A 72,089-nucleotide genomic window follows, 5' to 3' on the forward strand; every position below is an offset into this window, starting at 1 on the left:
AGTTTAACACTGGACCCCAGCAAAGGCCCCAGGCTATTCTATGAGCATGTAAAAAGCCTCAGGAGCTGCTTAGGGGGATTAGCAGAAATAATCTTTCCAGGCTAATGGCTTTTCTGGGCTCCAAGTCTGATCTGCAAGCCTGGAACAGAGCTCATCAGGTCTCTTGAGTTAGTGTGCCTCAAAACTAATTTACAAAGGTAAGTTGCTAGAGACCGGTTCCATTTGCTCTTGGAAGCCTCACAAAACAGAAGCCTCTAATGTGGTCGTAGAGGCTTCAGGCATTTCCTGCATACAAATGCACTGTGTGTGCCACCTGGCCAACCAAGTCTGGATGGAAAGTAGATGGCTCCCTACCAGAACAGTTGGAGAACTGGCTTAAGAGATCCCCTAACAACAAAAACAACAACAACCCCAGCCCTCCCTGGCCCAAGCACCTGGAATCCACCATTACTCATTCCTCCAAAAGCTGGGAAAGCTCCCTGTTGAAATGTAAATATACCGTCCAATTAACACCCATTAACACATTAGCATGGATTCCTTTTCCAGATTTGGTGATAAAATAACCTAGAGAACAGAAAGTCCTAAAGGAATGGTAAATATAGGTTTAAGTAAAGGTCAGCAAGACTGGGAAGAGAGAGGAAAGGCTTGAAAGGCAATAACAAAGATTCTCTTACAGGTTACAGAGTGCTTGATCCTCACAATAACCTGGTGAGTTGTCAGAGAAGAGTTTCTTGTTCCTCTTACACTTATTGACTTGACCAAAGCAAATCAATGACTAAACTCAGCAGTGCATCATTTGAGTTGAGTCCTATAGACATTTCCTGCACATATGCTCCATTGGGGCAACATGTTCTTTATCCATAATACAGAGATGGTCAAGACATTGTCCCCACTCTCAAGGAATTCAGTCTACTTTACATGACAGTCAAGAGGTAGTAACAAGAGGCAAATAGTATAAGAGAAATAGTAGGTAATGTGAAAATATATAAGAAGGGACATCTAAGATTGGGAAGTAGGGTTACAAAGAGATCAGGGAAGTCTTTTGCAAGAACTAAGACTTGAATGCAGATATTCTTACCTCATGTTCCTTCCATACTCTTGAGGATAAACTTCATGATGTCTTGACACTTTCTTTTTCCCAGTCTATAGATAAGTGAACATGCTCCAAGAAACCAGCACCTGGCTCCCCAAGTTCTAAGTCAGTTGCTTACAGCTGTGGCTATCAGATGAGCCAGGCTTCCAAGCCTCACCCTCACAGTCAGTGCCCCTCTGGGACATTGGGAAAGAAAAAGACACAAGGAGTTTGGGATTTGGTTGAAGTTCAAGTTCTTCCCCATTGAAAACTAACCATTTGTTTTTCACTGGGGTGAACTTATTAACATAAAGGTAAGTATTTACTATGTACCAGACACTGTGCTAAATGTTTTGTAGACATTATCTCATTTTGTTCCCCAATAGTCTGATACAGTAGGTACTTGTAACACCCCTGATGTACAGATGAGGAAATGAAGAGTTTGAGAGATCTCCTGACTTGGCAGAGACTGGGATTCTAACCCAGACACGTTTAGTGTGCTTAACTACACTAATGTCTCTGAGTTGTTATGAGCAAGCACCCCTTTCCCTACTTCCCAACTATTCATTCTGTTTTAGTCAACTTTTTCACTGCTGTGACTAAAAGACATGACCAGAACAATTTTAGAGGAGGAAAAGTTTATTTAGGGGCTCACGGTTTCAGAGGTCTCAGTCCATAGACAGCAGCCTCCATTCCTTAGGGCTCAAGGTGAGGGCAGAACATCATGGCAGAAGAGTGTGGCAGAGGGAAGCAGCTCACATAATGATTAGGAGGCAAAGAGATTCCACTCACCAGATACAAATGTATACCCCAAAGCTACTCCCTCAATGCTCCACCTCTTCCAGCCTCACCCCACCTGCCTTCAGTTACCACTCATTTAATACCATCAGGTGATTAATTCACTGATTGGGTTAATGCTCTCATAACCCAATCATTTCTCTTCCAAATCATCTTGCATTGTCTCACCCCTGAGCTTTTGGGGGACACCTCACACCCAAACCATAACACATTCCATCCATTTACTCATTCAGTGTTTATTAACCACCTATTACATTTAAGGTACTATTTTTGAGTAGGCTGCAGTTAAGATTCTAAAATATGTAAGCCAAAGAGTTTGACTTCCAGCAGTTTACAGAACATAAACTTGCCAATTCTTAGAACTGAGAGGTCCCATTGCCCAACCTCTTCATCTTACATCTAAGGAAACAGAAGTCCAGATGTGAGAAACAGAAAGTGAAATTGTCCATTTTCAGAATACAGTATTTAATCTTAAACATAAATTTGGGGTGTAAGAAAGGCAGCCAGAAGGGAATTAGAGCAGAAAGGAAAGTAATACAATAGTACCATAGCCTATGGCGTTTTAAAAATAATCCAACTGTAGCCATTTTGAGCTTTCCAACCTGTATCCAATCATAGCCATTTTAACTATACTCCTTCTCTTTGTTCTCCCCAATGATAAAATTAGTCAACTGAAGAGACTGTAACCCCAAGCTCGTCCTATCAGAGCAAGGAGTAGTGCTGTGTTAGGAATGAAAACAGGCAGACTGCTTGCCCAAGAGGCTTGCTTGCCAGTCTTTGTTTGGTGGCACACCCTTCTGCAGAAGTAAATTTTGCCTGGCTGAGCTACTTCCAAGTATGTGTCTGATTCCTCATGACACCCTGGTATTTCTAACACAGGAAGAATAAGGCTGTCACATAGCTGGTTAGTGACTGAACCTCATGAAGTGTGTCTCCCCAAACTGCTGGCTCTCAAGCTTTATGTATCAGAAGTATCTCCTCTAAAATGCACATCCGAGAGTCTTGCCCCAGACCACACATTCCAAATCTGTAGAAGTGGTGCTGAAATAGGAACTTGGGGATACAGAAAAAGGAGAAACATACTGAGTCTCCAAGGAAGCTCCTATGAACCATTGAAATGCAGAAAGTGCATGAAAAGTTTCAACTCCCCAGCAACCCAGCCTAATGCCCTTGACCTAACCCTTGTCTGCAAAAAGTAATATAAGAGCAAAGCACAAGTTCAGAGAAAACTGGTGCAAAATTGTGTAACTCCATATGACTCCACCTCCAGTCCAGCCCCTAGAAACCGTCCCTTTATAAATATTAACACCTCATACCAAGGGGTTCCTGTTCTCCCTCTGGGGATGGCTCGTATTTTCCCTTGAATGTGTATTCCTTGCTTTACTCCAAAAGCTTCTCACTCTTAAGGAAGCCCACATTCTCCTTTGAATGTGCCTCCACGTTTCTAAATTAACCTCTATGTCTCTGATGGGCATGTGCTGAAATTCTTTTATATCTCATATGCCAAGAACCCACACTGGTCCTGAGTCGAGTTCCCTCATGACTCTGGGAGATCCTCAGACCTTTCTTCAGAAATATCTGTTCTCCCTGGGAATCTGCATTTAAAGAAGGGCTGCATGCAGCCCTTGGACCACTCAAGAAGAAACTGTTACCTTGTCCTTCTGTACCATCCGTACTACTAAATAACTGCAACCAAACTCATTTTTTACCCTAAGTTAACATAGAAGACCTATACCTGGGTTTGATCCTCAGCAAAGCAAAAGAAATGGACTGAGGATGTAGCTCAGTGGTACTGCACTTAACTAGCATGTGCATGTATGAGGCCTGGGCCCTAAGTGCAATGCCCAAAACTGAAAAAAAAAATCCATAGCAAAGAGAGCAAAAGCTGTAGCAGTTAGAAGAAAACCATTCCCTGCTGGCTGAGGTGATCAGAGAGGCCTATCTGAAGGAGTTGAGATTTGAATCCAGCATTGCAGGACTAGAAAGATTGGGTAGACAGGGAAGAATATGTTATTACAAGGAGGGGAAATATTTTGAGTAAATGTACAAAGTGAGAACATGCAGGCTGTGTTCAGGGGACAGTGAAGAGGCCTGTCAAATTCTGCCCTATTCAGGGGATAGGGTGAGGGAACAAAATGCAATTGGCCTCTGCTCTCATGAAGTATACACAGGCCAGTGAGATGGAGAGACAGTAAACAACCAATCAAACTGAATCATAAGTTAAAGTTAATGATAGGTGCTGTAAAGAAAATAAAAAGTGATGTGGCTAGAGTAGGAGGAGCTATCTAACTAGGGGAGTGAGGGACAGCCTCTGAGGAGGTGTCATCTTTGCCACAACTGCAATGATGTTAGATGTAGGAGAAAACAACAGGAAAGACAGTTGTTGGGATAATAACTGGGGACTCTTCACCCTAGCTTACCTGCTTTCAACTATGCCCAGGTAAAAGACACAAAGGGCCATACTGAGCCTGCTTTCTGATTTGGTCAGGATAGAGTGTGGTCTAAAAAAGGGAAAGATGTATTTCTGGGTAACTGAGTTAGATTAGGTGTAGGCCTAACCTGACAGAGTGGGCTATATTTAAAGGCACATTTTGCACTTACGTTCAGGTGCCTCGCTGAGCCCAAGTTCTCACATACTCTTCCAGCAGTTCCTCTAGCTGGTTCAGACTATCTTGACTATATAAGAACCCAAGGCCCTGCATCCAGCGCCTGACACACAAAAAACTGCCCAAAGCCCAGGGGCTTTGGGCCTGGAATGGCCCAAATGCATGAGCAAATAATCATCTCTCTCCTTTATTTAAGTCTGGAGTTTGTCGCTCTAGAGCCAGGGCTTGAGGCCCAGGCAGAGGAAATGGCTCATTAAACTTCAGTGACTCTTCCTTTTACTCCTCCCTTCCTTACTTTCCCTCACAGTCACAAAACTCCTGCTGCCATGGCCCTGACCTATGCTATACCTCCTTCTTTGAAAACCTGTTGGGTTGGTGATTTTTCTTCCATGCCCCAACAACCTTGTCTGTGGCTTTCTCTTCCCTGAGGAGACTTTTTTCCCTGGCTACATGTCTAGGACCCTTATGTCTCAACTTTCAACCCTATGTCCTTCTATGGATGAAATAATAATAAAAGTTTATTAATATTAAGATTAAAGTAACTAATGAGGCTTAAGGATTATTTGCATTTCAACAGGATGCCCTTTTTAAAAAACATTTATTTATTTTGAGACAAGGTCTCTCTATAGGGCTTCACTAAATTGCTGAGGCTGGCTTTGAACTTGTGATCCTCCTGCCTCAGCCCCCCAATACACTGGGATTACAGGTGTGTGCCACTGTGCCCAACTATTTTTTTAATTAGATACTTTAGGCTGGGGATGTAGCTTAGTATGAGAATGCTTACATAGCATGCGTCAGGCCCTGGATTCAATCCCCAGCATCAGAAAAACTAAAAGAAAAGTAGGTATTTTATATACATCTCCAAATGATATTATAAAGCCAGTTGCCTATTCTGGAAATATGGAGTTAAACTCTGGGTCCCTAAGGCAGAACCCAAAAGAAAGACAATGTAGGAACAAAAAAGAGCCAAGACACAGATTTGTCATAACTGCGGGATGAGTTTATTTGTTTTTGACCATAATAATGATTAATATTATGGCAACACCCTACATTGCGGGTATAAAAACACAATCCTCTCCCAAAATATGACTCAGCCTGTGTGCTCCCAGATATCACTGAAATTCCTTGGAAGGCAGCTGCAGGCCTTTTCAGAGGCTACCATTCTTGTTCCTTTCACAGCTGGACAAGACAAAGCAGACTTACAACCCTGCTGCTAGGTGCTCAGTCGTAAGGAGGAGGACTGATTTGTGGGCAACAAATCCCCACAAATCCCCACACAGTACACAGTACAGTCAACCATAAGCCCTGTCCAGACTGACAGTTCTGCCACCCCCAACTACTGCCCAGGAAAAGGCTGCTTCTGGGCCAAACTCCCTGTTTAACAGCATTCCAAACACTTCATCCTGGACCTTTGTGTACAAGGGCTTGGGAGAGGTCAGAGGAATAATTGTATTTATCCACAAAATTCTATACTTCCAGAACCCTAAGACCCTTGCCCATTTTTTACTTTGGAACTCTTTGTGATTCTATCTCTTATACTAAGAAGTGGAAAAATAACTAAATCCCTCTGCTCAGACCTTACCCTTGGGTGTGGCTTTTCAGTTAACTGATGCCTGAGAAGAGCAGAGGTAGGAAGGAGCGGGGGTGGCAAGGGGTAGGAATAGCTTAAAAGTCCAAGTATTCTAATTAGCATCACTTTTGAGTACATGAGCCAGGCCTTCTACCTCCAGCCAAGTGCTTCATCCAAAAAGATGTGTGATTCTCCCCAGTGAGTCAGGGAAAAATGCAGAGAAACAGGGTTATCAGAGGAGAGAGTTATACTTCATGTGCTTTCACTCAGCCTCCTAAAATGAACAGGAAAGAGAAACACCGAGTCTGAATGGATAAGTTAGAAGTCACTGAATTTTAGAGCGGGAGGGGCAGGGAGATGACAGTCTGTCTCTTCTGCTTCCAAAGATGCTGCTCTAGCATTGGGCCACTCCATCTGCCCAAATGTCCCTCGCTATCCTAGAGGAAGATGGAGACAGAGAGGAAGAAGTGGGATTAAAAGAGAAGAAAGAAGCTGGAGAGGGGCTGGGGTTGTGGCTCAGTGGCAGAGCTCTTGCCTAGCACAGTGAGGCACCGGGTTTGATCCTCAGCAACACATAAAAATAAACAAATAAAATAAAGGCATTGTGTCCATCTACAACTCAAAAAAATATTTTTTAAAAGAAGAAGCTGGGTAAATATTTGGATAAATTAATGTTTGGAAAAGAATAACATGCCATCTCAGGATGCTTTGGGACCCTAAGAGGACAGATCACTGTCTGCTTTGTCCTGGGAACTGATTTATATTCTTTCTCTCTCCCTCAATACTCTCCCTTGGACCCACCATTCTTTCCTCCTCGGGTGCCTGGCCTGAGCTCTGGAGTCACTGGACTTCAACTGAAGGAATTTCTAGGCCAGCCCAGCCTATATGTTGCTTGACCTACATATTTCACAGATGTAGTTCCCTCTGCCATTCCCGGGGGGATCTGAGCAAAGATATCAGGAAAATATGTTTTTTTTTAATTGTGGGAGGCTGGGGCTGTAGCTCATGGGCTGGGGTGGTGGCTCAGTGGCAGACACTTGCCTAGCATGCGTGAGGCACTGGGTTTGATCCTCAGCATCACATAAAAATAAACAAATAAAATAAAGGCATTTTGCCCATCTACAACTACGATTTTTTCTTTAAATTGTGGGTACTGGGGATTAAACCCAGGGATCTTTACCACTGAACTATATCCCCAGCCCTTTTTATTTTTCATTTTGTGATGGGGGCTCACTAAGTTGCTGAGGCTGGCCTCAAACTTGTGATCCTCCTCCTGCCTCATCCTCCCAAATTGCTGATGTTATAGGTGTGTGCCACCACACATGGCAAGAAAATACCTATTCTAAATGGTCTCATTATATTCAAAGAGGAAAATATCACATTATCCCCTCCCTCTATAGCCACTATCATGGCAGAAGTCCTCTTCTCAATGACCCTTAGAGAAAGGGGACTTAGACAGCTGGGCTAAGATTATGTCAACACTTCTGCAACCTGATCCCCCCCCTACTCCTGCCACCTTTAACCCATAGCAGTGGGCTTCCTTAGCCCCAGAGGAAGAGGTCTGAACTAACACAAAGTCGAAACAAGTTAGACACAGTGTCTCACACCCACAATCCCAATGACTGGGAAGCTAAGGCAGGAGGATTACAAGTTCAAAGCCAGCTTCAGCAACTTAGTGAGGCTCTGAGCAATTTACTGAGACCCTATCTTAAAATAAAAAAATAAAAAGAGCTGGGGATGGAGCTTAGTGGTAAAGTGCTTCTGTGTTAAATCTCCAGTAAAAAGAAAGAAAGAAAAGAAAAAAAAGACCTTGAAGCAATGTTAAAACTACTCTCCAGAACCCAACTGAACAACACCTCACTCATCCAGATTCCACTTCTCTGGCAAACTCATATCTGGAACAAAACAGAATAAAGAAGGAAGAAATGGGGTGGGGACAGGAAAAGGCCACCAGGAAGTAAAAATCGATGTCAGCATCCATACAGTAAAGTTTGGCGGCTTTACTCATAAAATAATTTCAGAGCCAATTTCTTTACTTCAAACTAAATCCTTACAAATGTGTTTATTGTTTCTGTAGCCACAACAAATGAGAAACAGCAAATTATGAGGAGGCAGAAAAACTGATAACAACAGAAGTGACAGTTGAATGTAGATGTAGACAGTGAATCAAAATTCACTAAGATTCTGTCCTCCTTGTAAGTAATACAGCAGGACTGACTCCTGCTGCCAAATATGAAGCAACTTGCTAAGCAATGAACATTGGCATGTCTCATTGGCTAATTGTGCCTAGCTATCTGCTTTAGGGCATTGTTAGTTGTCTCTGGACTATCTTCCCAGCCTGACCATTTGTTTCAGGGTGATGATTTACACTCGTGACAGCTCAGAAATTGTTGCGTGCATGCTACCTATGCATTGTAACTAACTAGCTCAGAGGTGGGATGTTTGAGGTGGGATTCAGAGCAACAGGCTGACTCTAGAGAAAGGGCTACTAAAACAAGTCTCTTCCCTGGACTGATTCAACCAAGTGTGAATTCTTTGGCATTTTTTAGTTTTGTTTTACTTTGGTTTTGGGCAGGGATTGTATGCTAGGCAACAACTCTACCACTGAGCTACACCCGCAGCCCCACTGTGCATACTTTCTTTTTTTATTTTAACCATAGATTGAACCCAGAGGCATTTAACTACAAAGCCACATCCCCAGCCCTTTTTTAAAATTTGTTTTTAGTTGTTGATAGACTTTATTTATTTATTTATTTATGGTGCTAAGAATCGAACTCAGTGCCTCACACATGCTAGGCAAGCGCTCCACCACTGAGCCACAACCCCAGCACCACCCCCAGCCCTTTACTAATTTTTTTTATTTTAAAGGCAGGGTCTTGCTAAGTTGGGGGCCTCCCTAAATTGCTGAGGCTGGCCTTGAACTTTCATTCTCTTGCCTCAGACTCCAGAGTTGCAGGGATTACAGGCATGTGCCACCACGCCAAGCCCCCACTGTGCAGTCTTTTTAAAATTTTTTTTTATTTGTAGATGGACACAATACCTTTATTTTATTTATTTATGTTTATGCAGTGCTAAGGATCAAACCCAGGGCCTCACCTGTGCTACACAAGCACTCTACCACTGAGCCACTATCCCAGCCCCCACTGTGTACTCTTAATCAAGGCTTTTAAGGCACCTCCCAGGACAGATAGGTACTGTTGGAAAGCTGGTTTAAGAATCCCCACCTGCTCCACATTTCTTCGTCCATATTTATTTTAGCACCAGAATCTCATCCAGGGCCAACAGGTTCAGCTAGAGTCAACAGTTCCTGTATGTGTTCTTTGCAGTACAGCTAAGATAACAGGATTGGCACCTTACTATCACTTGAGTGGGTTTGGGTGTGAAACATGCAATATGAGCTAGTAGGATATTAGTCCTAAGTGGCATGGGAGCTGGGAGTCACTACCCTGATGACTTTAGCTGGGCCCTAAGGGAAAATGCAGTGGAACAGAACAGTGCACGTTGGCTAACAGTAATGTGGAGCTCTGAGGTCAGTAAGGTACAGGAATGCAAGGTCTCAGAAAGCACGCAGCCCCAGTGGCAGCCACCTGCCATCACAGCCAGAGAATATAGGCAGTAGTCAGCAATCCTCCAAATTAGAGTAGTGTTGAGTTCATTTATAGATAAACCTCAGTCACTGGCAGGGGAAGATAGGGAAAAGCATTCAATCTGCAGGGGAGGAACTTGCCGAGAAATAGGCAGAGAACCAGGACCCCAATCAAGGAGACCTTAGTCCAAGCAGAGAGCAGAAGCTCCCCACAGATAAGCTGGGCCATACAGTGAGAGCTAGGAAAGGGCTGGGACTTGAGAGTTCACCCAGTCCCCAGTGGGCTGGGGCAAATGAGGTGTCTCAGATTCCTTCAGGATTCACATAAGGGTAGGAACTGAGAAATATTGAAGAAGTTAGGGTCTTGCAGTCCATTCAAACAAAAGAACAATTCCACCATCAATGTCATCATTTATGGGCAAGGAATTCACCTGGGATTCCTTGACCAGCTTCTCTCAAGATCACGCATCAACTTTTTTTTTTTAATATTTATTCTTAAGTTTTAGATGGACACAAATGTGGTGTGGTGCTGATGATTGAACCCAGTGCCTCCTGCATGCTACGCAGGCATTCTACCACTGAGCCACAACCCCAGCTCTACGCACCAACTTTTTAAAAACAACTTTATTGGGCTATACTTCACACACCACACAATTCACCCTTTAAAGTGTACAATTCAATAGCTTTTTTAGCATATGCACAAGGTTGTGTGACCATCACCACAGTCACTCATCTTTCTAATTAGAATTTTTATTTATTTTAATATTTTATTTCATAATGTTTTATAAATTTTTTGTTTCTTGTTTTTTTTTTTTTTTGATATCAGGGATTGAACCCCCAGGGGTGGTCAATCAATAAACTATGTCTCCAACCCTTTTTATTTTTTGAGACATGATCTCCCTAAGTTGGTTAGGGCCTCACTAAGTTGCTGAGGTTGGCCTTGAACTTGGAATCCTCTTGCCTCAGCCTCCCAAGTTGCTGGGATTACAGGCATTTGAACCTGCATATGCCACCATATCCAGTTTGTTTCACAATTTCATATACACTTGTAAGAAATAATACAAAAAGATCTCTTATATACTTTACCCAGTTTTCCTCAATGATATCATCTTGCAAAACTAGTATAATATCACAATCAGGATATTGATATTGACACAACCCACCCATCTTATTTGGCTTTCTCCAGTTTTACTTTTATTTATTTGTATTATTGTATGTCCCGCACCCCCTGCGTGTTCTCTCTCTCTCTCTCTCTCTCTCTCTCTCTCTCTCTCTCTCTCTCTCTCCCTCTCTCTCTCTCTCGTTTTTGTTTTTGTTTTATACCAGGGATTGAACCCAGGGGCACTTAACCACTGAGCCATATCCACAGTCCTTTTGATTTTTCTATTTTGAGACAGGGTCTTACTGAGTTGCTGAGGGCCTTGCTAAATTGCTGAGGCTGGCTTTGAACTTGCAATCCTCATGGCTCAGCCTTCTAAATCACTAGGATTACAGGTGTGTGCCACTATACCCAGCTATTCTATGCTTTTTTTTTAAATCACCTGTGTAAGTTTGTGTACCCACCACAGTTAAGATGCTGAAGCCGGGCATGGTGTTGCACACTTGTAATCCCAGTGACCCAGGAGGCTAAGGCAGGAGGATCACAAGTTCAAGGTCAGCCTCAGCAACTTAGCAAGGTCCTAAGAAACTTAGCAAGATCCTGTCTCAAAATAAAAATAAAAAAGGCTGTGGATGTAGCTCAGTGAATAAGCACCCCTGGGTTCAATCCCCAGTACAAAAAGAAACAAAATGCTGCAAATAACCAGGTACAGTGGCACACACTTGTAGTTCCAGCTACTCAGCAGGCTGAGGTGGAAGGTTCACTTGAGTGCAGGAGTTTGAAGACAGCCTGGACAACATAGTAAGACCCTATTTTGGAAAAGAAAAAGGGATGCTGAATATTTTCATCACATGAATCCCTCATGTTGCCCTTGATTTTATAACCATAGCTACCTCATTCCTCTTTCCTTCCCTAATTCCTGGCAACCACTACTATGTTCATCTTCATAAGTTTGTCACTTCAAGAATGGTATAGAGCTGGGCATGTGGCACAGGACTGTAATCCCAGTGGCTCAGAAGGCTAAGGCAGGAGAATCACAGTTTCAAGGCCAGCCTCAGCAACTTAGCAAGGCCCTCAGCAACTTAACGAGACCCTGTCTCTAAATAAAATATTTTTTAAAGGGCTGGGAATGTGGCTCAGTGGTTAAGAGCCCCTGTGTTCAATCCTGGCACCAAAAAAAGGTATAGAAATGGAAATACTATATCATGTAAATTTGGGGGATTGGCTTTTTCACTAAGTATAATTCCCTTGAGTATCATTTAAGCTGTTGCATGTTTCAATAACTCATTTCTTGTTATCATGCACCCATTTTTAGTTTAGGAAACTCTTCCAGTGACTTAAAACACTGAAAGAGTGGACCTGGAGGGGGCATTGCAGCACAATGCAGGAACTGCGAAAGCAAAGGGCACAGGCCTCAGCAGAGGCCTTCTAGCCTTGGAGATGTGCCTGGATTCTTGAACTGCACTGAAGCACATGGCTCCCTCGTTTAGTTGAAAAGTGCACAACTTGGTTCTTGAGCAATCAGACGCCAGCAGTTGTCACCACAGGACATCTGGCGTTTGGGGGCTCCACCCATATCAGACCCCACTCTCTAGAGGAGAAGCCTCAGAGGTAAGAAATCATTAATTATAGCAGAGCCCAACCATTGAGTGCTTAACATTCCAGAGACTGTCCACACACTGAGCAACAGTTGCCTTTGGGGGAAGAAAAAACCATGGCAGAAGCCAAGAGGCCTCAGAAAAGCCAAAGGCTCTTGCTTGATTTTTAGAGTTATCTTGGGGAAGATATATTCTAGCATTCTCGATGGTACTGATTTCATATTTTTCTTTCACTCACTGAATACGTAGAGCTGGGTGCAGTGGTGCACCCTGTTGTCCCAGTTACTTAGATTGCTTGAGCCTAAGACTCCAAGACCAGAATGGGCCACATAGCGAGACCCAATCTCAAAAAGAAAACCTATTTGGCGTGGTGATATACACCTGTAATCCCAGTGGCAAGGGAGGCTGAGTCAGGAGGATTGCAAGTTAAAGGCCAGCCTCAGCAATTTAGGGAGGTCTTAAGTAACTTAGTGAGACCCTGTCTCAAAATAAAAAATCAAAAGGGCTGGGGATGTGGCTCAGTGGTTAAGTGCCTATGGGTACAATCCCCAATACCAAAATGAAGAAAGAAAGAAAGAAAATAAAGGAAAAAATAACTAAAGATTTTCTGCTTTTGCATTTTATATTGATCCTGGGATGATCAAAAATGAGTTACCAGTTATGACGTCTGTAATTAAAATACTAATGCACAGACAGTGTGATTACTTCAAATGTATACTCTATGGGTAGTCAGTTGCCTTTATCAAGACCTCTCACTCAATAGTCACACTCCAAGGGCTGTGTTGTGGCTCAGTGGTAGAGCGCTCGCCTAGCACATGTGAGGCCCTGGGTTTGATCCTCAGCACCATATAAAAATAAATAAATACAATAAAAGTATTGTGTCCAACTACAACTAAGAAATAAATATTTTTAAAAAATAATTTTTTAAAAAAAATAGTCGCACTCCAGAAATGGCTACTAAGGTCACTTAGCAATCACTCTTTTTTTTTTAATTTTAGTTGTAGATGTACACAATAACTTTTTATTTTATTTTTATGCGGTGCTGAGGATTGAACCCAGAGCCTCATGCGTGCTAGGTGAGCACTCTACCACTAAGCCACAGCCCCAGCAATCACTATATCCTACTAACACCAGAGGCAATGACAATTAGCATAATAAGTGTTAGAAATAAATTTGCATTGGAAAGAACAGAGGTTTAATAATTTATACAATGGTTGTTAAAGTGGTTTTTTATTGATGAAATCAGTGGCATTCAAGATAGTGGACAGATTAGAATATTCTAGCTCAAACAGGATATAAAAATTTAGTAACTCCTACCTTTCAAGTGGCAATCTTGGGGTTGGGGATTGAGTTCAGTTGCAGAACACTCATCTAGCATGCACAATTTAGTTTGGTTTGGTCCTGAAAAAAAAATGAGGAAAAAAATAAAACAGCGACCTTGACTTGAATCCCTAAAGGGTCAGGAGTCCTGCTGCTGTTTCCAGATTTGTCACCTGACCCCAATAAATGGCTAATTGAATCTGTAGTTAGAATATTATCACATTTGCTTCAGGTGAACCTTTCATGCAAGAGGAATGAAAAGCAACAGATCTGAAATATGTTTGAGCTTCTAGAACAGTTTTTATAACTGCTTTGTGCCTGCTTGCTAATAAATGCTTATATGTGTGGCAGATTTAGGTCTTAATTATTATTGCTTTATTATTACCTTAATTCCAAACTGGCAGCCAATTCTCTCAACTTCCTATAATTATGGGTGATGACTGATATCCACCCATAAAACCTAATGGTTGTGCATAACCAAATTTGTTTAGGTCAGTTCATCACAGTACCCTAGAAATGCACACAAGGAGCCCTAATGGTAGAATCTCTAGAAAGCTCTGAAAAATCCCAAGAGTCATCAAAATTCTAAAGGGAAGATACTTGATAGTGAACAGTGGTCTTTCATGTGTGAGCAACCAAGCTATCTAGATGTCAGATAAGGAGACCTGAAGGGTGTTCTTGGTCTTTGTTGGGAAGGACTTTCCTATGGGTTAATCTCTCAAGGGGCATCTTAAAAAATGTACATTTCAAATCCTTGAAATCATGGGGTACTGATAAACCCTTCACAGCCTTAGGTAACCTACACATCTTTAAACATCTAAAATCTTTGAACAAGGATTGATGGGCAGAGCTGCTCTGTGTATTTCAGTGCCAACCATGTTACACACATCATTTATTTCAATTAATAGAAAAAAATCCCTTCAAGGAAAGTGAAACTCACAGAAGTTGTGAAAGTCATCTAGAGTTCCATGACATATTAAGTGACACAGCTCAAGGTCAAGCCCCATGTCTTAATCAGTTCCTACTGCTAGAACAAAATACCACAAATTGGGTAATTTAGAAATAATAGAAAATTATTTCTCACAATTCCAGAGACTGGGAAGTACAAGATTGAAATGCTGGTAGGTTCAATGTCTGATGTGGGCTTGGTCTCTGCTTCTAAGATGGCACTTTGAATACTGTATCCTCACACGGCAGAAGACTAAAAGGCTCCCTCTCCAACTTCTTTTATAAGTTGCCAATTCCATTCATAAGGGCTTTGCCTCAATCAATCACTTCCTAAAAGCCCAAGTTTCCCCAAAAGGCCTATGTGTTAAAGGCTTGGTTGCCAGCCTTTGGTACTATTGGGAGATAGAACCTTTAGGATGTAGAGGTCTAGTGGGAGGAAGTTAGGTCATTGGGGGTATGCCCTTGAAGGGGATATTAGAATAGCAGCCTGTTCCTAATATACCCTTTCTTTTTGCTTCTGGCCAATATAAGGTGAGCCGTTTCTTCTGCCATGCATCTCCACTACAATGTTCTGCATTACCACAGTACCAAAGGCAACAGAGCCAAGTGACCAGGAATGGAAGCCTCTGAAACGATAGGCCAAAATAAAACACTTCCTCCTTATAAGATGATTTATCTCAAGTATTTATAATAATAACAGAAAATGGACTATCACAGCCCAGAGCCTACTTCCTAATACTAGCATATTGGGATATTGGGGACTTTCTTATTTTTTTCTTTTTTGGTACTGGGAATTGAAGCCAGGAGTGCTTTACCCCTGAGCTACATCCTCAACTATTTATTTATTTTTTTTAATTTTGAGACAGGGTCTCACTAAGTTGTTTAGGGACACGCTAAGTTGCTGAGGCTGTTCTCAAACTTGCCGATTCTCCAGTCTTAGCATCCTGAGTTGTTGGGATCACAGGCATGTGCCACCATGCCCGGCAATATTGAGAATTTTCAACATACAAACTTTGAGGGACACATTCATACCATAACATCTAATTTGTCTGTTTCTTTCTCTTCCATACCACACTGATTCTCATCCTTTGAAAAGATAATGGGTAGACAGAATGGGAAAAGTTAGAAAAGGACAGAGCATGTATTCACAAAACAGTCCTCTGTTGCTAAAAATTATGCTAATTCACCTCTTTCCATCCTTCAATACTTCACTATCATAAGCAATTATAGGAATAAAAAGAATCAAAAGACCCACTAATGTCTGTCTGTTTGTGTGCTTTAGAAATGGATCTCCTTATGTTGCCCAGGCTGCCCTCAAACTCCTGCACTCAACCAATCCTCCCACCTCAGTCTCTCAAGTAGCTGTGACTATAGGCACATGTCACTGTGTCTGGCTAAATCCACTAATGTTGAACCACATAATCACTGGCTTATGTATCATTGTTTGTTATAAACTCACTGTGGGACCATCACATCATATATATAGGTCATATAGCATATATATCACATATTATCATACTTTAGTCTCACAATCACCTAAGAGATAGCTTCTTTTTTTTTTTTTTTTTTTTTTTTTTTGCTTCTATTATTGTTTCAATTTTACAGCCCAAAAAGACAGAATTAGAAGACCTATATGATTTGCCTAAGGTCACAGAGCCAGAAGTCAAATGAAAATCTATTTGGGTTTTTTTGTTTGTTTATTTTGGGTTTTGGTTTTGGATTTGAGGTAGGGGCCTACTATGTTTCCCAGGCTGGCCTTAAACTCCTGGGCTCAAGAAATCCTGCCTCAGCCTCCCACATAGCTGGCACTAGAGGCCTATCATTATCCAGTAATTGTCAACCCTTCACCTGATATTTCATATCTTCTATGAATTCACTCTTGGACTCCAAGAGAGCCTGAGATGTACCAATTATAGTGTGTATCTAATTCTAACATTGTCATCCCCCTGGATGGCCAAGCCCCAAACCCTTGCTAGAGGGCAAGTTATCCCGCCCCAAGTAAGCAGCCAGCTGGCCCCAGTTATAGTTAAGGAGGCTGAGCAATTCCTGCTGGGATTTTCTCTTTTACTGTTTTTTTTTCAGGTTAAGGTCAGTAGGTTAAGCACCCTTTGCTTGGGAAATCTTTGAGGCACTTGAAAACACAAAGCTTTTTATATCTGCAGAAGAGAAGACCCCTGTCACATTAAGAGAAACCCTAAGTGCTGGCCCCACCCTGGAACCATCTGGGCCATGCTTGCCTCCCCCAGCTCTCAGCTCTTCCTTCCCCCCTTCCCCTACCCCTAATCCACATTTGGTTCAGGAGAAAGTCACAATTTTACAAATAGTTTCATGGCCATTGCTTTGAATTACACAACCCCCCGGGTAAACTATGAGATTACAAAATTGAGCTTTAAAAGCAGTTGTTTTATGGTCAGCCAAGTCATGATACTGTCATCTCATCTCACACCAGGGTGACCTCATTCTCCACTGTGGGCCTGAGATGCTAATCAAGAAAGGCCTGGCCTTGGGGAGGTCCAGACAGTGAAGAATCAGTGAAGCTAACGCCCTAAAGGATACTTTGTACTCCCTTCCTAGGAGGGTGGGGAGGAGAATGGGGGAACTGAGGAAGCCTATGCCTCCAGATTCTGCTGCAGAGATTTTAAGCAATAGAATGACAATGGGAGTTTGTTTATTTAAGTCACACTGTGATGACCAATTCAGCTCCATGCCTTATCTAGGGCCATCTAATTCCCACCAATGGGTTTGTTCCCCATCTCTATCAAACTCAGATTCTAGATGTGTTAGCTTTCTGTCACTACAACAAAATACCTGACATATTTAACTTATAAAAGGAAAAGGTTCATTTTGACTCACAGTTTTTTGTTTTTTTTTTAACTCTGGACCTGACAGACTTCACATCTAATGTAAAGTCTTGTTTGTTTTTAAAGAGAGAGAGAGAGAATTTTAATATTTATTTTTTAGTTTTCGGCAGACACAACATCTTTGTTTGTATGTGGTGCTGAGGATGGAACCCGGGCTGCACGCATGCCAGGCGAGCACGCTACCACTTGAGCCACATCCCCAGCCCCTTGACTCACAGTTTTGAAAGTTCCAGTTTGTGTGATCAGGTTGACCCAATGCTTGTAGGCCTCTGAAAGAGATGTCAGGTGGCAATGACAATGGCAGGGAGTGCACAGCAGAGCAAAACTGTTCACCTTATCAAGAGACAGGAAGTGGGGCTGGGATTGTAGCTCAGTGGTGGAGCGCTCACCTAGCATGTGTGAGGCACTGAGTTACATCCTCAGCACCACATAAAAATAAATGAATAAAAATAAAGTTATTGTGTCCATCTACAACTAAAAATAAAAATTTTTCTAAAAAGAGACAGGAAGCACAAAAGAGAGAGAGGAAGGGACTTAGGTCACATTATCACCTTCAAGGGCACACCCCCAATGACCTGAAGACCTCCAACTAGACCCCACTTCTTAAAGGTTCAACCACCTCCCAATAGTATCAAGCCAGAGGTCAAATTTTTAACACATGGGCCTTTGGAGGACATTCCAGATCCAAACTACAGCACTGGAATTTGTTTTGTCCTGAATCAGAAGGAAATAGAAGATATTTCCATCCATACCTAATTAAATGAAGTTCAAGTAAGTGATATCTGACTCTGCTTTGATCTCAAATCTTTAGTTCCAGTAACTTGGCCCTTGTCTTTTCCCTGTACAGGTACTTGTCTTGTACTTATCAGCTCCTGTGATGAGACTCCTATCTTATTCCCTCAATATCTGAGGCTTCTAGTTCCCTGGGTATACAAATTCTCCCACAGCCGTAGGGGTAGAGGGTTTCTTTGCTAATACGTGTAATCCCTACCCAACTTGGTTCCCTTTTTACAACTGGAGTCCTTTAGAATTTTAAAATTTACATGTTTCAATTTTAGACATTATCTTTTGGCTTTCTGGCAGAAAATATTAAGAAATCAGCACTTTGCATGCCCATAATCCCAGAGACACAGGAAGCTAAAGCAAGAGCATCAGAAGTTCAATGCCAGCCTAAGGCAACTTAGTGAGATCCTTTCTCAAAATTTAAAAATAATAAAAATTTTAAAAAGGGCTGGGGATGTAGCTCAATGATCAAAGTGTCCCTGGTTTCAATCTCCTATGCCAAAAAAAAAAAAAAAAGGAAAAGAAAGAAAATCAGCACTCATTGATGTCTTCCTATTTTTCCCTTGTCACCTCCTTGTTTCCTTTATTTTTTTCTTTTTTTTTTATAATATTGGGAATTGAACCCAGAGCCTCACACATGCTAATACCTCCTTATTTCTGTTAGTCACATTAATATTTTATTTTGTCCAGATTTCTAACATACTGATAATGTAAGCCTGTTGCCTGCAGCTGTTTTTCCTTGAGACCAGCTTCTTCCCTAGAGCTGTATCTCCAGCCTGCTGTCAGATCCCTGGATGTCAGCTCTGCTGTCCCACATAGGCACCTCTCTATTGCCTGCTGCCAGGCCTCCCTGGGCCTGACTGCTGGCTTAAACACTACTTGTCCCTGAGCCTGTTGCTAAAACATCCCTTTGCCACCAACTCTGCTCCCTGTAAGTGTATCTCCCTCCTTAGATTCTGCTCTAAAGCAGTGTGGCACCACCCATCTAGTTGGTAAGGGGCACATCCACACCTTTAACCAAAGGTGCTCCTAACATTTTAAATAATCTTAGAAATTTTTTATTTCTTCTCAATTTTAGATAAGACAAAATCAGAGTTTTTGAAATAGTTTTTACTAACAAGTTAAAGAAAATCAAGGGCAATAGCATGCATCCTAAAGATCAGAGATCTAATGGTTTACATTCCAAACCTGCATCTAATCATAGGTTAGATTGGATGGCATTGTATAAGGCCATTTAGATAATTTTCCTCTATTCTTTCTCCTAAATTATTTTTGTGAGGTTGATTTTGCTTTGTCCCAGGAATTTCCTACTTCCTGCAGGAATGGGGTTCAGCTCTCTTCCTCACAAGCGCCTATTAAAAAAAAAAAAAAAAAAAAAGACTAAGCTAGGCATGGTGATACACACCTTTGGTCTCAACTACCCAGGAGGCTGAGGCAGGAGAATTGCTAGAGCCCAAGAGTTTGAATCATCCTGGGTAACACCCCATCTTTAATGAATGAATGAATATGCTCTTTAAAAAAGATAGTGGACTGATCAGTAGCTAATAACTAATGTTCGGGGACAAAGACTCCATTTCAGTTTTCTGTGCCACCTGTAACTGAGCAGTCTAGGCCTGAGCACACCACAATCCTAACAACCTCCAGAACTTTCCTTATGCCCTGCTCCAAGTTGAAATGCTGCTCCTCCTAGACTTAATTCATCTCAACAATACCCATTCTTCAAAATTCTGTTCTAGTGTCACCTCCTCCAGGAAGCACATAGAGCTCCTGCGTATCAACCTCTTGAAGCACTCACAATTTAGCACTTAACTCAGTCAACTCTTAACCCCTATTGCAATATGTAAGCTACTTTAGGCTACACAATTAGTCCCATACCAAATTCTTCTTGACCTCCCAGCAGGCATTTAGCGAAAGCCTGAGCCTGTAGATGGGGCTCAGCAAAGACACACTGAAGATACTTGTTCTAGAACCAAGGTTCAAGAAATCAGGAATTTTTGTTCTTTTGCATAACTGTTTAGAAAATGGACTGCTTAGTGTTGGGAGTGTAGCTTAGTGGTAGAGTAGAAAGAAAGAAAGAAAGAAAGAACTGGGCTCAGTGGCACACGCCTGTAATCCCAGCAACTCAGGAGGCTGAGGCAGGGGGATCCCAAGTTCCAGGCCAGCCTCAGCAATTTAGAAAGACCCTGTCTCAAAATAAAAATAGAAAATAAAAAGGACTGGGAATATAGCTCAGTGTTAAGTCACCCCTGGGTTCAATATCCAGTACCACACACACACAAAAAAAAAAAAAAAAAAAAGAGGAAGAAGGAAGGAAGGAAAGAAGGAAGGGAATGGAATGCTCAAACAATCATACAAAAAAAAAAAACCCTCCAGCCTCCTGGGGGTGGGGGCAGCTACCAAAGACACCACAGGTATTCTCAGGTCATTGAACCACAGAGGGTTAGAGCAGAAAGGAATCTTAATCATCTAATCCCATATTTTTAAACTAGGGTATGCCTACTCCTGGGGGTCCATGGCAGTGTTCCAAGGGGGTCCATGAAGCCACAGGATAAACATGGCATGCTTTACTGGAGTGTCAATTTTATTTGAGTATAAGAAATTTAAAACATTTCTAAATTAAAACAAACACAGCTATATTATGCAGGAGACTGCAAACTTTGAATGCATTTTTAAAACAATATGCACAAAATATTTTTTATTATATTTAATAATTTTATTACTGTTAAGACTATTTTTAAATTAGCTATATCAGGGCTGGGGATATAGCTTGTTGGTAGAGTGCTTGCCTCACGTGCACAAAGCCCTGGGATCAATCCCCAGTACAAAAAAAAATTAAATTAGCTATATCAAAGTACACAGTCATGGTTTCAAAGGCAAATATTTAAATAGGAAAATTATATCTGCTATTTTTTAGAGGATCCAAAAAACTCCACCAGAAAACTTCTAGAATTAATTAATGAATTCAGCAAAGTAGCATGATATAAAATCAACACCCATAAATCAAATGCATTTCTATACATCAGTGATGAATCCTCTGAAAGAGAAATTAGGAAAACTACCCCATTCACAATAGCCTCAAAAAAAAATACTCAGGAATCAACTTAATGAAAGAGGTAAAAGACCTCTACAATGAAAACTACAGAATACTAAAGAAAGAAATTGAAGAGGACCTTAGAAGATGGAAAGAGCTCCCTTGTTCTTGGATAGGCAGAATTAATATTGTCAAAATGGCCATACTACCAAAAGCACTATACAGATTCAATGCAATGCCAATCAAAGCCCAATGACATTCCTTATAGAAATAGAAAACCAATCATCAAATACATTTGGAAAAATAAGAGACCCAGAAAAGCCAAAGCAATCCTTAGCAAGAAGAGTGAAGCAGGAGGCATCACAATACCAGAACTTAAACTATGCTACAAAGCTGAATGCATTTTTAAGATAAAATGTGAGACCTCAAAGACACTTAGAACTTGTGGTAGGCTGATTTGGGTTACTCCATTTGCCCCTTTCCCCTATCCATGTTGGGGATTTCATATTTGCTCTCCTCTGTCATTAGTTACTTCAGTTAAAAAATAAGTTTCAGAAAGACTGATCTCGTCCAGTACTCTCTTTTCACAGGTAGGAAAACTGGGTCCTCAAATGAAAAATAATTTAACCGAAGCCACACACAGTGTTTTTTCCAGTGAGAGCTAGGATAATAACCCACATCAATCAGCACATTTCTTTCCACTACTTGCCCAAGTAACTACTGACTATACATCCTGCTAACCATTCCACACCTCATACCTTTAAACTTGTCGTTGCCAAGAGTCATACAAGCTATCCTTAGGGAAACCTGTGGCATCAGCAGCTCTGAGAGCACACTAAATCCTAGAGTTCCTTTGTATAGTTTCAAATGCAGTTAATAGTTATGTATTTCCCAGAAATTAGACTATAAGTAATGAGATTCAAACCCCTCCCAGAAAAAGGGTGAAGTCTGGGAAACTTGAGGGAGAAACAAAGCAGGGAGAAGATCCTGCTAATTAGAGACCCATAACAGAAAGAAAAAAAAGCTGATTTCAAGATCCTGCATTTTCCTCTCATTTATGTATGGAGATGCTATAAAACTACCTCACTGAGGCTCCAAGGAAACTGGGCCCCACCCCCTGGTCCCCTTATCCCCCTCTAACTTGGCTTCCCTGTCTGCCTTAGACTGTGAGACTAAAATAATCACCTTCAGGCCAGGTGCAGAGGCACACACCTGTAATACCAGAAACGTGGGAGGATGAGGCAGGAGAATCACAAGTTCAAGGCTATCTGTAGCAACTTAGTGAGATCCTAAGCAACTTAGCAAGACCCTGTCTCTAAATAAAAAATAAAAACCCTGGGGATGTGGCTCAGTGGTTAAGCACTCTTGGTTCAATCTCTGGTACTACCACTACAACTACTACTACTATTAATACTACTACTAATAAAATAATCACCTCAGGGGAAAAAAAGTGACTTTGAATTCAAAAGAACCCAGCTTCACAATCATCATTTTTATTTCTTCTGTGTAAATCTGCAGGGGCTGCCTGTTGATTCATAGACTTACACACACTTATGGACACCTCAAATCCATAATTCTTGCTGTTCTATAGACATATGCAAATTCTTCTGCACACCTGTCCCAAATACAAACATAAGCACATATTTGTGTTGTTGGAAAAATCAATACAAACATAGTCTCTGCCCACACTTCTCCTCCCTCAACAGCCAGTCCCAGATGTACACAGCCACCATTGATAGCCTCATTCACAGTCACACACACCAGGTTGAGAAGTGACCCAAGTTGCCAGGGTTAGAGCCACATTCCTTGGTGTCCTGTTCCTCTCAGAGAACTAACGGATCGTTTCACAAAGATGTCATCACCTGCCGACTAATGTCAAGTTACAGCCAGAATAAATGGTCCATTACCTATCCCCATTACAGGTAGGCACACAGGAGAATGACAGCAGAGACAAAGGACACTTGTAGCTCAATGTCACTGCAGAAGACTGACCAGACAGGTAAGATGGGGGGCTGATCCAAGTCAAAGAGATTTTCTTTCCTCTCTGGACCCAAAAATTGGGGGTAGGGAGACTAAAGATAATCTTTTTGCAATCTTTTCAAACTCTAGATGCAGATACCTGAAGCAAAAGAAAAAGAGAAGAGAAGAAAAGATCAATTCTGTTTTTTTTTTTTTGTTCCTTTCTTTGTTTTTGCAGTGATGGGGATGGAACCCAGAAGTTGGCACATGCTAGATAAGCGTTCTACCACTACACTGCACCCCACCAAAGAGTGTTCTTTTAACCTGGGTTCTTCCTTGTCCAGAAGATGATTGAGATATGTTATATTACTTACTGTCTCTCTTTCTCTATCTCTATCTCTCCCCCCGCCCTCTTTGTACCAGGGACTGAACCCAGGGGTACTTAACCACTGAGCAACACTCCCAGCACTTTTTATTTTTTATTTTGAGACAAAGTCTCACTAAATTGCTTAGGGCCTTGCTAAATTGCTGAGACTGGCTTTGAACTTGCTATCCTCCTGCCTCAGCTCCCCAAGCCACTGGGATTACAGGTGTGTGCCATAACACCTGGCTTATATTACTTTCTCTTTGAGTAAGACCCCCAACTCTTCTCAGAGGAGTGCCTTGATCAACAGCAGTCTCTGGAGTTAGATCCCAGGTCTGAATTTCAGCCCCACCATAGACTACTTGTATGACCTCAAGCAAGAGACTTAACCTCTCAAGCCCTCAGTTTCAACATCTGTTAAAAATGGAGATAATGATAGTATTAAAGTGCCTGTCACTTAGGATGCTCAACAAATGAATTATACAAATGAGCAACTTCCTGTGTTTTCCCAGGCCTCTAATATCTTACTATTTGCTTGCCCACCCAAGGCTGACAGTGGAGTTACCCTGCTTCTGACACAGCCCAGAGAGAACAAGAGTGGTCCAATATCACAATTGAATTTCAATTGATTGCTTTTGTGTGACTGGGCCATTAAGCAATGTTCTTATCTACTTCCTCAGGTTAAAAAGAACAAAGAATAGTTCAAGGAAATTTTGGAGGAAATATGGTTGAGGCCAGGAAAAATGTAAATAATATTAAGAACAGTGACAATATGTGCCAGACACAGTTTTAAGTACTTCTTACATATTATTTCATTTAACCTTACAGAAACCCTCATCATCTGCATCATAGAAAAGAGGAAACTGAGGTTCCAATACCTAGAATGGCTTAACGCTGGGATTATGAACCCAAGTAGTCTGACACTAGAGATGGAGTGTTCAACTACTACACTATACTGCTGTCTGCATAAAGTAAGGAAGGCAGAAGTAGGGGGGAGGGAAGAACACAGGACAAAGGAGCAATACAAGTTCTTTTTGAAGTAAAATGAGGTAGTCTAGTGTTTTGGTTAAATCCTAACTTAAAATCAAGGGTTAAGAACTACCTGAGTTTAGGCTGTGGGTGTAGCTCAGTGGTTTTTTTTGTTGTTGTTGTTCTGTTTTGAGCCTTACATGCTCAATGCTCTGGGTTCTATCCTCAACACCACTACCACTCCCCCGCCAAACACCTGGGTTTAAGTCCTACCTTTGCTACTGGTTATTGAATCTATTTTTGTCTCAGATTCCTCATATGTAAAATGAGAATAAATATACTTCTTAGAGTTGTGATTAGGTTCACAAGAGATAATGCATGTAAAGCCCCCAGGATAAAGCTTAACATGTGCTCAATGCTCAAGAAATAGGAGTCACTGATGTTATTGACTGCACCCCCTGCAGGATTTTCCTAGCAATACAGCTTGTTCAGGGAAACTCAACTAGGAAGGGAAAACAAATTATAAATCATCCAGAAAAATGAAGAAGTGGGCAGATTACAGTTCTAGACATGCTTTTACACTTCTTAGGGGTGTGTTCAGGGAAGGATTTGAGCACCAGCATTATCAACATCACCTCCTTCCTTCAGAAATAGAGCCTGGCATGTTGCCCCCACCTCTTTTCACTTGTAGCTGAAGTCAGAACTCTTTTTCTTTTCTTTTTTAAAAAAATTATTTTCAGAACTCTCCCTTTTCTTAAGGAGTCCCCCCTATTTTCTCTTCACATAAATTGCTTTATTTTTCACATTAACATTGTGAAGTATTGGGATAAGATGTAAGAGTCTCAGATGTGTGGAGTATCTTCCATGTTCCAGACAGAACGTTGGGTGCTTTCCATCAGTGCTTTCATTTCAACCTCACAATACCCCTGTGAAGTGGTACATTTATGTCCACCTTATAAATGATTCTCTGAACCCAGTGAGGTTTATTTTTTTTCCTTTTTCTAATTGTACTGGAGATTGAACCCAGGGGTGCTCTACCACTGAGCTACATCCCCAACCACTTTTACTTTTTATTTTGAGAGAGTCTCACTAAGTTGCCAAGGCTGGAGTTGAACTTCCAATCCTCCTGCTTCAGCCTCCTGAATCAATGGGATTCTAGGTGTATGCCATCTTGTCCTGCTTTCTTTTTATTTCTTTATTTAATGTACATATTTGTCTCTCAACCCATATAACCAACACAATCCTGGTCTGAGGTTGTATCCTGCTGAAGATTTTCTGCAAACTAATATATTCTGAAATTTCACTGTCCTCAACACATCAACCTTTGTACAATCCCAAATCCCATGAATAATTGGTCCTAGTGGGTCTGAGATCAAACTATAAATCTGCTACTTATTAGCTATATGATTTTGTCCCAGTCATTTAGCCTCCTTCTCTCTTTTTTTCACTTTTAAGATGGAGATGACACCTCTACTCCACAAGGTTGTGAAAATTAAATAACTTTCACAAAAGTGTTCTATTAATCAGAATTCTTTATAGAAACATTATTTAAAACAGAATCATCAGGGGCCTGGGTTGTGGCTCAGTGGTAGAATACTTACCTAGCATGCATGAGGCACTGGGTTAGATTCCCCAGCACCACATTAAAAAATAAATAAATAAAATAAAGGTGTTGTGTCCATCTACAACTAAAAAAAACAAACAAACAAACCAGAATCATCGGTCAGCTTAATCTCAAAAGAGCCCAGAAGGGCAATGGAATGCTTGTATCTTTGACCTTCAACCAAGTAGGACTCCAGATCTGCCAGCTGTGTGATTGGTGACTTTAAGAATGTTGAGGGACAGAAAATGCAAAAATTTCCTGAAGTGACTGTTGAGGAAATGTTCTTTGCCATTATCATTATATAATTTATATCATCATAGAGACATCTAAATTCTTTATATCGCAAGCTTTCAAAGAAGTTTTGTCTAATTATTTCATTTGGCATTAAACCCCCAAGAATTAGACTGCACCAATTAAAATTGTTCAACTTGGGTTTGTTACCATTTTCTTCTTCCTGGAAGTAGTCCATTTGAATTTGTAAAATTCTTCCCATCTTCCCTTCAAGGCCCATCTATTATTACAAAGGCCACCTTAGTGCAGAACACACCCCTAAACCCCCAGATCAGTCTTCTTTCTGCTATATAAATCCACACAGCATTGTGCACGTTATACTGTTTTGTGTTCTAGTCATTTATAAACTTGTCTTAATCTCTGTTCATCCTTCTCCACCTTCTCACTAGACCCAAAAACTTTAGAAGGGAAAAAGGAATGATTTCGTCATTGTTGTTCTTGGTCAGTGATCCCCAACTCACACTTTTTCTTTCTTTCTTTCTTTTTTTTTTTTTTTTTTTTTTTGGTGCTGAGGATTGAACCCAGGGCCTTGTGCATGTTAGGCAAGCATTCTACCACCCTGCCACTGAGTTCCTAGTCCTTATGAAGTTTTTAATATGGAAATTTTCATATGTATTTTGTATATATTACATCTAATTTTATATATATATACATATATATTTTAATAAAACCATTGCTGATTGTCAACAGTTAGCAGCACGTAAACAATATTACATAGATACTTCCATTCCTTCTGTCTTCTTACTTTGGATGATTTTAAAGCAGATCTCAAACAGCCTATCATTTCATTCATAAATGCTCCAGTATGGATGCCACCTCTTGCAATTCTGTGTCCACTACACTTGAAAGATGATTTGCATCTGTGTTCTGTGTTCTCTATTACTGAAAGCACATCAGATTATTCCTGAGTACGTATATGTGCCAGATCTTATGCTTGGCCCTGGAGGTTCCCTCTGAGCTAGAGAGTCACAACAGTACCAAGCCATAATTCTCCAAATCGAGAACTGTTATGGTTCTAGGGACTGAGCACAGAGTTCACATGGGAGCTCAGGATCAGGACCCCAAATTGCACTATCTGAAATGTACCGAATCTGTTTTATTGCCGCGCCACGCGGGGTCTCCAGCAGGAGGCGCTGCAGAGGCGCCTCGGGGTCGGGGGCGGCGCGCGATTTGTTGTGTTCAGCTGCTGCGGGAACCTGGGAAGGTGGCCAGAGCGGAATTCGGGCGAAAACTGCAAGCAACAACGCCGTTTAATGGATGAGCGGGACTCCGAGCTCCAGGGCCCAAGTGGGGCCCCGAGGTTCAGGCGCGGGTCAGAGGTACGGGGGCTCCGGGCAGGCTTGGCACCTGCTCCCCAGGTCCTCTCCACTCTGAGAGTTGTCCTGGCTGCCGCGGGTTCCCGCCCCAACTGCCGCTCTTCCTGGTAGAATATCTGGGAGCAGGGCACAGGACAGAACGAGGAAACACCTGTTTCCAACAAGAAACGAAGCCCCCACCAGGCTTCCAATGGCCTCTCCTGGAGCTTGCTCACGAGAGCCTTGTAAAAGCGCGCCCAGAAAGCCAGCAGAGATCATTTTTCAAAAAGATCGCTTTCTATTCCTTACTCCCCCACCTGCCAAAGCTGTAACGTCTCTTAAAAAAAAAAAAATGTCTTCTTTCCTCCAGGGAGAAAGAAGTGGGGTTTCCCGCTCCTCCCAGACCCCTTAAGGCCCCCCCCGCCTTGGTATCTGCTGGGACCGCCACTAGCCCCAATCCTGAATTTTGCAACTGCATTCGCTTCCGGATTTTTCACTTCCTCAGCCCCCTGCAGAATTACAGGTGGGGAGTGGGACTAGGGGCCAGCGGAACAAAAACCACTGTCCTGGGCCAGATGCCCCTTCGGCAGCCTCCTACTAACCGGGAAATAAGAAGGGACTGAAGCCCTGGTTTCACGGCACTTTCCAAAGGCCAGTAACCTGAAGATGCGTGGGAGGTGGGGACCGCCCCAGTGCAGCAGACGGACAGACAGACCCCCACTAAATAGGCCTGAGTGGCCGTGGGCGCCAACGGCCTCCCCGCACTGGGCTCCGTTATTTCATCAGCAGTTTCAGAAAAACCTGCCAAAAGCAGTTATGCCTCACTGCAATGTGTAGCTTTTTCCTGCCATTTTTTTTTCATAATAAAAGAGGGAGTGAAGCTAGCTCGCTCTCCCCCCCTCCACCCCCCTCTCCCAAAAAGAGCCAAATGGATACGAGAAGGGGGAAAAAAAAGAACCCACACACCAATCTCTGAGGGGATGCCAGTGAGGTGTGGCTTGTATTTAAATATCCAATATGTCAATGTAAGGGGAGTGGGTATGTATATAAAGTGCTGTTTGCATTTGATAGCTCGACGAAGCCAGCTATGAGAGGCCAGGAGAGATGGATGCGGAGGGGAAGCGGCACTTTGACTGAGAGCAAGGTCAGGAGCGCGCTGCCCCACGCTCCCCGCCGCTGAGAAGTTCCTTGGACGCGAACAGACGTCGACTGCAGCTGGGCAGAGCGCGGAGCGAACCAGAGAGCGAGCGCCGGCGAATCGCCCGCGCCCGCCGCGGGGAGAGGCAGTTCGCGCCCCGCGGCCCCGGCTTGGCCCGCGCGCGCCCCGCACAGCCCGCGCCGCCGTCGGCCCTGCCATGGCGGAGGTAGGGGGGGTCTTCGCCTCCTTGGACTGGGATCTGCATGGCTTCTCCTCGTCTCTGGGGAACGTGCCCTTAGCTGACTCCCCGGGTTTCCTGAACGAGCGCCTGGGCCAGATCGAGGGGAAGCTGCAGCGCGGCTCGCCCACAGACTTCGCCCACCTGAAGGGGATCCTGCGGCGCCGCCAGCTCTACTGCCGCACTGGCTTCCACCTGGAGATCTTCCCCAACGGCACGGTGCACGGCACCCGCCACGACCACAGCCGCTTCGGTGAGGACGCGGCCGGGAGGAACGGGAGGCGGGCGGACGGCGAGCTGGGGAGCTGACGGCTCTGGGCTCCGGCTTGGGGCCCGCGGACCGCCCCTGGCTTAGTGCCGCCAGGGCCCGTCGAGGCGGGACGCGACGGCGCGGACCTGAGCCGCGCGGCGTCCGGGAGCCCCGCACCCTTTGGACGCTCTCGAGAGGGGGCGGAGGCGCCTTGCGGGGTGCGGCCTCTCCTTTCCCGATTCCACCCTCCCTCCCCTAGGAGCTAGGGGCTCCTTCTGGGAGCTGGATGCTGAGCCTCGGACGAAAGCAGGTGGAGCTGGGAGAGGAGTAGGAGCTCTTTACTAGGAGGTCCGGACCGTGACTGCAGCGCGGGCCGAGCCTCGAGAGCAGCAGGCCTGTAGCGGATGATTGCCAGGAGCAGGAGCCTGCGTGGGCCATGGGCGTGGTGGACAGGCGACCGAAGCCCCGATCACTTTTGGCTGGCAGGAACCGAGCATCCAGGGCACCTGTCTGCCTCGGGGTTGCTCTGCTCAGGGTAGGAGCCAGTCCGGGCAGCATACCATGAGCTGGGGGTCAGGAATCTAGGGAAAACTTCGCGGTGTCCATCATGTAAGGGCACAAGTTCTGGGGCAGCTTTTGCCTAGAACTATCTCTGGACTCTTTGCTTCAGGGAGCAAATTTTACTGAGCTCCCTCCCAGACCCAGAAACAGGTGTCCCTTAGACCTAGGACAGGAGGTGTCTAACCTCCACCCAGGATTGTCTCTGCCTGCCTGCCACTATGCAGATTCTTGAAAGGACATAGCTGCCTGTCTCACATATAGAACTAATTATACAATTAATATAAACCTTGATCTGGGACAGAGGTCACTAGGTTTCTAAGCAAATGTGTACCCTCCTCAGTCATTTTCCATTTTTATTTCGGACTTCCTATTCTCCACTAAGTTGTCACACCTTTCCTCCTCCCCCCCCCATCCCCTATTGCCCTCTACTTCCTCCCAAGATCCCTATGATCCAAGAAGGGCATGTTCTCTCAGCCAGCAAGAGGCTCTGCCTACCTTCAAGCATGACATGGTTCCCTTTTTCCCACCCTCCCCCACCTCCAAATCTCCCCATTCTCCTATTCTCCATGCCTTTCCAGAGCTGCATCTGGTGTGCCCAGTAAAATGGGGGGGGGGCGATGAGGGCCAGTCTCTGGGTAAGGCCAAGCCTAGCAAACAACTTAGAACCAGGGTTGGTCTTCCTTGCTGGGAGCGGGCAGGAACCCTAATGAGGTCTATGTCATCTTGGAAAAATGCACTCAAACAGAGCTGGAGTACAGTAGGTTGGGAGGGGTAATGGAGGGATGCAGGTGTCTGTATAAACTTGCAGCAGGTCCTCAAAAGGGTGATAAGGTGGGGTGGGAGAAAAGGGAGTGTTAACTTGGCTCCTTTCCCTTCCATGGCTTGTGATTTTGCAGTCCCCTTTTGTTCCTCTTCATAAGGAATGGGACTCCCACCCTGACCTCAAAGGCTCCCAGAAATGGCCTAAAAATCATGGAATTGTTAGTATATAAAAGAAAAAAATGTATACATATCATATATATATATACATTTGCATATATATCAGAAAAGTCGCAAAATAATGGAGAAATGAAGTGTGGGGGCAATGAAAGTAGAGAAACTATGAATACAGCTCCCAGCAGCTATAAGCATTTGTCTGACTCTGTGGCTGAGCTGAACCCAATAACCTACAAGGTCAACATAAATCAGTAATAGGCTCTTGGGATAAGTGGTCTTTAATTACCTCCCTAAAGACACATCTTGATTTCTTTTCATCTCCCAGGCCTGCTAAGGGTGTTAAGTTTAAGGAGAAACCAAAGGAAATAAAACTGGCAGGGAAAGGGATGTTTTCACTGCTGCTTAACTGACTGCTTCATTTTTGGTTTTGCCTTTAAAATTCATTCTCATATTCATATTTTCTGCAACACCCCCCCCCCGTTTTTGAGACCACCTCTGCATCACCTTTTCCCTTTCCTCCTTCCCTGACTTCCTGGCAGTTGCATGTATTTCCTGTAAAGGAAATGATAACTGGTCAAAGCTGTCTTTTTGTAACCTCCCCTGCCAACTTTCAAACACACACTTACTCCTTCTCAGCTTAGCTTTTGGCACAGAAAGAGGTGGCGTTTGAGTTTGCTAACTCTCTCCTCCCTCCACATTTGAGTTAATCAGCCAGGGTATTCAATAAATCGAAACTTTAACATTCCATAAGTGCTTTAGCAGTCAACATTCCAGCAGGGTAAAGTAGGCCAGACTTAAGATATAAAATATTATAGATTTCTGCTCGGGGGGAGGAGGTAGTCTCCAAAGGCCATGTAAAGTAAATAGCTATTTGTTGTAATTGGAGAGCAGGGCCCCCAAGGATTACCCTGGAATCCATGTGTTCAGAACGAGTCAGGCTGAGCCCAAGAGCAGCCTCGACTCCAAATAATAACCTGTTGGCACAGCATATGCTCCCTGTTCTCCATCTGCAATCAGTAGCCAGGAGTATTTCAATCCTTGCCTGGCTGGTAGTGTGTGTATGAGGTTCACAGGGATCCTGACATTCCTGAGGGGCACCTGTGGACTGGCAGAGCAGGACTTGGGAGCCAGGCTGGAGGAGAGGCCTCCTGCCAGGTGGGATGGAGCAGGCTCATGCAGCTGCTTTGGTTTTTGAGTGATCTGTTTTTTATTTGGCAAGATGCCAAGGCAGCACTGTCTTGGCCCTGAAGATCTGAAAGGATGGCTGAGGGAGCTCAGGCAAACCGTGGAACCAGATTAAATGACACATCTAGCTAGGTTCTGAAGCAATGGGCCCCAGGACAGATCAGGTTTGAGTGAGGGCCTGGGGAGAGAGGTGTAAGAAGAGAAGAGCCTGGAAATTGTCGAGAAAAGGGTAGATCCTGAGATGGAGGTCAAGATGAGGCAGAGTAGAGGGAGGTCCTGGACCTTGAAAGGGTAAGAGAACTGAGGACAAACTTTTTCTACTTAATACTTTACTTCAACGCTTTGCTGTTAACACCCCTGTCCAGCTGTAGCTGGGAAAATATGAAAATGGCTTGTTTTCTCTCCCCTTTCATGCTGGCTGGAATTCAGGAGAAGGTTTAGAAATATCTGTTCCATCATCATGTGCCACTGGGTTCCCACAGTCTGAATCCAGCTAATAGGAAAGTTGGCAAAGGGAAATGATGCCCAAAGACAGCTGGGCAGGGATGATTCCAGCTGTTGGAGACCCCTGTTACTGGATGCAACCCAAGTGACTTCCTGTATGATCTGTCCTTTGGCATTAGGATGAACAGAGAGTTGGAGAAAAACTGTGGTGACTCAAATGGCCACACCTCTTGGTTTCATGATTTGTTCTCACACCAGGTCTTGGGCGGTGAGATCACAAGCTGCCCTCTGCTACTTAATGAGCTCAGGGTAGTCAGAGACATGAGATACTTAGAGAATGAGGGAACTAAGACTTGAAGCTCGGAAGTAATCGGCCTGAGCAAAGCAAAGAACTAAAGGCTCCAGTTAGTTGGTGGCCCTCAGAGTTTAGCACCCAGAACTGAATCATGACCCAGTTTCTAATTTCATTGCTATAGTGGCTACTCTACTTTGAACATGCTCCTGTTTTTCCATATTCACCTCTAAACACAGTAGAACAAGTAGAACTCAGTGTGATATAGTTGAGGCAGAGCAGATTAGTGGGGGAAATACCCTCCTTTATGCTAGTCACTAGACCTTTCTCAATGCAGCCTTAGATCACATTTTTTAGATTAGCTTTTAAATGATTTTTAATTTTTATATCACCAGTTTTTCATTAGCTTTTTAATAATCCTGTTAATCACCCATCATTCTAAGCATACTTAGTTCAATCAAATCTCTTAAGCCATTGTTGCATATGCTTTGCTGAGCCACATCTCCCCTCATAGAGATGGGCAGGCTTACATATAAATAAAATGCACACAGAATGCTTGAGACCCTGGGTTTAATCTCCAGTGCAATTTTTAAAAAAATATATAACAAACACAAAAAGACAGTACATGTTTTCAAGAAAATAGACGTGGTTGCCTGAAGAGAGGAGGTGAATAAGAGTAGTATTTGGAGATAAAAAGAAATAGATAGAGCTGAGGATGCAGCTCAATTAATGAATGCTTGCCTAGCGTGCACAAGGCTCTGGGTTTGATCCCCAGTACTGCAAAATAAATAAATAAAAATAAATAGGTAACTGAAAAGCCCTTGTACACATCAATTATAATAATAGGCCATGAGCTAAGGAGAATGGTTAATTTCAACTATCGGCACTTGAAGTTTACCCTCCCTTAACAAAACCCCAACACAAACACCTCAGGAAATTGGTTTTGGACCACGGGGCAGGACCTTATATTGATTCCAATTGAGCTTATTTTGTTGAAGACAACCCATTTTTCCACACTCTTGAAATTTCTTTGGATCTTGATTGAGTCATCCCTCTCAGCTGTATGTCTTCTGGAACTGGGATAAGCAATCCACCTATGACTTCTTACAATTCATTTATTAAAATGTAAATCAAGGCAGAATCTTGTGAGATACAACTGGAGGTTTGGATGCATTAAATCAGTTTTAATCCCCTGCTTAGAACTAGCTATTTTCTCTTCCCTTCTACCATTATGTGTCAATCTCTTTTCCCAAGACTCCTTTCTTTGAACTGTAATAGTTAGTAGCAGGCAGACTGGGAATTAAACTCAGAGGATTTCAATGCAAGAGACCAAAGGCCAAAACCTAAGTCCTATAGACTGGCAGCAGTAGAACTTTATGTCCTTGGAATAGATCTGGCTTGGTGTGGAAACATGTGCCCCCAGAGCGGCTGTGCCTGAAACACTCCACCCACCAGACCAAGTTACTAGAGCTCTAGAAGAGACTTCCCACTGGATTTTCAAACCTCCAAATTAACCACTTACAATGTTTTATTTTTATGGAATTGATTCCTCCTGCTATGTAGATTACATAGAATACTATGAATTCTATTACCTTTAAGAATTGCATTCTTGAGCTGGGCATGGTGGCACACACCTGTAATCCCAGCAACTCCTGAGGCTGAGGCAGGAAGATTATAAATTTAATGCCAGCCTCAGCAATTTAGTGAGAATCTGTCTCAAAATAAAAAATAAAATGGTCTGGTGATGTGACTTACTGGTTAAGCACCCTTGGGTTCAATTTCCTGGTACCAAAAAAAAAAAAAACACTTCTGAAATGAAAGACAGCTAGATATGAGCTTACTTCATACCTTTGGATGCCTCAGACAATCTGTATCAAATTTCTGATCTTTAAAATGTTGAAAACTGTAGTAGTTAGAGACAGGAATATCCAAGGACAATGTAGTTGATTATTATGTCTATATCTAGTATATAAATGTACTACAGTATGTTAGGACAAATATGTGAAGTCTTCACTATCACCAGGATTTCATTTCTGGGTCCTTTCACCCTCTTTGTGTTTGACTTTTTCTCCTCCTGGGGGCAAACAAAATCATTAAAAAATATTCACCTCTAACCTTGTCAGCTAGAAGTACATTTCTGAATTTCTTCCCTTTCCCCTTAAAGTTGCAACATCTCAAATCAGTATGAAGTCCAGTGCTACCTGCCAACTCTGCTGTGGATAGACAAAATTCTCAAGAGAGAAGGGATAAATGACAGGCTTGTCAGCTTGGGCCTGCACTTAGAAGAAAGTTCTCATGAGGCCAAGTTTTGTCTCCTGACATAAGCAGGGGGAGCAAAGTTAGTGGCCTGTGTGGCCTTTGTTAGAGTCAGCTACAGGCAGTTGACAGCCTCATGTGGCTTGAAGTACATGGGAGCTGAGAGGGTGCAAAACAAGTTCAGCCTAGAGGACAGCAAGGTAATGCTGTGTACTCTGGGGATGAGGGAAGTGACTTTGGGAATGATAAAGAAACCTGGCCTCATTCTTACATTGAGAAAGCTGCCTGCCTTCCTGGTTCTTAAAATGGGTGTTGTTTTGTTTCTTTGTTTGTTTCAGCACCAGGGATTGAACCCAGGGGCACTAAACCACTGAGCCACATCCTCAGCCCTTTTTAGTTTTTATTTTGAGACAGGGTCTAACTAGGTTGCTTAAGGCCTCACTAAGTTGCTGAGGCTGGCTTTGAACTTATGATTTTCCTGCCTTAGACTCCCAAGTTGCTGGGATTACAGGCATGCACCACTGCCCAGCAAAATGGGTGGTTTTTGACAGCAATAGCATCTTATAATTATGGAGCTTCTGTAGCCAAAGCTTCTCATGGTCTCTTCCTCATAATAGACCTAAGAGGTTGGGGATGTAGTTCAATGGTAGAACACTTACCTAGCATGCTCAAGGACCTGGGTTCAATCCTCAGCACCACAAAATAAACATACAAAAATGTGCCTAAGAATGTTAAATAGAGGCAGACATTGTTTTCCCAATTTTAAGCATGGAAAAATTGAGGCTCAGAGAGACTATAAGCACCTTCTCCAAGGTTTCATTCTTGTAGCAAAAGATAGTTTCATCTGGTAATTCACCAAAGGCACCCAGGGCTGGCCTCCATTTGGGAATAAATGACTGGTAGCTCCTGCCACCTGAATAGCTTTCTCTCAATTTGATGTTAGTAACAGAATGACATTATTTTTTGCTCTAGGAATTCTGGAGTTTATTAGTCTGGCTGTGGGACTGATCAGCATCCGGGGAGTGGACTCTGGCCTATACCTAGGAATGAATGAACGAGGAGAACTGTATGGATCGGTAAGTTTCAGGTTTTCTTTCCCTCAGAAGCTATTTCCACCAGCATTTGGACAATGTAAGGCAAAAGGATAAAAATTGTATCTAGCACTTGAAAACATTTTTGTCAACTGTAAAGGATTAGTGTATCCTTGTTACATCTTGGCAGCCCCCCACCAAATATAAGCTTTTCTGTGATATGTTTGCCTCACTTTTTCCATTGGAGGGCCAGCTGCTCTGATGAGAACAGTAAGCTGTGCCGGTCTGTCAGTAGATGGCCAGGGTTCAGGACATTAACCTTCCCAAGGAGCACGTCTCACTTTTAATGTATACCCAGAGGAGTAGCAGGCACAAAAATAGGCAGTAGAAGAGCTGGCCTTCAAATTGAGGATCTGGGGTTAAAAACACAGTCCCTGATTTCCAGATTGCTTCAGCTGAGTCCCAAAGGCCAAATGAAACAAATAAATGAAGAATGAGGGTTCCAGGCTCTGGTGACAGCTCTGAGCCCCTCAGTAGGACTGGGACGGCTGTAGTACATTTTCTCTGTTCTGGAAGCTAGCCCAGCACTGGGGAATGGTAAGTGACTTTGCTGACCTTAACCCTTTCAGGGAATCCCAACTCCTGGCTCACACTTTTGAGTCACATAGCATGCTTTCTGGCTGCCTACACCCCATGGAATAAGAACACATTTTTCCCTGACACCTAAGAGATAGGCCTGTCCCTAGCACTCGGTATCGGCAACCCCAGCAAATAGTATGGTGGCCGGATCAAGTGTGAGAAGGGACAGAGGCAAGAGACCCAGGAGCTGCCAGCTTGAAGTAGCCAGATTGGAGGAGCTTTTCAAGGAGATCTTTTCTGAGCTTTCCAACTGACAGGCCTGAGACCCTTCATTAGGAGAGATCACAGCTCACCTCCCATGGAGCTTTATATAGATCCAAGGCCTTTGCCTGTCAGTGGACATGGTTAACTGTAATCTCAATGGATTTGAATGCTATTAGCCCTAAGTAGGGAGAATGCTCAGTGGGTGCCAGCAGGGCCTTAGAAAGCCATAACAGAAATTCTCAGGCTCAAAGAGCCAGCTGAGGCCATCTCCTCTACTTTCCTTCCTTCAGGAAAGATCTCACCGAAAACATTTTTGTGTGGCTCATGAAAAAGGATGAAGGAGACATAGTTAGGAGTATTTTGTGCTTTTTGGAAGACAGATATCTCAGTAATACAGGGCAAGTGGACTGAAATTTTCTAATGTCATTGTGCTATTGATATTTCAGGGTTTCTCCACCAGCGAGCTGGGATGGGGGAAAATGGTCATATAATGGGTTCTGCTTTGTTTTCTCACCCTCACAGAAGAAACTCACACGTGAATGTGTTTTCCGGGAACAGTTTGAAGAAAACTGGTACAACACCTATGCGTCCACCTTGTACAAACACTCGGACTCGGAGAGACAGTATTATGTGGCCCTGAATAAAGACGGCTCACCCCGGGAGGGATACAGGACTAAACGGCACCAGAAATTCACTCACTTTTTGCCCAGGCCAGTAGATCCTTCTAAGTTGCCCTCCATGTCCAGAGACCTCTTCCGCTATAGGTAATGGACCTCTGTGACCCATGTATTCTGGGGCCACAGTTGTCCCTGCAAGCACTATACTCATAGCTTTTGAATCCTTCCTTCCTATCAATTTAGATAACACCGAAGCACTTACCATTCAACTTGACCTAGCTGTTGCCTTGTTCAAAGTGTATATCAAGGTTGGGTTATTTTGGGGAGGGATGGGGGGAGGGTTGGGCCCAAGGGAATCTTGTATATACTTTTTTCTTTATTCATGTTTTTTCCCCTGAGGTGGCACAACAAATAATGGGGGCCCCTGCCAAGGACCAGGGGTGTTTTGCCCCACAATCTACCCAAATACCTTGACAATGGGTATAAACAAAAGACCAAGGAATCTGCCATAGATGCTACCTACAGAGCTTTGGAAAAGTCTCATTAAGGAAATCCTTGGGGCTCTAGCCCTGCTGCAAGCCATCCCTACATTGGCTCTGCAGATTTCTCATTCGTCCTGACATGCAGTTTTCCTGCCATTGGAAGTGGGAGATGGGGTAGGTTATAAGAAAATGATATTAAAATGTAAGCATGGATACTGTGCATAAGGACAAACTATTTATGAAATGTATATGCTATTTATTTTATATATTTATTTATTTCAAAATAATTTTATTTTTAATGAGAGATGCTATGACTGGATTTTCATCAGAAAGAATAAGGTCCTACTGAAACAGGATAAAATGAGTTATTAAAGGCTTTTATTTGCAATAAAATTGTCTTTATATTGTAAACCACTCTCTAATTCTATTGATTTGTATATTTGGTAGGATTAGAACACTGACCAGCTTCTTTTTCTCCAACTCATTAGAGTTTCCTAATGTCAGGGGCTTGGGATATAGCTCAGTTGGTAGAGTGCTTGCCTCTCATACACAAGGTTCTGGGTTCAGTCCCAGCACCACCAAAAAATACATAAATAAATGATTTCCTAATGTCAGTGTTATACTGCCAGTGCCAAATGACTCAATCATCCAGCATGTTAGCATTATCTAGGGCCCTATATGAAGTCCTGGTGGGTCTTTCAGATCCTATGACTTTCAACTTCATGGTAAATCAAAATTTCAGGAAGTCCTGAATCAATAAACTCTTACCAAACTCCCAGTTGTGCTTAGGATTAGGCATAGAGAATCTCTTCTTTGGGGTGTTGGGACTACCTAAGTCCCAAAGTCAGAAATCCTCATTGGTAACTTCTTCAGATATCAAGGTGAAGAGACTCAAAATAAACAAAAATCAGCAGGGAAACTGATTTATTGAGACAGTCAATTTCCCTTCTAGAGATGTTCTCCTGTTTTTCCTCTTTACCTACATTCCCATTATCCCCTGCCAGTGCTTTTCCTAGGGGATTTTGGGGAACTGTTGGCACATTCCCCTTAAGCATTGCAGGCTCTCTTGACTAGCATCATCATCTAAATACTGGTTAGAGATATAATTATCAGAAACTCTGGGATGGGGCCCAGTAATCTGTGTGCTAACAAGCCTTCCAGAAGATCTCTGTGCACAATAGAGTTTGAGAACTCATGCCCTACAGAAAAATTTTTAATTGTTTTTGCAGCCAAATGGTTTATAAATTAAGTTTCAGGGTAACATTAGTTCAAAAAACAAATGGAGAGTAGCTATAGTTGAAGGGGTGATGGAATACCTTGGAGCTCCCCCTTTCCCAGAATAGCCCCCTGAGATATCTTGGTTTGAGATCCCTGGCCCCTTTACTGATATTTACAGAGATAAGAGCATAGAATTATTTGCATTTGCATAGTGAATGTTGTCAGGAAACAAGAATCAAAGGAACAAAGTATTAATGAGTACACAGATACTATGAAGGCCTGGAGGGAGAAGGTTTGGGATCTGGGACAGTTTTTCTAGTACTCCTCAAATACCATCATGTAGGCATCTACTATTTTCCCAACTTATTGTGTGGGTCAAACAATTAGCTTAGGTACCATCTCACTTGAATGGCAAAGCCTAAATCCCCAGCACCACACACACACACACACACACACACACACACACACACAATGTAAAATCAAGGGCTGGTGGTATATAGCTAAGTGGTAGAACACTTACCTAGCATATGTAAAGCCCTAGGATCAAACCCCAGCATCACAAACAAGCAAAACCAAAGGTCTATTAAAGCTCACCCAAATTCTAAGTACCCAACAGAGAAGTCACACATATGAGAATATGTACTTGCAATAGCAAATAAGACTATATGAGGACTGAGGGTTGTAGTTCAGTGGCAGAGAGCTTTCCTAGCATGTGTGAGCACTGGGTTCAATCCTCAGCACCACAAAAAAAATAAATAAATAAATAAAAGTAACAAAGACTATGGGGCTGGCGATATAGCTCAGTGGGTAGAGTGCTTGCCTCACATGCACATGACCCTGGGTTCAATCCCCAGCACCACACACACACACACAAAAGACTATGTGATAAAAGTGCTAAATTGCATGGCTTGTATAATCATCAACTAGAATGCTAATCAGTGTAAACACCAAGGTGGAGATGTGCGTGGACTAGGATGGGTTTCCCCACGATGTAATGCATGCTGTGAAGAACCAGCAAGATTTGGAAAAGTAAAGAGGGTGATGGTGGCATTCACCTTGGGCTGTAGAGAATTCTACCTCTAGACTTCTCTGAAAGAAGCTAAAAACTAGCTAAATGGCACACATTTTTTATCACATTGATTTAAGCACCATACTTTTTTTTTAGACAGCATCTCACTATGTTACCCAGGCTGGCCTGCCTACAAATTCCTGGGCTCAAGTGAGCCTCCCTCCTCAGTGTCCCAAGTTCTGAGACTATACTGGCTTCATTCACACCTTGACTTTTTAAATTTTTTTTCTTCTTCTCCTTCTCCTTCTTCTTCGTACTGGGGATTGAACCCAGGAATGCTTAACCACTGAGTTGCATCCCCAGCCCTTTTTTTTTTTTATTTTGAGACAGGATCTTGCTATGTTGCTGAGGCTGGCCTCAAGCTTGCCATCCTCCTACCTCAGCCTTCTGATGTGCCACCACACCCAGCTCACCCCTTGATTTTTAAAATGAAATTTTACCTAGGTTATCTGTGTTCAGCTGCCATATATATATATATATATATATATATATATATATATATATATATATATATATATATATATATATATATTTTTTTTTTTTGGTGGTGGTGCTGAGGATTGAACCCAGGGCCTTGTGCATGCTAGGCAAGCACTCTACCAACTCAGGTATATCCCCAGCCCTGTCTAGAACTTTTGATACACAGCCACAACTTCTGACAATATGTGAGATACATGAGATCTGCTATAACTGGTAGGAAACTGATACTTCTCTATGAGCAAGGCCAGTGCTACCCAAGTGGAGTAGTTGACATGAGCTTGACATGACCACATGCACCATGCCACAAGGAAAGATTTATAAGAAAAATGCCACAGAAACAAGGGAAAGATCCCAAGTTCTATGTGAGTCCTTACCTTTTCCCTCTGAAAGTAGAGGGGAAATAACTAGGAAGATGGTGTGGAGTCCCGGGGTGCAGGAGGAGCTCACTTTTGTTGAATTTCGAGGATTAACAAGGATTGGTACATGTGGCCAGAAATGGCAATATAGGCAACTGTTCTAATTTTCAAAAAGAAGGGAACAATGAATTCTGGAAATGGAAATGTAAGATGTATGAGCTAATACCACTAAATCAATTGACAGCTGATTGACACCATATCTTGCTAAAGTAATGGATCTGATAGCAACCTGAAGGGATTTATAGAATAGTAAGCTCTGGAGTTCCAGTTTGGGATGAAAATGTGTACAGACCATTTCTTACTCAACTATACATCCCTTCCCCATATTTAGGATGTTTCTGGAACAGAACTGGCACTTGGAAAATGTTTGTTGAATAAATTAATTGTTGGTTGAACAAAAGAATGAGTAAATGAATGCACAAAGACACAGACACCTTCATTAGTGGAGAGTGTGTGTGTGTATGAGAGACAGAAAGTGGGGGAATGCTGGGCTAGAAAGAAAATACATTATATAACAGAATCATCTGAAGTGTTGCATTAAGTTCTAAGTATGCTTAAATAGGCACAATGACAAACTTGAGTGTGTCTCGGGAAAGACAGCAAGTTCCCTGTCACAGGAAGTGTTTAAGCAGAGGCTAGACAACCACTTGAAAAGGATATTGCATCACTTAGAGTAGACAGGGTGAATACTAGATAAAAAGGGTACAATGCGATATTAGTTTGCTAACTATATATTCTGTAGCACTCTCAGAATTCTGAGCACCAATCGTGTTCCAAGAAAGAATATATAAGACCTAAAAGTGCTACCCAACTGCTATTCCGGTCCAAGAAAATGCTTTAGATAAGAGGTTTCAAACTTAAAAGTCCATGAAAACCCCCCTGGGTCCTAACTTCCCAAAATGATATGCAAAGTCTTGTGTATTTGTATGTATGTATGTATGTATATACATTTAGATAGATGATAGATGGATAAATAGATAGATAGATAGATAGATGTATGGGTATAGGTATAGGTATATGTTTGGCCTTTCAATGGTCCTCAAAAAGTATCCCTGAGGCTAGGAACAACTACTCTAAAGGTTTCCACCACCTTAAGGCATCTGGCATGAGAATGAGCAGCCACTGTGATCCTACGTGAAAACCTTGACAAAGTCTCTAGGTGGTTTTCCCCATTAAATGTGTGAAACCTTTGACTCCTATCCTCTAAGTGATATCTTCCAAGTTTAGCAACAAGAAGATAAGAGTGGAAGGAGGAAGAAGGTGGGTCCCTGCTCTGTGGCTCTGAACAAAGCCCAACTCCAGGCCATCCCTGATAGCAGTCCCAACAGCAAGACTCCTTCCCCTCCCTACACATCCTCTTTTTCTTCTCTACTACCACTGCTGAATGTTGCTGCCTTAGTCCATTTTCTGTTGCTATAACTCAATACTACAGACTACCAAAAAAAAAAAAAAAAAAAAAAAAAAAAAAAACTAGTTGGCTTACGGTTCTGCAGGCTGGGAAGTTGAAGATCGGGCAGCTGCACCTTGTGAGGTCCTTCTTGCTAGTAGAGAAACTGTAAAAAGTCCCAATGTGGCACAGGGCATCACACAGCAAGACAGACATCCTATCTTAGGTCTCTCCTCTTATAAAGCCACAGTCCCACTGGATTAGGGCCCCACCCTTATGGCTTCATTTAACCTCAATTACCTCTTAAAGGTCCCACCTCCAAATACCACAGTCAGATGAAGTTTCCACCTTCTTTATACCTCACTAAGGGGATTGGGTTTCAACAGGAATTTTGATGGGGACATGTAAACCATAACTATTATTCTTGTTTAAAAAAAAACAAACAAACAAGATAACTGAACCCACCAGGCTGAGACACAAGGAGCTTATCAAAGCCATCAGGGGAGGAGTCCTCCCAAAAGGAATTTAATCAAAGGCTTAAATATGAAAAGAAACCAAGTTTATCTTACCTCCAAGTCACTGCAGTACTCAACCACAGAATCCCTAGCTGCCTTGTCAGAAATCCATCAGGCTCAGGGATCTAGCCAGGCCACAAGTCACCTGGGCTCAGTCCAAGCTGCCTGGTGCACATAAAACTCCAGGTTTCCTCCTCCTGAAGAGGTTGGGCCGTTGGGGACTGCTTTGCTCCTCTATGGAGTAGTTGGAGCTCTGTTGCCTTCTCTCACCACTTCGCAGGCTGGGTTCTGTCAGGGAAGATCATGGAAGGTAGGGAGAAGGGGACCAGAGAGGATAGATTCTCTCTTTTGAAAATACATGTTCATTTTCAGTCATCTAATGCCCTTGCTTAACAAGAAGACACAAACATTATTTAGTTTATCATTCCTGAACTCCATCATCCTCCACAGATAATGGAAGAACTTTTTTGTAAGCCTCTATACCAGCACCTGATGGCAAGTACAGAGACACCCAACTGCCTCCTTGACCTTCAATAGTCTCTCTCTACTCCTTCATCCCAGCATAGGCTGCATTTCCTCCTCCGCAACTTTTGAGAGAAGGTCTCACTAATTTGCTGAGGCTGTCCTTCAATTTCCCATCCTCCTGCCTCAGCCTCTTGAGTCACTGGGATTATAGGCATGAACCACCATGCCCAGCCCAACCTCATTTTAGAGCAGATTTCTTTACTCTTTGTGAACAAATTTTTAATTCATTGATTCAATGAGTTTTTATTGAAAACAAATGATATCTTCAGAAGTATAAAGATAAGAGCAACTTTCTCTAAAGACATGGTCTAGTCAGGATGATAAACATAAGCAACTAAGTCTACAGATGTAATAACTGCTGTAAAGAAAGAATAAAAGGTGCTGTAAGAGTGTATATGATGGGAGTCACATGGGTTAGCATGTGCCTATAAGTCCCAGCTACTTGGGAGACTGAGATAGAAAGAGGATTTTAGCTCAGCTCAGGAGTTCAAGACCAATCTGGGCAACATAATGAAATATTTTCTCAAAAACATGTATATATTGAGGGAACAATCTATTCAAGAGATTAGGGAAGATTTCCTGAAAAAGTGTTTCTTAGATTGAGCACAGAAGGATGAGTAGGAATTAGCAGGAATAGCTTTCCAGGAGGAATGAATAGGAATATATAAAAGTCCAGAGGCAGGAAAGAGGCTTGATCAAAAATCTACAAGAAAGTAGTATAATTCATTTTGTAGTCAGCCACAGTGTCCTCACCTATAAACAGGGAGACCATAATACCTACCTTGAAGGTTGTTGCTATAAAAGACAAATAAGATGATGTATGGAAAGTATAAAGTCTTACCATAGCACCTAACATACAGTAAGTGTTCAATGAATGTTAGCTATTGCTGTAAATTTTCATGTTGTTATTTTTTTCCCTTTTTCTTAATATTTAAACATCAATGTTTGTAGCACCTCAATTCACAATAACTAAACTATGAAAACAAGTTAGATGCCCTTTTAGTTGTAGTTGGACACAATACCTTTATTTTATTTATTTATTTTTATGTGGTACTGAGGATGGAACTCAGGGCCTCGCACGTGCCAGGCAAGCGCTCTACCACTGAGCCACAACCCAGCCCTGTATTGTTATTTTTTTTAGTAGTAGTATTAATTTGAAGATATATCTCAAAATGAACACATGTGCCAGTCCATCCCCTTTCCAACAGGTATGATTCTGCTGGGGTTTTATATAGAACAGATGCCAGGAAGCAAGTTGGCACATGGGACAGCCATGCCATACAGATGATGTCCTCTTACTAAAAACGTCTAATTAGAGCACCCACTTGGAAAACCCATTTCCTAATGTACCTAGTATGAAACAGGGATTGAACCTAGGGTCTTACACATTCCAGCCAAGTACTCTACTACTGAGTTAAATCCCCAGCCTTATTTTAGTTATTTTTAAAATTTATCCTAATTAGTTATACATGACAGTAGAATGCATTTTGACACATGAACACAAAAGGAGCACAAAAGGAGCACAACTTCTCTTTTCTCTGGCTGTACATTGTGCAGAGTCACACAGTTAGTGTAATCATACATGTATATAGGGTAAAAATGTCCATTTCATTCCACCATCCTTCCCATCCCCACAGGCCCTCCTCTCCCCTCACTCCCCCCTGCAAAATCCAAAGTTCCTTCATTCTTTCCAACACCCTCCCATTATGGATTAGCATCTCCTTATCAGAAAAAACATTCAACCTTTGGTTTTAGAGGTTTGGCTGATTTCACTTAGCATGATATTCTCCAGTTCCATCCATTTACCTGCAAATGCCATAATTTTATTATCTTTTAATGCTGAGTAAGATTTCATTGTGTGTATATACCATATTTTCTTTATCACATTCATCTCTTGAAGGGCATCTAGGTTGGTTCCATAGTTTAGCTATTGTGAATTGAACTGCTATAAACATTGATGTGGCTGTGTCACTGTAATATTTTTTTAACAGTGCAAACTAGCATGCCAAGGTCCTCTCTTCTCCTGGATCCAAAAATGAAACCACGAATAGACAGTATTATCTAGGTCCCATATATACAAAACTATCCTTTCTACATTTTCCTTCCTTACAGGGTTTACAGTGCTTTCTGATCCCTATCCCAGTCCTCCTTCAAGACACCTTAGTAACTTTCTGTCAGATATATGTTTGCCCTGTTGGTTTCTAATTGCTTGTGTTCCAAATTTCCTGAGCCTATCACATCTTCCAGGTCTCACCTAACATTGAAAATCTATAGGTCTTTCCAAGCTTCCAACTTAGGCTCTTTTACCCACACTTAATAAATCCCAGAACTCTCCCCAAGTAAAATCTCAAGACAGAGCTTCTCAGTATACAACCTGAATGTCAACCATATATATCTACTGCAAGTTAACTTAACCCCCTCAAACCCCATCCAGCTCATTTAAAATGCTATCTTTCTCTGCTTCTGCTCCTGGGTTGCCAACATTGCTAGACAGAGCTATAAAAAATCTGGTCATCAAAGGTCTCTACTGCAAATACAATCTTATCAACCTCAAGTGGACCAACCCTTTTCTGCTTGACAAACATTGGATTCACCTAGTTTTGACTCTGTCTGGCACTCATCATAACTCATCATAAAATTCCCTAACACCTGAACACCTTTGTGTGGCTCGGCACTTATCAAACATACCAAGGAAGCACCTGGTGTAATTTTCTTGAAGTATAGACTCCTGCTGGGCATGGTGGCTCATGACTATAATATCAGTGACTCCAGAAACGGAGGCAGAAGGATCGCAAGTTCAAAGCCAGCCTCAGCAATTTAGCAAGACCTTATATCAAAATAAAAATAAATAAATAAAAGGGCTGAGGATATAACTCAGTGGTAGAGGACCCCAGGTTCAATCCCCAGTAACAAATAAAATTTGTAATTAACTTAATTTTTATTTAATTTAGTTTTCTAAAATATCAATATAGACTCCTCGAACCGAATTGAGACTTCTTAAATCAGGATTTCCAACTGAGAGGCTTGATTATCTATATCATTTTTTCTCATACTTTTTGATCTCACTTGACACACTTAAAGCAAGAACTTTTGCTTATGTGGGTTATCATTATTGGTATTTACTTTATTAGAAATTAAAACTCAGATATTTCTATTTTCTAATGTTATATATAATGTTATTTAAAATAAACCCATTACACATTAATATAAATAGCATTTTTATGAAAAATAACTATATTCTGAAAAATCAATTAGAAGAGTAATATTATTTTATATTTTCCCTTGTCTAAATGGCTGTCTTTTGAGGGGTAGTTACTGGGAATTGAAACCAGGGGCGCTTAACCAGTAAATCATACCCCCAGCCCTTTTTATTTTTTATTTAAGAGACAGGTCTCAATAAGTTGCTCAGGGCCTCACTAAATTTCTGAGGCTGACTTTGAACTGCGATTCTCTTGCCTCAACCTCCCCAGCCGCTGGAATTATAGGTCTGTACCACCATGTCCATCTGTCCTATAGAATATAGCTTCAGTCTTGTATCTGCTTCTGCATTCGATCTGTTGTGATATGTTGGACTGAAGTACAAGGAGAAAATCCAGCTTCTTGTAGATATGTGATTAAAAAAAAAGATATGTCTTATGAGGGGGGCTGGGGTTGTGGCTCAGTGGTAGCACACTCATCTGGCATGTGTGAGGCACTGGGTTTGATTCTTTGCACCACATAAAAAAATAAGTAAAATAAAATAAAGGTATTGTTTCCATCTACAACTAAAAAAAAATTAAAAAGAGTCTTATGGACCCCCAAGAGTTCTTGGACCATAATTTGAGAATCACTAATATCTATCTATCTATCTATCTATCTATCTATCTTTCTCTCTCTCTCTCTCTCTCTCTCTCTCTCTATATATATATATATATATATATATATATGGCACTGTCTGGCACTCATCATAACTCATCATAAAATTCCCTAACACCTAATATATATATATATATATATATATATATATATATATATATATATATTCTCTTATCATGAGAATAGGATATAAACACTTCATTAGTTCATGAGAGACATAACAAATCTCCATCTATCTCAAGCTCTCAGTTCCTGCCAGTTCTAGATCAGATAATCTTTGATTTCTCTCTGCAAATGAACCTCTCTCACATTTTATATGAAACACAAGCCATCCAGTAGTGGCTGCTTATCAATTGGGTTTTTTCCCCTGGGATCTTTTAGTTTTGTTTTTTTTTCCTTCTTTTGTTTTCTTTTTATTTATTTTTTATTAATCTTTAAAATTTATTTATATATGAACAGCAGAATGCATTACAATTCTTATTACACATATAGAGCACGATTTTTCATATCTCTGGTTATATACAAAGTATATTCACACCAATTCGTGTCTTCATACATGTACTTTGAATAATAATATCCATCATATTCCACCATCATTTCTAGCCCCATATCCCCTCTCTTTCCCTCCCATCCCTCTATAGTTCGTCCATTCCTCCCATGCTCCCCCTCCCTACCCCTCTATAAATCAGCCTCCTTATATCAGAGAAAACATTCAGCATTTGTTTTTTGGGGATTGGCTAACTTCACTTAGCATTATCTTCTCCAATGCCATCCATTTACCTGCAAATTCCATGATTTTATTCTCTCTTATTGCTGAGTAATATTCCCTTATATATATATAATGCCACATTGTTTTTTTACCATTCATCTACTGAAGGTCATCTAGATTGGTTCCACAGTTTAGCTATTGTGAATTGTGCTGCTATAAACATTGATGTGGCTGTGTCCCTGTAGTATGCTAATTTTAAGTCCTTGGGTATAGACCGAGGAGAGGGAGACCTGGGTCAAATGGTGGTTCCATTCCCAGTTTTCCAAGGAATCTCCATACTGCTTTCCATATTGACTGCACCAATTTGCAGTCCCACCAGCAGTGTATGAGTGTACCTTTTCCCCCACGTCCTTGCCAACACTTATTGGTGTTTGTCTTCATAATAGCTGCCATTCTGACTGGAGTGAGATGAAATCTTAGAGTGGTTTTGATTTGCATTTCTCTAATTGCTAGTGATGATGAACATTTTTTCATATATTTGTTGATTGATTGTATATTCTCTTCTGAGAAGTGTCCTTTCCTTGGCCCATTTATTGACTGGGTTATTTGGTTTTTTGGTGCTTAGCTTTTTGAGTTCTTTATATACCCTAGAGATTAGTACTTTATCTGATGTGTGAGGGGTAAAGATTTGCTCCCAAGGTGTAGGCTCTCTATTCACCTCACAGATTCTTTTGCTGAGAAGAAACTTTTTAGTTTGAATCCATCCCATTTATTGATTCTTGATTTTAATTCTTGTGCCAAAGGAGTCTTATTAAGGAAGTTGGGATCTAATCCCACATGATGGAAATTAGGGTGTACTTTTTCTTCTATTAGACACAGGTCTCTGGTTTTATTCCTAGGTCCTTGATCCATTTTGAGTTAAGTTTGTGCATGGTGAGAGATAAGGGATTTAATTTCATTTTGTTGCATATGGGTTTCCAGTTTTCCCAGCACCATTTGTTGAAGAAGCTATCTTTTCTCCAATGTATGTTTTTGGTGTCTTTGTCTAATATAAGATAATTGTAATTTTGTGGGTTAGTCTCTGTGTCCTCTATTCTGTACCATTGGTCTACCAGTCTGTTTTGGTGCCAATACCATGCCATTTTTGTTACTTTTGCTATGTAGTATAGTTTAAGGTCTGGTATAGTGATGCTACCTAGCTTCACTCTTTCTGCTAAGGATTGCTTTAGGTATTCTGGGTCTCTTATTTTTCCAGATGAATTTCATGACTGCTTTTTCTATTTCTATGAGGAATGTCCTTGGGATTTTCATTGGAATTGCATTAAATCTGTATAGTGCTTTTGGTAGTATGGTCATTTTGTCAATATTAATTCTGCCGGGGGGAGGGTGGATGATGGGAAAGGCAGCGGAGCACAACAGACACTAGTATGGCAATTTGTAAATCAATGGATGTGTAACTGATGTGAATCTGCAATCTGTGTATGGGGTGAAGGTGGGAGTTCATAACCCACTAGAATCAAAGTGTGGAATATGATATGTCAAGAAATTTGTAATGTTTTGAACAACCCACAATAAAAAATTAAAAAAAAAAAAAAAAAAAAAAAAAAACAAATAGCTACTGAGTTTGCACATGGAGAGTGTAACTTGTGGGCACTGGCCAGTCCTTCCAGTAACAGATCTATACACTAAAAAGTCATCATTAGCACCTAAATGGAAACTGAAAATCCTGATAGAAACATAGTCAGTTATGCATTTGACAATTGTACACAGACCCTTTAGAAGGAAAGATTAAAATTTGACAGAATTTGAGCTTAAAAGAGGAAATCAATTAAGATAAGAAGTCTAGATGCCTGAGCACATTGAGGATTGAATTATTCAAGTGGATGGGAAGAAAATGAAGAAAACAAATAGATTTGTATATATTGCTTTAATAGAGTGAAATGTGATAAGCTGGATTTGGGAATGACTGAATTGCTTTGAAAAATAATGGGAAAAAAAATCAATTTTGCTTATGGTTCAATTTAAACCATTTGGGCCAAAACCACAAGAATGCAGTGGAAAGGAGAAGCATGTTAATTAAAAATGAAGCCTCAAATTTTACTATTTTTTTAGGTCGAAATGTGGGTACAGAGTGGAACAATTTTACATCACAATAATAAATACAGTTAACTGTCTTACACTCTCCCAAAAAAAAAAAAAAAAAAAAAAAAAAAATATTAATTCTGCCTATCGAAGAGCAAGGTAAATCTTTCCATCTTCTACGGTATTCTTTGATTTGTTTCTTTAGGGTTCTGTAGTTTTCTTTTCTTTCTTTTTTTTTTCAGAGTAGAAATTAGAAGTTTATTAAAGGACAGTAGAAAAGACTTCTCCCGGAGGAAGAAGGGGACCCAAGAGGTGGAATCCGTGGAAGTGCGGTTGTTTCCCCTTTTTATAGTTTTGGTGATGGAATGTAGGTTGGAAGGCCCGAGGGGTGGGACACAGGTGGGCCAAAGAAGTAATATGGTCAGGAAGGACTTCTGAGTCAGCACATTTTTGCTGGGGGCTGTTCATTAACATTTCTTTGAGGTGGACTTTGGCCTAGGGCCTTTCCGGGACTTCATTAACATTCCATGAGTTGTCCTGTGTTTTCCCTGAGTCATTTTCCGCATGGTCTCCATTTTAGATTTCACTCGATATTAGACCCGATTTACCTAACTACACTGACTACCTAACTTTAAATCTGGCTTCATTCCCCCCTCTAATTTGGGAACTCCTTACTGCTGTAAGGAAGGGGGGGCGAAGAAGATCTTTCTGGCTTCTTCAGGCTGAAAAGGGACGATGTGGGGCAAGCAGTTTGGAGTCCCCCTTTAAAAATCGGGTCTATCGAGTGGTCCATGATAGAAGTCTGATTGAGAAGTAATAGTCTGGAGGGCCATTTGAGTGATGGATGGTCTATAAGAGAAACAAGAATTCATTAGTACTGGAACCATATTGATGCAGCAATAAATGCCATAGCACAGGAATATGCCAATGAGTATAATGGCCAAGACAAAGACTAACAATGTTTTCCACCAGGAAGTACCAAGAACTAGGAGCTAAGATATTGTTTCCATGACAAAGTTGCTGAGGACATGGCTTCTATCTGAGCATGTAAATCTTTAAGGACATTTGTCACATTGCCAGAAATGTCAGGGATGTAAACACAACATTTAACTTTTAGGGTTACAGACGTTCTTTCCCTTAAGATATAGTTTAATAATTTAATGTCCTCTGATCTTGCAAAATCCTTTTATTAGTATGACCTCTGTGTCTAATAGAGAGACCTTAATTCTGTTACTTAGGGCTGGATAACCATACTAGCAAACATTAAGCCTACCTGTGTTGGTTAGAAATAAAGGCCTTAAACTGAAAACTACTCTGGCAGTTCCTTTTGATAGTTATCAGGCATTCCTGTCTGAGAATCTCTTTTGTAGCCTCCAGTTTACTTATTTTTGGAAGTTACATTTAACTATTATTATTATTTAAAATGTCCAGGAACAGCTGTGCTTTGGCTTTGACTGTCTTTGCTAAGTGTTTAAGATGAAGCAAGTCAAACTGACTTTTGTTTCTATCTATTGTTAACAGTCAGCTGAGTTTCCCTGGGAGTCCTCGGGGAACTTACAGCAGCTTCTCAGTTCAGCTAGTGCTATTTGCGCTGCTAGTGCCATTTGTGCTAGGATGGGTCCAGGCCTTGCTTGACCATGTGGCTTCCCTCGGAAGCATCAGGGATGTCTCCCTTTTTGATGACCCTCCTCTTCACAGCAAATGCACTGATTGGCTTTCTGTCCTCTACTGGTCTCATTAATCTCCCTGATCGGGAGGTTATGTGGCCCAGAGTTGCAAAGCTCTTTGGAGAAGTCCCCTATTCCCTGATTCAGACTGACTAAGAGGGCAAGAGCCAAATACTGGTTTTCTTGGCCCTTTTAATTTAACTTTAATTTTAAACTTAATCTTAAACATCCAGCAAATAAGTTTCAACAGCCTTATATTAAGAGTACTGGGCTTTAATGTCTATCTCTCTATCCTGTAGGTGATAACTCCTTATCTTAAATTAACCCAGGTTGTGTGTTTTTAAAGCAGTACCTCTGCAAAACATTAACAGGCAATCTTTAGATCATTTATAAGAAAACTACAAAATAAAATTAACTAGGGTAAAAACATATTTAGTTTATGTAATAGCTACCTTGAATTTTGGCAGAGTTATACATTATAGTCCCCTATTTGAGATCCTGGTAATCATGACAAAAACCAACTTTTGGACACAACTTTAAATGTACTGAAATCTGGCCTACTTCTTTCATAGTCACTTTCACATGTAGTGAGATGGGACAGAGCCTTATCAAGTAAGGCAGGGCTCTTCATAAATCTTAAGGACTGTAGTTCTGAAACTGATCTTTGCTTTTTAAACATCATTTTTACAAAGCCTACATAAATTGTTGCTCAAGTTCACATGAATATTAGCTAACACAATATAATATCACACCTAAAACATGAATTAAAGAAAGGCTGAAAGCTTTTAACCTTTTGTAGAAAAGTAGAAAGGTATTTGTGTTTTACAATAAAACCTTCACACAGATTAGGCTCTCATTAACTTAAAAGTACATTTAAATTGTATCTCAGTGTAAAAAGTAACATAGAACTTTACATATCTTATTGATAACAAGTCTAGTTATAGAACACAAATGATATAAATAAATCTAACATGTTTTTCTTTTTAAGCCTAAAATTACCATACAACTTTAGAACACCAGCTTGATATAATGCTCTTTTGAAGCTTCTACCTTACAGACTTGTATACCTGGAAGATATGAACACATTAACAGCACCAATTACATTGATGTTTTTATATTAACCAAGTTTAGCTTTTAAGGAAATAACATAGCACAATTCTCTAAAACAACAGCACTTATTTAACCAGATGTTTAATTTCTTTAAGATTACTTGCTCAAAAACTTACACTTATAAGCAACTTACACAGACCTTCTTTATATCATTTACTTAAACCCTCTTAATTACTTAATCATATAGACTCTTATCCAGAAACACATTTTCCCTCTATTAAATCCATACCTAGAACCTTCTAGTTTCTCTTTTTTATCTGTTAACCTCCTTCTGTTCACATTTTGAAACAATACTTGTAAATTTTTGAATTTAAGCAGATTTAACATTTTATTAGGGCCTTTTTGAACATCTAGAAAAACTTATAAGCTTAATTTTAAAGACATCTTTACTTTCATCTGTTTACCCAATTTAAATTGAACCATTTGAATCACATGAATCAAAGATATTTGGATCCATTTTTTAATTTTTTATGAGCGCTCCTCATCTGTCAATTGTCATATCACTGCATGATATATGGACATACACACATACAGACATACCGACATACAACATGTAACACAAGTGTAACACAACACAATAGTAAAGGCCTTGTAGCTTTCTCAGGTGAAATCTCATTGCAATGTTTAAAAAAAAAAACTCCAGTTGATCAAAAATAGAACTTATCAGAAAAACATTAACTTGTCTGTAGGATCAAAATCATGAGCTCAAAAAAAAAATACAGAATCTAAGAAAAAAAAAAGTCCTAGAAAAAATTGACCAGCCAGTAATTAGTAAATGCCATACAACTTACTCTTTGGTTTAATCTAGTTTGAGTGCCCATAAAAAAGACACGTTTACTCTTTTTTTTTTCTTGGGCCTCAGATCTGTCTCCTACTGAGTGCTCCAGGCTTCTTCTTTTTGCATATCAACTTAAGTCCTGGCTGAGGTCTGGAAGGAACTGGGAAAACTGGAATTCTGAGCAGAAACCTCATGCCTAAGGCATTTTAACCGTAAGTCACAATTTTCAGGTTTGGATGTTGAAAATTATGATACAAGTTTAAGATACAATTTACAAAATTTCATACCTTTACATTTTCCTACACTAGAAAAACTTGCTCACACAAAACTGAAAATAGGATCTTTCTTGATAATATAAAAGCCACCATCAGAAGAAATTCCTTCAGGATCATTAAGCTACTTCCTTTGTTCTGAAGTTCCTAAAGTAGTACTAAGTTACATTAAATCACCTGAAAAAAAATTTCAAAAGAGAACCACACACTACCATGTATATCCAAAATTAAGCTTTAAAAATTTAAGACTGTTGCTATTCAATGTTATTTCAATAAGCCAGACCAACGTTCCAATTAAACATTTTTTTCCTAAATCTTACACACTGAGGGGAACAGATACCATATAATTTACTATCCTTGCCCAAATTAATGCACTGGTACACCTAGTGAAATCTTCTCAGGCTACCCAGTTCAAAATAAAACTAAATGATTGGGAGTTACTTGCCAACTTGGAAGTAGAATTCTTTTAATTTTTTTATCCTAAGTATTTAAGTTCTCTGGCATGAATTATCTGAAATCACAAACTAAACAATTACCTAACCAACTTTTAACTGCAAGATTATGCAATGCTTCAAACTCATTTAGATACCAGATTGTTACAATAAAAATCATCTTTTAGACACACATTTAGCCAAGATCATCCCCAAGAAACAATCTATAATAACCTTTAAAATAGAGAGACCAGATAAGAGAAAAATCTCTCCAGGTTTTTAACTTCCATTTAATTATGACTCCTATCAGTGGCACCATAGATTTCCCCATGAGTGGACCAGATGTTCTCACATAGGGGCAACTATAGGTGTAAAATCAAGGGTCTCAGTGTGACTGACTTTACTGCATTCAGTGTCCCTTCTTTTTAAGTGGATAGAGATGGAGCAATCCTTACAGTGCAGGGAAGGATGAGGAAATTCCCCAAAGCAAAAATGGCTCTGGCAGCTGCTGGGAATCCTCAGTTTCCCTTTTACTTACAGGATTAGCTCCTTTGGATAGAGCCAATCCCAGGCAATCTGGCATATCTCCTAACTTTCCAGTAGAGTCAGTTTTTATCTGCCTTAGGTCTTGAAGGGGGAAGGGGGTATGTACTTTGATCGGCCCAAATTTTTCTCTTGATTCTTTTTCCTCAGTGAGTCCAAGATTTTTTCTCTTCATGGCAGATATCATAGCTAAGTCTACTTTACACTGTTGGCATAATTTAGGATTTTCCCTTAGAGCAAAGAAAATCTGAACATACAGCACCTCACACCATTTTCTTTTTTGTAAATTTTATCAAACTGTAAAATTGTATTAAAATTGATATTTCCCTCTGGTGGCCAGGTTTCTCCATCAGAGAGTTTGTATTGAGGCCAGGCCAAGAAAATGAGGCGCTTTTTCTTGAGCATCTGAGGTTCAAATTTATCCCAATTTTTCAATACGCAGGCTAGTGGTGCACCTGGCGTATTGGAGAGAGAGAAGCTCCCGTCTGAGTGATAAGAAAACAGGACTCAGGCGCCCGCGCCGCGCCAGAGAAAACTGTTCTCATTAGGGACGTCTCCCTAAGCTTGAGCTTCCTAAACGGTCCAGAAAACCCTGATTCTCACCTTGCTTTGCCAAGGGGTTTCTGGTCCCCTTTAGCAAAGTGCTAGGGTCTCAGTTTGCCCTGTGCCAGAGACCCTGGGAGGATTCAGACTTAAGGGCATTACTGCTTATCCTCCCGGCCACTAAAAACCCATTGCAAAAGAGAATCGTGTGCTCTTTCATTGCCTTTGCTCTGTAGACTAAAGGAGCCGCCTAAGTGTTAAGGGATATCTACTGGTTGTAAGGTAGCAGATTACCAGAGGAGTTGATTCTAAAAATGCCTCTCTAGCAGCTTAGGGAACACAACACATTTTAAACATTGGGGTGGTAAAACAGACTAGTTAAAGTTACCTATGCATCTTAGGGAACCTGGGCAGATTTTGCTAATTATCCCATGCCTTTCTCTCAGTCCTACAACCTGAATTGCTAACATTTCTGACCTGCGAAGGAAGGGGAGCATCCAGGAGGAATGGATGTGAGGTTGGGAGTGTTGCATGGCCCATACGGAGGCAAATGTGATTGGGGCTTTCCCTCAGTGCCATTCATCTACCGATCACCCTAGATACCCCTGAGGGCTGTCGGAAGGGGGCTCAAGAGAAAGGAACCTTAAGAATACGTCTGAGTGTAGCCCAGACCCGAATTCCGCAGTTGTTCCAAACTCCTTCCTCCACCTCCACGCATCCGAGGCAGATCGGGATTCGGGACACTGTGTACTCACGCCAATTGCTCTCCAGGCCCAGACAGAAAAGTTGGAAGCGGCTTTGGCAGAACCCAACATGCCTGCTCTGTATTGAACAGGTGATTGAGAGCTGCCTAGGCCAGGAAACCTCTCACCCGAGTCTTGAAGAGTGGCGGCTGCACTAATTGCGTTTAAGTAGCCGTCGGGTGCCCACCATACCCTCCAGAAAGAAAGAGAAAGATGCACCTCAAACAGACATGGGGTGCATGCACTTACCTCGGTGTAGAATCTCGGTCTGGGACCTCCAATATGTTACCGCTGTTGACTGGTGACGAGTTCTTGCTTCCCCAATGTTGAAGAATAACACCAAAGAAGCACGCCGAGGCAAGGTCAGAGTAGAAATTAGAAGTTTATTAAAGGACAGCAGAAAAGACTTCTCCCGGAGGAAGAAGGGGACCCAAGAGGTGGAATCCCCTGTAGTTTTCAATATATAGATCTTTCACCTCTTTTGTTAAGTTGATTCCCAAGTATTTTTTTTTTTGAGGCTATTGTAAATGGGGTAGTTTTTCTCGTTTCCCTTTCAGCAGATTTGACACTGATATACAGAAATGCCTTTGACTTATGGGTATTGATTTTATATCCTGCTACTTTGCTGAATTCATTTACTAGTTCTAGATATTTTCTGGTGGAACTTTTTGGGTCTTCTAGGTATAGAATCACATCATCAGTAAATAGTGCTAATTTGAGTTCTTTTCAATTTCCTTTCAATTTCTTTCATCTGTCTAGTTGCTCTGGCCAGTGTTTCAAGAACTATGTTAAATAAAAGTGGTGAAAGAGGGCATCCCTCACTTGTTTCAGTTTTTAGAGGAAATACCTTCAATTTTTCTCCATTTAGAATGATGTTGGCCTGAGGCTTAGCATAGACAGCCTTTATGATGTTGAGATATTTTCCTGTTATCCCTAGTTTTTCTAGTGCTTTGAACATGAAGGGGTGCTGTATTTTGTTGACTGTTTTTTCTGTATCTATTGAGATGATCATATGGTTCTTATCTTTTAGTCTATTGATGTGATGAATTACATTTATTGACTTCCGTATGTTGAACCAACCTTGCATCCATGTGATGAACCCCACTTGATATGATGCACTATCTTTTTGATATATTTTTGTATTCGATTTTCCAGAATTTTATGAGAATTTTTGCATCTATGTTCATTTGAGATATTGGTCTGAAGTTTTCTTTCTTTGATGTGCCTTTGCCTGGTTTTGGGATCAGGGTGATATTGGCCTCATAGAATGAGTTTGGAAGTGCTCCCTCTTTTTCTATTTTCTGAAATAAATTGAAGAGTACTGGTATTAGTTCTTCTTTAAAGGTCTTGGAGAACTTGAATTGAAGAGTACTGGTATTAGTTCTTCTTTAAAGGTCTTGGAGAACTTGGCTGTGTATCCATCCAGTCCTGGGCTTTTCTTTGCTGGTAGACTTTTTTTTTTAAAGAGAGAGAGAGAGAGAGAGAGAGAGAGAGAGAGAGAGAGAGAGAGAGAGAGAGAGAGAGAGATTTGTTTTAATATTTATTTTTTTAGTTTTTGGTGGACACAACATCTTTATTTTTATTTTATGTGATGCTGAGGATCAAACCCAGCGCCCCACATATGCCAGGCGAGCGTGCTACCGCTTGAGCCACATCCCCAGCCCCTGTTGGTAGATTTTTGATAGTGTCTTCTATTTCATCACTTATATTGGTCTGTTTAAATTGTGTATATCATCCTGATTCAATTTGGGCAAATCATATGACTTAAGAAATTTGTTGATGCCTTTGATATTTTCTATTCTATTGAAGTACAAGTTTTCAAAATAATTTCTAATTATTGTCTGTATTTCTGTAGTGTCTGTTGTGATATTACAAATATTACTAATTTGAGTTCTCTCTCTCTCTCCTTCTCTTCATAAGCATGGCTAAGGGTCTGTCAATTTTATTTATTTTTTCAAAGAACCAACTTTTTGTTTTGTCAATTTATTCAATTATTTCTTTTGTTTCAATTTAATTGATTTCAGCTCTAATTTTTTTAAATACTTTTTTAGTTGTCAATGGACCTTTATTTATTTATTTATATGTGGTGCTGAGGATCCAACCCAGTGCCTCACACTTGCCAGGTAAGCGTGCTACCGCTGAGCCACAGCCTCTAATTCAGCTCTAATTTTAATTATTTCCTGTATTCTACTGCTTTTGGGGTTGATTTGTTCTTTTTCTAAGGCTTTGTAAGTCATTTATTTGTTGACTTTTTCCCCTTTTAAGGAATGAACTCTATGCAACGAACTTTCCTCTTAGTACTGCTTTCATAGTGTCCCAGAGATTTCAATATGTTGTGTCCATGTTCTTATTTACCTTTAAGAATTTTTTTAATCTCCTCCTTGATTTCTTTTGCAACCCATTGTTCATTCAGTAGCATATTATTTAGTCTCCAGGTGTTGGAATAGGTTTTATTTTTTAGTTTTGATTTATTCTAAAGAAAAAATAAATTTTTATTGTTGTAAAACTATATAGCAAAATTTGTTATTTTAACCACTTTTAAATTTAGAATTCAGGGACATTAATTACATTCACAGAGTTGTGCAGTTATCACCACTATATTTCCAAAACTTTTTCATCACCCTAAACCCAACCTCTGAAAACATTAAGCAATATTTCCTCATTACCCCTTACTCTCAGGCCCTGGTAACCCCTAATCTACTTTCAGTTTCTATGGATTTTCTCTTCTTTTTTAAAAATTTTATTTGTGTACTTATATTTTCATTGTCGATGGATCTTTATTTTATTTATTTATTTATATGTGGTGCTGAGAATCGAACCAAGTGCCTCACACATGCCAGGCAAGAGCTCTACCACTTAGCCACAACTCCGGCCCTCTATAGATTTTTTCCTGGACATTTCACATAAATTTAATCATACAATATACAATGTTTTGTGACTGTCTTCTTTCCCATAGCATAATGTTTTAAAAGTTCATCCATATTGTAGCATGCATTCCTTTTTATGGTTGAATAGTATTCCATTATAAGAATATACCACATGTTGTTTCATTTGTTAGTTGCTAGCCATTTGGGCTGTTTTCACTTTGGGCTATGATGAATAATACTGCTATGAATATTCATGTACAAGCTTGTAAAAACACGTTTTTATTTCTCTTGAGTATGTCCCTAGCAGTGGAATTGCCAAATTCTATGATACCTCTATGGTCAACGAATTGAGGATCTGGTAAACAGTTTTTCAAAGAGACTTGACCATTTTGCATTCCCACCAATAATATTCAAGGGTTCCAATTTCTTTATCCTTACCACCCTTTGTTATTTTCCACCTTTTTAAATATAGCCATTCTAGTTGGGTGTGAAGTGGTAGCTCAGTGTGGTTTTTAAAAATCAGTATTATTTTTTAAAATATTTATTTTATTTAGTTATAGGTAGACACAATATCTCAGTTTTTATTTTTTATTATTTTATGTGGTGCTAAGGATCGAACCTAGTGCCTCATGAATGTTAGGTGAGCATCTACCTCTGAGTCAGAATCCCTGCCCCCAAATCAGTATTATTTTAAATTGACAAATCATACATTTGAAGGGTACAATGTGATGATAATTAGATATATGATATAATGTAGAATGATTAAATAGAGTTAATTTAAATTATATTCATCACTATACTTATCATTTATTATAGAGGGTTATTTGAAAAACACTCTGTTATCTTGAAATATATGGTAGTTTTTTTGGGGGGAGTACTGGAGATTGAACTCAGGGACACTCGCCACTGATCCACATCCCCAGGCTTATTTTGTATTTTATTTAGAGACAGGGTCTCCCTGAATTGCTTAGTGCCTCACTTTTTTTGAAGCTGGCTTTGAACTCACAATCCTCCTGCCTCAGCCTCCTGAGCTGCTGGGATTACGGCCATGTGCCACCGGGTCCAGCCTCTCTATTTCTATGAGTTCAATTTTTTAAGATTCAACATATAAATGAGATCATGTGGTGTTTTTCTGTGCTAAGGCTTATTTACACATAGCATAATATCTTCCAGTTTCAGGCATATTGTCACAAAGGACAGAATTTTCTTCATTTTTAAGGCTGAATTCCATTGTATATTTATACCGCATTTTCTTTATCCACTCATTCACTGATGGATGATTAAGTTGAGTTCATATTTTGGATATTATGAACATTGAAACGCAGAAGTATCTTCAACATTCAGATTTCATTTCCTTTGTATATATACCCCATACAGGGATTGCCAGATCATATGAGAGTTGTTTTTAATTTTTTGAGGAAACTCCACACCATTTCCATAAAAATTGTACTAATTTATATTCCCACTAACAATGTGCAAGTGTTGCCTTTTATCCACACCCCGGCCAACATTTGTTATCTTTTATTTTTTAATTAACAGCCATTTTATCAGGTATTGAGGTGATACCTCATTATGGTTTTAATTTGCATTTCCCTAATGAATGGTGTTACTCAGCATTTTGTTTATGAAACTATTGGCCATTGGGATGACTTTTTCAAGAAATATCTGTTCATTCATTCAGGTTCTTTGTTCTTTGTTTTATTTGGCAGTGCTGGAAATCAAATCCAGGGCCTTGCCGCATGCTAGACAAGTGCTCTGCCACTGTTCTACATCCTCAGCCCTTTTCACTCACTTTTAAATCAAAGTTAGTTATTTTCTTGCTATTTAGTTTTTTTAATTCCTTGTATATTTTGGTTCTTAACCCCTTCTCATGTGTGCATATTGTCACAAAGGACAGAATCTTCTTCTTTTTTAAGGCTGAATAGTATTCCATTGTATATTTATACCACATTTATACCACGAATATTCTCCTATTCATTGTTGCCTCTTTGCTAGTTGTTTCTTTGTTAGGTAGAAGATTTTAAGTTTGATGTAATCGCATTTGTCTACATTTTCTTTTGTTTCCTATGCTTTCTGTGTTATATCCAAAGACTCATTGCCCAGACTAATGTGGAGAATTTCCCACATGTTTTTTTCTAGAAGTTTTCCAGTTTGTTTTTTTGTTTTTGTTTTGGTACCAGGAATTGAAACCAGGGATGCTTAACCACAGAGCCACATCCCCAGGCCTTTTAGTTCTTATTTAGAGACAGGGTCTCACTATGCTGCTTAGGGCCTCATTAAGTTACTGAGACTGGCTTTGAACTTGTGATACTCAGCCTCCCAAGCCACTGGGCTCACAAGTATGTACCACCATGCCTGGCAACTTTACAGTTTTGAGTCTTAGATTTAATTTCTTAATCTATTTGTGTTGACTTTTGTACGTGGTAGGAGAAAAGGATCAACTTTCATTCTTCCGTATGTGGATATCAAGTTTTCCCAGCACCACTTATTGAAGGTACTGTCCTTTCTCCATTGTATGTCCTTGGCATCTTTGCCAAAATTTGACCATAAATCCATGGGCTTATTTCTGGCCTTTCGATCCTATTCCATTGATTGATGTTTCTGTTTTCATGCCACTAACACGCTGTTTTGTTTCATTTTGTTTGTTTGTTTTTGTGGTGTTAGGTATTGAATCCAGAGCCTTACACTGGTAGCACTCCACCACTGTGCTATATCCCCAACCTTCCTACTATTTTTTTTAGAGAGAGAGAGAGAGAGACAGAGAGAATTCTCAACATTTATTTTATTTTTTAGTTTTCGGCAGACACAACATCTTTGTTTGTATGTGGTGCTGAGGATCGAACCCGGGCTGCACGCATGCCAGGCGAGCGCGCCACCGCTTGAGCCACATCCCCAGCCCCCTTCCTACTATTTTAATTAAAATTGCCTTATAATGTGTCAAAGTGCATTCTACTGTCATGTATCACTAATTAGTATAAATTTTTAAAATCTATTTTTAAAAAATTGCCTAATAGGGGCTGCAGTTGTGGCTCAGGGTAGAGCACTTGCCTAGCATGTGCAAGGCCCTGGGTTTGATCATCAGCACCACATATAAATAGAATAAAGGTATTGTGTCCAACTATAACTAAAATATATATATATGTATATATATATATATATATATATATATATATTTTATATATATACAAATATTTGTATATATGTGTGTATATATACATATATATGTGTATATATACATATGTATGTGTATGTATGTGTGTGTATATATATATAAAATGCCTTATATATTTTTTTGAAATCAGAGAGTTTGATAATTCCAATTGTGTTTCTTTTACTAAAAAGGGTCTGCAGTTTAGCTCAGTGATAGAGCACTTGCCTAGCATGTGCAGGTCCTGGGTTCAATCCCCACCCTCAACAAAAGGTCAGTTGTCCCAAGACATGGATTTTCTTCTATACTCTCATTTCTATCCACTCATCTTTTTGTCTCTTCTATGCTAGTATCTCACAGTCATGATCACTGATGATTTGTAAGTTTTGATGTCAGGAAATGGAATCTTCCACCTTTGTTTTTTTCAAGTTTTCTAAACCTATTCTTGGATTCTTGCATTTCCATATGAATTTTAGAATCAGCTTGCCAGTGGAAACAAAAACTTTTTCTGAGATCTTAATAGAGATTGTGTTGAATCTGTAGATCAATTTGAGGAGTATTACTATTTTAACAATAGTAAGTCTTTCAATCACTGATCATGAGTTGTCATTCCATCTATTTGGGTCTCCTTTAATTTCTCTGAAGCAGTTTTTAAGATTAATTTTTCCTTTCCCTTTTTTTTTTCTGAGTGTTCTGCCCTCTCTGAAAACTGTGTCCTCTCCCAGTATCCTTAATTCTAGCTCCTCCATATGGTTCTTGTGCTTTCAACATGTTCAAGTTTCTCCAATTATTGAAGAGCTCCTTAAATACATCATTAAAGGATGAAGCCATTAAAGAAAATATCAAGAAGTCTGAAACTCCTACATGTTAAAAACATAATTAAAAGATTAAAACTTGTTCAATATATACTACAGAATTAAAAAGTTATCATTCTGAATATATTAACTATAAGACACATAAAATTCTATTAAAAAACTAAGCCTCCAATACAATATAGACAAAGAACATAAAACAATTAACAAAAGAAAATATACAATTATAAAGATATAAATAATATACTTCAATTTTGAAAGTAATTAGTAAAATGTAAACAATGAAATATATTTTCTGTATCAAATTAACAGTTTTTAATTTTTTTCTTTGGTACTAAGGATTTTACCCAGGGATGCTTAACCACTGAGCCCCATCCCCACCCCTTTTTATTTTTTATTTACAGACAGGGTCTCACTAAGTTGCTTAGGGCCTAAGTTGCTGAGGCTGGCTTTGAACTTGTGATCCTTCTGCCTCAGTCTCCCAAGTTGCTGGAATTACAGGGATGTAGCATCATGCCCAGCAAAGATTTTAAAAACAATAATATTTGCTATAGTTTGAATTTTGAATGTCCCCCAAGGCCCATGTAATGAAGGCTTGGTCCCCAGTATGTGGCACTATTGGGAGATAGTGGACCTTTAAGAGGTGAGTTCTAGTGGAAGGAAATTAGGTTACTGGGGAAATATCCTTGAAGGGAATATTGGTACTCCAGACCCTTCTTGTCTCTCCTTTATTTGTGTGGTCCTGGAGATTGAACCCAGAACCTCAAAGATGCTAAGCAAGTACTCTACCACTGAGTCACACCTTTCTTCTTCTCCTTCTCTTCCTCCTTCTTCTTATTCCTTTTCTTTTCTTTTCAGTACCAGAGTTTGAGGCTGGGGATGTAGCTCAGTTGGTAGAGTACTTGTCTCACATGCACAAGCCCTGGGTTCAATCCCCAGCACCACATACACACACACAAAAAAAAAAAAAAGAAAGAAAGAAAAAGAGAGATTGAACCCAGGGCCATGCACATGCTAAGCAAGCATTCTACCAGTGAGCTACAACCTCAGCCCCAACCTTTCCTTTTTTGGGAGGGATACCAGGACCAGGGATTGAACCAAGAAGCACTTAATCACTGGGTCACATAACCAGCCCTTTTTAATTTAATTTAGTTTTTTAATTTTGAGACAGGGTCTTGCTAAGTTATTTAGAGCCTTGTTAAGTTGGTGAGTCTGGCTTTGAACTTGTGATCTTCCTGCCTCAGTCTCCTGAACTGTTGAGATATAGGCATGTACCCGGCAACTTATCCTTCTTATAAGTTGTTTATCTCAGGTATTTTGTTACAGTAATAGAATGCTGACTAATACAATACTTGAAACCAGTGACGGTGCAGAGAATTAGGCACAATCATACTACTTTGGGGAGAATACAGATAATATAATTTGATAATGTAAGTCAAGAAGTTTAGGGCTGGGGATGTAGGTCAATGGTAGAACACCTGCATAGTATGCATAAGACCCTGGATTCAATTGCCAGTACCCCCAAACAAGCAAATCTTAAAAATGAACATGCCTTTCAGCCATGCATGATGCACACACTTTTAATCCCAACAAGCTGGGAGAAGGAGGTAGGAGGATCACAAGTTTGAGGCCAATATATGAGCAACTTAACCAGATCCTATCTCAAATTTTACAAAATGAAGAATGAAAAAAACTGGGGATGTAACTCAGTGGTAGAGTACTCCTGGGTTCAATTCACAGTACCACAAACAAACAAACAAACAAAAGCATACATAATAAATTCCAGGATCAAAGTTGGTTCTGTAGTTTACTAAATTTCAATCTTATGCTCTTTGTATCAATCATGTCACTTTGTCTTTACCCCTACCACAAATTACCACATGATCATAGTCTGCTCCAGTATGCTGTCTTCTTATCAAGAACATTGACCCTAGGCCTGAGGGTGTGGTTCAGTGGTAGAGTGCTTGCCCGGTATGAACCAGGCCCTGGGTTCAATCTCCACCACCAAACAAAACAAAACACCCCCAAAATAACAAAAACCCATTAGTCCTATCTTTCCAAACAGACTGCAAGAAGTGACGTTAAAGAGAAATGAGCTTGGGGCTGGGGATGTGGCTCAAGTGGTAACGTGCTCGCCTGGCATGTGCGGGGCATTGGGTTCAATCCTCAGCACCACATAAAATAAAATAAAGATGTTGTGTCCACCGAAAACTGAAAAATAAATATTCAAAAAATTCTCTCTCTCTCTCTTCTCTCTCTCTCTTAAAAAAAGAGAAATGAGCTTTGCAGGTGGCAAACACAGATTTCAACCTGGATGTTTCATATTTTGCTTGTGTGACTCTTTGATAAGCCTCAATTTCCTCGTTTACATGATAGCACCAAGTAGCCAGGCTTGGTGGTGCACATGTGTAATCCCAGCAACTCTGGAGGCTTGAGGCAGGAGAATCACACATTTAAGGCCAGCCTCATCAATGTAGCAAGCCCTTAAGCAAAAGGGCTGGGGATGTTGCTCAGTGGTTAAGCACCCCTGGGTTCAATTTCTGGTACAATCAATCAATCAATCAATCTGCAGCAAGTTCTCTACAACTTGTGTGTGTGTGTGTGTGTGTGTGCACATGTGCACTAGAGCTTGAACTCAGGACCTTGTGCACTGAGTGACATCCCCAGCCTCTCCTCAACTTCTTTCTCATATCTATCAAAGTCAGGGGAACTCTGGTAGGTAACAAATGTCCATTGACTCGACTTGAGAGAAGGCTTATTGTATAATAAAGATTCAAAAAATAGAGAAATCCTATTGCCCTGCAGCTTTCTGTCCTATTGCTGTGGAGTCTCTTGTCCTTGCACACAGTGACTGATTACAAATAGAATAAGTTATATTTTATGTATTCTGCCAAAATACATTCTACTGCCATGTATAACTAAAAATAAAAATTAAAAAACATTTTTTTTTCAAAACCCTGTAGGTGACTGACAAAGGAAATAGCCAACTCCTCAGCATTGCTCTCCAAGGTAGATCTGGATGGGGTGCAGAAATCCTAGGCTAAGGAAACTGTTTTGAAGACTTTTGGAGATGGATGGTGAAGAATATAACATTACATATCTTGTTATTGGTGCTGCTATATGGTGGGGAGCAAAGGGAGGAAATGTAATGTGGTCAGATTTGTGTTTAAGTAAGATTGGTCAGGCTGTAGAGTGGAAGATAGACTGTAGTATAGGCAGGGAGGCCAATTTAGAAGCTCCTGGACTTAACCAGTCAGGAAGTAATCGGTGGAAGGATGAGATCTCTAAGGAGAAGGGAGGAACTTGCATCTATAGAACAAGTAGAGAAAATTATTTATTGCCAGAAGGGGTACACTAACATCAAAACACAAGGGGAAAGGAAAGGTGAGTTTGTGAAAGGAGGTTGAGGGATTCTGATGCTCTTGTCAAATCAATTTGATGCTCTTGTCTTTCAGTAATCAGGAGGAGAGGTTGTCTCTGAAGCTTGGTAGCTTGATTGAGACACTTAGAAGGGCTTCTAGGAAACTACGTTTAGAGATGATGCTTTTTTTCTTTGTACTGGGGATTGAACCCAGAGATGCTTTGCCAATGAGCTACATCCCCAGCTAGTTAAAAAATTGTTTTAATTTTTATTTTGAGACAGGGCCTTGCTAAGTTGCTGAGGCTTGTCTCAAACTTTCAGCCTCCCTGCCTCAACTTCTGGAGTTGCTGGGATTACAGGCATGTACCATCATGCCCAGCAAGATCATGACTTCATGTGGCTCTAGTCCATGGGGATGTAGGATTTTCTTTCTGAGAAAAAGTCATAGGATTTGATGATTAGGATATCATTGGTTTCTGTCAGGAGAATGTCTACTGGATCAGTAATGTAGAAGAAGAAGAATGAGAGACAGAATAGAGGGATGGGAAAGGGGAGGCAACGCAGACTAAATCCTTTAAAAATCATGTTATATGCATATATAAATATACCACAGGGAATTTCACCTTTATGCATAGGTAAAAAGAACCAATAAATAGATGACTGAAAGGAAGTCTAGTAGACAAGAGAATGGGAGAGGAAAGGGAGGACAGTAGGAAAAGTGGAGAGGGAAAAGCAGGGGATCATGAACTGAAATCAAATTCCATGCATGTATGAGTTTGTTGGGATAAACAAACTACTATGTATAACTATAAAGCTATAATTTAAAAAGTCTTCTGCATGGTTGAAGTTATAGCTCAGTGGTAGAGTGCTTGCCTAGCATGTGTGAGGCACTGGGTTCAATTCTCAGTATCGCATATAACTAAAATAAAGATCCATTGACAATTAAAAAAATATTTTTAAAAAAGTCTTCTGGTTTGGGAATATAACTCAGTTGGTGGAGTGCTTGCCTTGCATGCACAAGGCCCTGGGTTCAATCCCCAACACCACACACACACACACAAAAGTCTTCTGTTGAGCAGAATCCATATTTCTAGGAATACAGGGTGAATGAGAGGATGGGGAAACTTCAGATATCATACTTTCAAGGTCTGGCAAAAAAGAGAGGAAGAGATAAGGCCATGGTTTGAGTAAGAATCAGAGAAGGGATATTTTGTGTGTTTGATTAGGGTAGGAGAGTTTTTGAGGCCTACACCATTTACACCAAGAACTATGTTTGTATTCTTATTAAGGTAGCATGAAATACTTCTTAAGAGCACAAGCTTTAGGGCCATGAGTGCCTGGGCTCAAATTCTGACTTCACCACTTAAATTAGGCAATTAACATTTTCTGTGCCTCAGTTTCCTCATGTGCAAAATGGGGAAAAAGTTCAGTACCTATCTCAGGATTGTTGCAAGTAATAAATGAGAATAAAACAGTGGTTACCAAGGTCAGGGTAAAGAGAAGAAAATTGGGAGCTTTAATTCAAAGGATACAAAGTATTAAATAGGTAATATGAGCAAATTGGAAGATCTAAGGACCATAACTTATAATAGTGTATTGTATTCAGGATTTTTACTAAAAGAGTAGATTATAGCTGCTCTTGCCATGGGACAGGGATGGGAGACCATATGAGATGATGAATATGTTAATTTTTCACTGTAGTACTATTTTACCATATACATATGTCTTATTACAATACATTATATACGTTAAAAATACAAAATAAAATTTATTTTATAAGGACACAAAATCAATATACAGGGGGGAGGGTAGATGATGGGAAAGGCAGCGGAGCACAACAGACACTAGTATGGCAATTTGTAAATCAATGGATGTGTAACTGATGTGAATCTGCAATCTGTGTATGGGGTGAAGGTGGGAGTTCATAACCCACTAGAATCAAAGTGTGGAATATGATATGTCAAGAAATTTGTAATGTTTTGAACAACCCACAATAAAAAATTAAAAAAAAAAAATCAATATACAAAAATCAATATATTTCCTATACACCAATCAGATGAGAAAGAAATCAGGAGAACAATTCCATTCAAAATAGTTTCAAAAAACAAAATGACATACCTAGGAATAAATCTAATCAATTTTCTCTACAAGGAAAATTACAGAACAGGACATTGAAAAATGAAGTTGAAGAAGACACTATAAGATGGAAAGATCTCCTATGCTCATGGGTAGACAGAATTAATATTATTAAAGTGACCATATTACCAAAAGTGTCATACAGATTTAATTCAATACCCATTAAAATATCAAGGATATTCTATTGATATCTATTGATATGAATTAGAAAAAAAACAGTTCTAAAATTCATTTGGAAGAATAAAAGATCCAGAAAATCCAAAGGAATCCTGAACAAGAGAGGATGCAGGAAGCATCACAACACCTGATCTCAAATTATACTACAGAATTATAGAAACAAAAACCATGTTATTGGCATAAAAACAGACATGAAGAGCAGTGGAATAAAATAAAAGACACAGAGAAAACCCCTCACAGATATAGTTATCTGATCCTTAACAAAAACATACATTGCAACATTGCAGAAAAGGCAGCCTCTTTAACAATGTTGCAGGGAAAACCTGATATACATATGGGGAAGAATGAAGCTAGATCCCCATCTCTCACCCTGCACAAAACTCAAATCAAAATGATCAAAAGCTTGGGATTTAGACCAGAAACCTTACAACTGCTAGAAGAAAACATAGGGGAAATATTTAAACATATAGAGAAACTCTTGGTTCGCTACTCTTCTGTTAGAGCATTAAAATCCAGAATATAGCCAGGTGTAGTGATGCACACCTGTAATCTCAGTAGCTGGGGAGGCCGAGTCAGGAGGATCATGAGTTCAAAGCCAGCCCCAGCAACTTAGCAAGGCCCTAAGCAACTCAGCAAGACCCTGTCTCTAAATAAAATATAAAAAATGTCTTGGGATGGGGCTGGGGATATGGCTCAGCGGTAGAGTGCTTGCCTAGCACATGCAGGGCGCTGGGTTCAATCCTCTGCAACACAAAAAAAGAAAAATAAATAAATAAAATATATTGTGTCCAACTACAACTTAAAAAATATTTTTAAAAATGTCTGGAGGTGTGGCTCAGTGGTTAAGTGTCCCTGTATTCAATCCCCGATACCCCCCACCCCCATCAAAAAAATCCAAGATAAAGAACTCCAAACACTTAACACCAAAAATAAATAAATAAATAATGAACTGAACAGACTTCTCAAAAGAAGAAGTACAAATGGCTAACAATTATATGAAAAAATGTTTTAACATTTCTAGCCATCAGAAAATTGCAAATCTTTTTTTAATATTTATTTTTTAGTTGTAGATAGACACAATATCTTTATTTTATTTTATGTGGTGCTGAGGATCGAACCCAGGGCCTCACACATGCTAGGTGAGAGCTCTACCTCTGAGCTACAACCCCAACCCAGAAAATTGCAAATCTTAAATTGCCTTGAGAATTCATCTTACTCTAGTCCCCTAGTTCTGAGGATCTCAAACCAAGAGAGACCTTGGTCTTTCAACTGTCCATAGAAAACTCAGATATGTTCACTGAAGCTATGGGTTCAAAATCTCCCACTTTTCTAGTGCCCTATGTGAGATACAGGTACCTATCTCTGGCTGCCTTAGGTCTACTATCAATGCTTGAATTGTGGACCAATGGTATTAATACTACAGGATAGCTTGTTGGAAATTCAGACTTTGGGGCACCACATCAGATTTACTATATCAGAATCTAAAGTTTATGGATTTTCCAAGGTAATGCTGATACTGTACATTAAAGTTTGAGAAACCCTGGGCCAAGTGATCCTAAGAGTACTTTCACTTCTAAAAAGGAAGAGTTCTCTAATTTCAAACACTAGAAACTGCAAGAACTTTCCCACCCCAAATTTTGCGTTTCATTAGGCCATCCCATTTCATGGAGCAGGCTTAGTTTTGCAGGTGAACAATAGACCTTCTATCCTTTTTTTTTTTTGGGGGGGGGGGTTCCCAGTGCATCCCAGCCATTCAATCATTAAACATCCTTATGATAAGACTCAGCAGACAGAGGATGGCGCTGGGAAAAAGAGTGAATAACTCTGGTCTAAGGGGCATGGGGAATCTTATTTCTTCTGAGTAGACAAAGTCAAACAAATGTTGTCTGGGCAATGTGGGCCCTGCAATCAAATAACAAATTCCTACTAGCAGGCACAAAGGGACAGTTTCTGCAGAATGTTTCTACCTCCTGAGTTCTATATATGATCCTAAATCAGAGAGGAGAAACTTCTATCAAGGATTACTTACCTCTTTACATGATTAAAATACTTAATAAATGAAGGGGCCCTTGAATATAAAACACTTTTTCATTATAATAAAGCATATTACTTATTTTTTAAAATCATAAACAGAAAATATAAGCCCTTATCCATAAACATAATGAAAAATTACAAGATGCATTTCAGTCCTTTGTCACGACCAATTAAGAAATAGAAGCAGAGATAAGAGAACAGATAAGGGGAAAGAGAGAAAGAGCTCCAAAGAAAAATAAATAGAAAACACACACACACACACACACACACGGATACAAAAACTAATTGCCATTGCCATAATGTCCTTGTGTGGGATCTGATTACTAAAACATTCACTCATAAATTCATCAAACACATATAGCACACCTTTTCTGTGCCAGGAGCTAAGGATAATAAAGTGAGAAAAGGGCTCCTGATCTTAAGGAGTTTACATATCTAACAAGGGAGCAAAATATTAAGTATCATACTAATAACCATTTGTAATAATTTCCTACCGCCGCTGTAACACATCACCACTGATTTAAAACAACACCCATTTATTACCTTACAGTTCTGTAGAATAGGAATATAACGCAAGTCTCATTGAGTTAAAGTAAAGATGTAGGTAGAAGGTTCTAGTTGAAACTTCTTTTCCTTGACATTTCCAGGTTCTAGAGTTCACTCATTTTTCTTGCCCGTGGGCCTCTTCTTCCATCTTTGAAGCCAACAACACAATGTTTCATCTAAGTCTTTCTTTCCTAATGACATCTTTATGTAACTGTTTCTGCCTCCATTTTCCACTTTTAAGGATCCTTGTGATTTCATTGGGCCCACCTAGATAATCTAGGAGAATCTCCCCTGATTAGTGTTTTGCATCACTGTGACCAAAAGATCTGACAAGAATGATGTAGAAAAGCAAAGTTTATTTTGGCTCACTGTTTCATAGGTTCAGTCCATGGTCAGCTGACTCCACAGCTCTGAGCCCAAGGTGAGGCAGAACATCTTGGTAGATGACTGTGGCAGAGGAAAGAAGTTCAGGACATCACAGCTAGGAAACAAAGAGTTCTACTCACTAAGGACAAAATGTAAATCCCAAAGACACACTCCCAGGGACCCACTTTATCCAGCCACACCCTATTTGCCTATAGTTACTTCCCAGTTAATTCACATCCATGGGTTAATCCGTTGATTTGGTTATATCTCTCA

General features: G+C 40.5%; 1 protein-coding gene across 2 annotated transcripts; it reads left to right on the forward strand.

Annotated features, from left to right (window-relative positions):
- Positions 1–27,626: 27,626 nt before the first annotated feature.
- On the forward strand, positions 27,627–38,437 carry Fgf16 (fibroblast growth factor 16). Of its 2 annotated transcripts, XM_046462169.2 has the most exons (4): positions 27,627–27,777; positions 28,825–29,382; positions 36,026–36,129; positions 37,450–38,437. In XM_046462169.2, exons 2-4 carry the CDS (start codon positions 29,109–29,111, stop codon positions 37,693–37,695), a joined length of 624 nt encoding a protein of 207 aa, XP_046318125.1. In that variant the 5' UTR covers positions 27,627–27,777; positions 28,825–29,108; the 3' UTR covers positions 37,696–38,437. The 2 variants fall into 2 exon arrangements, with proteins under 2 accessions (XP_046318125.1, XP_046318126.1); XM_046462170.2 differs by lacking the exon at positions 27,627–27,777 and having other exon boundaries at positions 28,126–29,382.
- Positions 38,438–72,089: the final 33,652 nt, after the last annotated feature.

The sequence above is a fragment of the Marmota monax genome, unplaced genomic scaffold (assembly GCF_021218885.2).
Source record: "Marmota monax isolate L192 unplaced genomic scaffold, Marmota_monax_Labrador192_F-V1.1 WCK01_AAM20220418_F8-fsc00192, whole genome shotgun sequence".
Taxonomy (NCBI): Eukaryota; Metazoa; Chordata; class Mammalia; order Rodentia; family Sciuridae; genus Marmota; species Marmota monax.

Coding starts and splice junctions, on each gene's coding strand:
- Fgf16 (XM_046462169.2), top strand. CDS start 29,109: ATGGCGGAGGTAGGGGGGGTCTTCGCCTCCTTGGACTGGGATCTGCAT. Junction 29,383..36,025: donor CCACGACCACAGCCGCTTCG/GTGAGGACGCGG, acceptor TTTTTGCTCTAG/GAATTCTGGAGTTTATTAGT. Junction 36,130..37,449: donor GAGGAGAACTGTATGGATCG/GTAAGTTTCAGG, acceptor TCACCCTCACAG/AAGAAACTCACACGTGAATG.